General features: G+C 47.9%; 3 protein-coding genes across 3 annotated transcripts in view; 2 read left to right on the plus strand and 1 right to left on the minus strand.

Moving 5' to 3' along the window:
• The window catches only part of ABHD1 (abhydrolase domain containing 1), a 48,432-nt gene extending 44,873 nt beyond the window's left edge, over positions 1–3,559 (plus strand). Inside the window, exon 9 of the mRNA XM_082252495.1 lies at positions 3,223–3,559. Coding sequence (XP_082108621.1) covers positions 3,223–3,422 — 200 coding nt within the window. The 3' untranslated portion in view covers positions 3,423–3,559. The remainder of the gene's footprint in view (positions 1–3,222) is intronic.
• A 4,427-nt stretch (positions 3,560–7,986) lies between these two features.
• Positions 7,987–25,802, minus strand: PREB (prolactin regulatory element binding). Its single transcript, XM_082252432.1, has 10 exons — positions 25,710–25,802; positions 21,177–21,357; positions 17,920–18,121; positions 16,778–16,998; positions 14,946–15,026; positions 12,629–12,753; positions 12,385–12,558; positions 12,217–12,289; positions 9,374–9,533; positions 7,987–8,184 (listed from the first exon to the last, which is right to left on the minus strand). The coding sequence occupies exons 2-10, from the start codon at positions 21,309–21,311 to the stop codon at positions 8,090–8,092; spliced, it is 1,266 nt and encodes a 421-aa protein (XP_082108558.1). The 5' UTR covers positions 21,312–21,357; positions 25,710–25,802; the 3' UTR covers positions 7,987–8,089.
• An 8,280-nt stretch (positions 25,803–34,082) lies between these two features.
• SNX17 (sorting nexin 17) lies at positions 34,083–56,186 on the plus strand. Its single transcript, XM_082251741.1, has 15 exons — positions 34,083–34,156; positions 38,092–38,166; positions 38,277–38,394; positions 38,602–38,666; positions 40,026–40,136; positions 46,951–47,041; positions 47,411–47,498; positions 50,312–50,381; positions 51,097–51,189; positions 51,600–51,803; positions 52,665–52,781; positions 52,921–52,998; positions 53,240–53,314; positions 53,461–53,502; positions 55,674–56,186. Exons 1-15 carry the CDS (start codon positions 34,097–34,099, stop codon positions 55,791–55,793), a joined length of 1,407 nt encoding a protein of 468 aa, XP_082107867.1. The 5' UTR covers positions 34,083–34,096; the 3' UTR covers positions 55,794–56,186.
• The last annotated feature ends 8,218 nt before the right edge of the window (positions 56,187–64,404 follow it).

The following is a 64,404-nucleotide window of genomic DNA, read 5'->3' on the forward strand; positions in this document are numbered from 1 at the left end:
AAACTTCTGCTAGGATGTCCCAGGAAGAGCCAGTGGGAGCTTTCCTCTGATGCCTTTGTGGGAAACTCCACCAATGTCCTTTCTTTCTGTATAGATAAACTTCTGCTAGGACATCCCAGGAAGAGCCAGTGGGAGCTTTCCTCTGATGCCCTTGTGGGAAACTCCACCAATGTCCTTTCTATAAGTATAGATAAACTTCTGCTAGGATGTCCCAGAAGGAGCCATTGTGAGTGTCCCTCAGATGTAATTGAGGGAAGCTCCAACAATGTCCTTTCTATCTGTATAGATAAACTTCTGCTAGGACATCCCAGGAAGAGCCAGTGGGAGCTTTCCTCTGATGCCCTTGTGGGAAACTCCACCAATGTCCTTTCTATCTGTATAGATAAACTTCTGCTAGGACATCCCAGGAAGAGCCAGTCGGAGCTTTCCTCTGATGCCCTTGTGGGAAACTCCACCAATGTCCTTTCTATCTGTATAGATAAACTTCTGCTAGGACATCCCAGGAAGAGCCAGTGGGAGCTTTCCTCTGATGCCCTTGTGGGAAACTCCACCAATGTCCTTTCTATCTGTATAGATAAACTTCTGCTAGGACATCCCAGGAAGAGCCAGTGGGAGCTTTCCTCAGATGCCCTTGTGGGAAACTCCACCAATGTCCTTTCTATCTGTATAGATAAACTTCTGCTAGGATGTCCCAGAAGGAGCCATTGTGAGTGTCCCTCAGATGTAATTGAGGGAAGCTCCAACAATGTCCTTTCTATCTGTATAGATAAACTTCTTCTAGGACATCCCAGGAAGAGCCAGTGGGAGCTTTCCTCTGATGCCCTTGTGGGAAACTCCACCAATGTCCTTTCTATCTGTATAAATTTCTGCTGGGACATCCCAGGAAGAGCCATTGTGAGCAATCCTCATAAGACTTTGGTGGAGGGTCCACAACTGTCCTGTCTAGCCATATGAATGAACTTCTGCTAGGACATCCTAGGAAGAGCCAATTTGAGCATTCCTTACATGTCCTTGATGGAAGCTCCAGCAGTGTCCTACCTGCAAGGATAAACTTCTGCTAGGACATGCCAGGAAGAGCAAATTCCTTAGATGTGATTAGGGCAAAGCTCCACAAATGTCATGTATGTCTGTATAAACTTCTGCTAGGACATCCCAAAGGTAGTGGGATCGTTCCTCAGATGTTCAGGAAGGAAATTCCACAAATGTCCTGTCTATCCATATGGATAAACTTCTGTTTGGACGTTCCAGGAAGACCAGTGTGAGCGTTCCTTGGATGTCCTTCAGGGAAGCTCCACAAATGCTCCTTCTAACCGTATGGATAAATGTCTTCTAGGATGTGCCAGGAAAAGCTAGTGTGAGCATCCCTCGGATGTCCTTGAAGGAAGTGCCTCAAATGTCTTATCTGTATGGCTAAACTTCTGCAAGGACATCCCAGGAAGAGCCAGTAGCATTCCAGATTCCAAGTAGAATATTTCTGTTGGGCTGAATTCCCAGTTGAGATGGTCTGGGTAGGTGACATGATCCCATAGTTCATGGATTTCCATAGATTTTCTGGTCTTAGCTGTCACCCACGACCTCTGTTTTGTATCACTCTCCTATGTTTCTGGTCTCATCTTGTCTCTCCTGCTCACTCACGTCTCTCTTCCCCATATTCCTTGTCTCATCTCTTTCTCACCCATGTTCTTTTTATCCATCTCATCTCTCACTTTCATAAATGGCCTCTGTCTTATCTCTCCCTCACCCATGTTCTCCGTCTCATCTCGCTCACCTAATTTTTTTTCTGCCTCATTCTTTTTCTCACCCATGCCCTCTGTCTTGTTTCTCTCTCTCTCTACCCCATGTTCTCTGTCTTGTCTCTCTTTCTCACCCATGTTCTCTGTCTCGTCTCTCTTTCACCAATGTTTTTTGTCTTCTCTCTTTCTCACCCATGTTCCCTGTCTCATCTCTCTCACCCATGATCTCCATCTTATTTCTTGCTCACCCATGTTCTCTGTCTTGTCTTCCACTTACCCATGTTCTCCATTTTAGCTCTCGTACCCTCTGTCTGGTCACCTTTTCTCGTCTCTCTACCCCAAGTCCCTTGTCCATTTCGCACTCATGTTCTCTGTCTTATCTCTCTCACCCATGATCTCCATCTTATTTCTTGCTCACCCATGTTCTCTGTCTTCCACTTACCCATGTTTTCCATTTTAGCTCTCTTACCCTCTGTCTTGTCACCTTTTCTCGTCTCTCTACCCCAAGTCCCTTGTCCGTTTCTCACCCATGTTCCCTGTCTCGTCTCTCTTTCTCACCCACGTTCTCTGTCTAGTCTCTCTCCCTACCCCCACGTTCCCCATCTCTGCTCTCTCTCACCCATGATCTCCATCTTGTTTATTGCTCACCCATGATATCAGTCTCATCTCTCTCTCTACCCAATGTTCTCTGTTTCATCTCTCTTACTCTCTTGTCACTTTTTCTCTTCTCTCTCTACCCCATGTTCATTGTCTCTTCTTGCACTCACCCATGTTCTCTGTCTCATCTCTCTCACCCACGTTCCCTGTCGTCTCTCTCACCCATGATCTCCATCTTATTTCTTGCTCACCCATGTTCTCTGTCTTGTCTTCCACTTACCCATGTTCTCCATTTTAGCTCTCGTACCCTCGGTCTTGTCACCTTTTCTTGTCTCTCTACCCCAAGTCCCTTGTCCGTTTCTCACCCATGTTCCCTGTCTCGTCTCTCTTTCTCACCCACGTTCTCTGTCTAGTCTCTCTCCCTACCCCCACGTTCCCCATCTCTGCTCTCTCTCACCCATGATCTCCATCTTGTTTATTGCTCACCCATGATATCAGTCTCATCTCTCTCTCTACCCAATGTTCTCTGTTTCATCTCTCTTACTCTCTTGTCACTTTTTCTCTTCTCTCTCTACCCCATGTTCATTGTCTCTTCTTGCACTCACCCATGTTCTCTGTCTCATCTCTCTCACCCATGTTCTCCGTTTCATTGCTCTTATTCTCTGTCTTGTCACTTTTTCTTGTCTCTCTCTCCCCTATGTTCCTTGCCTTTTCTCTCTATTACTCATGTTCTCTATATCCATCTCATCTCTTGATTTCACACATGACTTCTCTCATCCATGTTCTGTCTCATCTCTCTCAACATATTTTTTTCTGCCTCATCCCTCTATCACCCATGTTCTCCATCTTGTCTATCTCTCACCCATGGTCTCTGTCTTGTCTCTCATTGCAGCCATTCCAGTCAACGAGGCCTTGGCTAACCCTAATGTGGCTCTCCTGATCACCGCTCATGGTGGACATATCGGTTTCCTGGAGGGTCCCTTCCCCAATCACCAGAGATACATGGACCGCATCTTCAGTCAATTTATGGGGGCTGTGCTTGGTCACAGTGAAGAGCTGAAGGAAGCTACTGCCTATGAACCTGTCTCTTGATGCTGGCTCTCTGCCTGGAGCTAGCTGGGCATGATTTAAATGGAGGTATACCAGTCTTTCTACCATCCAGTCCTCCTGCACTGTAATGACGTTTTTTTTCTATCCTGATACCTCAATAAATTAGATTTACTATACAACGCTAATGCATGTGATTCTATGGTTTGTTTTACAACTGCAGTACATGAGCAGAATAATATTATTTTGGGAAGCCCACCCTTTGTTTCAGGGCCCCAGAAAGATACTCACTAGTCCCCACCATCCATTGATCATCAAGCTTCAGTTTTGAGGCCACAAAACACATCAGCTCTGGGATGGTGCAATCCTTTCCTTAAACTAGCAGCGTATTCCTGGGTGTCCTGACCCTAATTAGGTTCAACCCTTCACTTAGCTAGCAGGGGATTCCTGGGTGTCCCAACCCTGTCTAGGTGCAACAACCCTTCCCCTAACCAGAGGGGGGATTCCTGGGTATCGAAGCCCTGACTATGTGCAACCCTTCCCATTACCAGAGGGGGGATTCCTGGGTGTCCCAACCCTGTCTAGGTGCAGCCTTACACCAAACCAGAGGAAGGATTCCTGGATGTCCCAACCCTGACTGGGTGCAACCCTTCCCATTACCAGAGGGGGGATTCCTGGGTGCCTCAACCCTGACTATGTGCAACCCTTCCCATTACCAGAGGGGGGGGATTCCTGGGTGTCCCAACCCTGTCTAGGTGCAACCTTACACCAAACCAGAGGAAGGATTCCTGGGTGTCCCAACCCTGACTGGGTGCAACCCTTCCCATTACCAGAGGGGGGGGGTTCCTGGGTGCCTCAACCCTGACTAGGTGCAACCCTTCCCATTACCAGAGGGGGGGGGGGATTCCGGGTGCCCCAACCCTGTCTAGGTGCAACCTTACCCCTAACCAGAGGAGGAATTCCTGGGTGCCCCAACCCTGACTAGGTGCAACCCTTCCTATTACCAGACGGGGGGGGGGATTCCTGAGTGCCCCAACCCTGTCTAGGTGCAACCTTACCCCTAACCAGAGGGATTCCCGGGTGTCCCAACCCTGACTAGGTGCAACCCTTCCTATTACCAAAGTGGGGGGGGAGGGGGATTCCTGGGTGCCCCAACCCTGACTAGGTGCAACCCTTCCAATTACCAGAGGGGGGGATTCCTGGGTGCCCCAACCCTGTCTAGGTGCAAACTTACCCCTAACCAGAGAAGGAATTCCTGGGTGTCCCAACCCTGACTAGGTGCAACCCTTCCAATTACCGGTGGGGGGGGGGTCGTTCCTGGGTGCCCCAACCCTGACTAGGTGCAACCCTTCCTATTACCAGACGGGGGGATTCCTGAGTGCCCCAACCCTGTCTAGGTGCAACCTTACCACTAACCAGAGGAGGGATTCCTGGATGTCCTGACCCTGAATAGGTGCAACCTTTCCTATTACCAGAAGGGGGGGGGGGGGTATTCCTGGGTGTTCCAACCCTGACTAGATGCAACCTTACCACTAACCAGAGGAGGGATCCCTGGGTGTCCCAACCCTGACTAGGTGCAGCCCTTCCCATTACTAGAGGGGGGATTTCTGGGTCTCCCAACTCTGACTAAAGCCTGTTTTGGGGGTTACAGAGAGATATGCTATCGGGAATTGTGTCTTTGGGGGTCCCAGAATACTAGCCAGTTAACTCACCAGCTGTAGTCATTCCAGCCTTAGGTTAAAGTGGACCTGCCATAACATATATTCTTTACACAATATGGAGCATGCAGATAGGTTAGCGTAACATTATTATGTATTATTACCTTAAACAGAAATCCAAATAAGCACCCTGAGAAACGCTTCATCTGCTTTTCTCTACAGAATGACTGCACCATATTTGTTCAGGCATCATCCAGGGTCACCATTTGCTTCCTGGACTGAGTTGCCAGCTCAGAGATGACAGTCATGTAAATCCTGGTGCTTGTGCAGTTCTTCGCTATGTTCCCAAATGACTGGCACAAATCAGCCCCTGCTTCAGCCTCTCACTTTGTGCCTTGCTACAAAGTTACAATGTTGTCGTCTGATCATTGGGAGATTGAGGAAATGCCTCTTCCTGCCTGCAGCAGACTAATGACATCATCTCAACCTAAGCAAAGAGTAATTGACTACTGCCCCCTTTTCAGGCTATAGGGTATGCAATGAGCAGAGGTCTGCAGCAGCACGCAGTGTACATGACCTGATATTAAGTCTACTTAGTCTGTATTGGAAACAGCCCTCTGCCCTTCACCTTACTGACTGAGGCCAACGGTGCACAACTACCCACAGGTCAGTGCCAGTTTTGGGCAGACCCTCTGCTCTCACGTGTGTATGGGAGAACCTCAACATATGTAACCCCTCCCACTTCTGGTCACATGACTGTCCGTATACACGTCCTGATACATGAACGGTCATCAGGGCAGCAATGAACTACCACTCAGCAACTACATCTTACCTTACTGTACTGGGTTGGTTCCTTTGGATAGTTGCTATGTTGCAGCATATAAAATGTACTATGAATACAGAGGAGGCACTGGTAACGTTTATAAAAACTCCCTTTATTAGTCTCCAGACCAGGCCCATCACCCAGACATATCACTATACGCCCTGGGGGCAAAAGGAGACTGCAGACCCAATATTTGGTCACAGTGTTATACATTGGGGGTAGGCAGAGGTGACAGCAGGCCCATTACCTCCACACATCACTACATGCCCTGGGGCTAAATGAAACAGTGGGCCTATCATTCATAACGTTATACGCCCAGGGTGGGTAAAGGAGACAGCCGGCCTGTCGCTTGGACACATCACTATATGCCATGGAGCAAAAAGGTGACAGAGGGCCTATCCTCTGCCTATAATGTTCTAAGCCCTGGGTGGGCAGAGGTGACAGCGAGCCCAATGCCCAAACACGTTACTATTGGCTCTGGGGGCAAAAGGTGACAGCTGACCCATCACCCGGACACATTACTTTATGCCCTGGGGCAAAAGGTGACTTCCCACCCCAAATGAATAAACCCTGTGTCTGGGTGATGGGTTAGCGGTCACCTTTTGCCCCAGGGCATATAGCCATATGTCTAGGTGGCAGGCCGTTGTATGCTTTGCCCACCTTGAATGTATTACCCTGTGTTTAAATGATGGGTCAGCTTTGGAGACAATGGACCCACACACATCACAATACGACCTGGGGCAAAAGGTGAAAGCTGGGCCCATCATCTGCACTTAATGTTATATGTCGGGGAACAGTAATGCAATGGAGACAGCAGGCCCATCACCCCGACATATTACTATGAGCCCCAGGGGCAAAGGTGATTACCCAGACACATTACTATATGCCCTGGGGCAAAAGGTGGAAGTGGGCCATCATCCAGACACAGGGTTATACATTTGGGGTGGGCAGAGGGGACAGCAGGTGCATCACCTGGACATATTCCTATACATCCTGGGGTAAAAAGGTGACAACGGGCCCATCAGCCATACATACTGCTTTATGTCCTAGGTGGGAAAAAGAGACAACAGGCCCAACACCATGCATGCCAGGGGCAAAAGGTGACAGCTGGCCCATTACTATATGCCCTGGGGCAAAAGGTGAAAGTGGGCCAATTATCTGGACACAGGGTTATACATTTGGGGTGGCCAGAGGTCACATCATGCTCATCACCTGGGCATAATCCTGTACACTCTGGGGTAAAAGGTGATAGAGGACCCATCGTTCATACATAATGCTATACTATACTAGGTGGGCAAAGGAGATAACAAGCCCATCACCCAGACACATCTCTATATGCCCTGGGGGCAAAAGGTGACAGCTGGTCCATCGCCTGGACACAGGGCTACACATTCTGGGTGAGCAGAGGTGACAGTGGGCCCACCACTAAAATATATTACTATACGCCCTTGGGGCAAAAAAGTTAAAGCGGGCCCATCATCTGGACACAGGATTAAACATTTAGGGTCGGCAGAGTTGACAGCAGGCTCATTACTCAGACACAGCCTTTTACATTCTGGGTGGACAGAGCTGACCATGGGCCCACCACCTGAAGATGATCCTATAGACCCTGGGGGCAGAGGGGGCCCATTACTCAAACATGCCGCTGTACAACCTGAGGGGGTCAGTCTGGGGGACCAGAGGGAGTCTGGTAACAAAAACTGGCAGTGGCTCATACCAGGCAAAACATGGCGGTCATTTTACTTCTGGGTAGTCAGAGGCCTTCTCCTGTCCACAGGAAAGGTGGAGCACAAATCGCAGTCATGTGACATAAGGAGATGAGCTGCCTTCCACCCTGGTGCAATCATCAAGCTTCCAGTCATGTGCCCGGGGTCAGAGGTCAGGGGCCATAAATAACAGGATGAGGTCCGCTATGTTAACCATGAAATGTAAATTAGGGTGGCAGTTAAGAATTGGGAGAAAGCCAGAACATTAATATCGTCCTCAATTTAAAAGCCAGATCTCTGGGGGGGGGGGCGGAGGGGGCGAGGAATGAAGATGGAGGGTGATTGGTGGAAGTCTCAGATTGGAACCTCTCCCCCATGCGCTCTATGGAGAAACGGCCCCACTTATCGCTCCACCACAAAGTACAGAACGTATAAAAAGATTCATCAAGCCCTCCGCATGGGATTTCACCAGATCCATCCTAGACTACGCCCACTGCGCAGAGACCACTTGTCAGATGTGAGCCGCTAGAAGAAGTCTGGAAATGTGTATTGGAGGAGGAGGATGACTGCGACCAACAGAGCCGCACACAGGAGGAGCAGCAGCCAAACCGGGAACGTCCCTGGGGAAGGGGAGATCATAGAGAGTGTTAGTCCAACCAGAATAGGTGTCAAAATACAACCGCACTACCCTACTTATACTGATCTGTACTGCCCCACTCACCGCCACTTTACAGACCCATACTGCCCCACTCGCCGCCACTTCATAGATCCGCACTGCCTCACTTGCCACCAATTCATTAACCCGCACTGGCCCACTCGCCACCACTCCATAGACCCGCATTGCCTCACTCGCAGCCACTTCATAGACCCGCACTGCCCCACTCGCCACCAATTCATAGACCCGCACTGCCCTACTCGCCATCAATTCATAGACCCGCACTGCCCCACTTCATAGACCCGCACTGCCCCACTCGCCGAAACTTCATAGCCTCGCACTGCCCCACTCGCCGCCACTTCATCGACCTGCACTGCCCCACTCGCCACCAATTCATAGACCCGCACTGCCCCACTCGCCGCCACTTCATAGACCCGCACTGCCCCACTCGCCACCACTTCATAGCCTCGCACTGCCCCACTCGCCACCACTTCATAGACCCGCACTGCCCCACTCGCCACCACTTCATAGACCCGCACTGCCCCACTCGCCACCACTTCATAGACCCCCGCACTGCCCCACTCGCCACCACTTCATAGACCCGCACTGCCCCACTCGCCACCATTATATTTACTCACACCGCCCCACTCACCACCATTATACAGACCTACACTAACCCATTCACTACCACTTCAGAGATCCGCACTACCCCCCTCACCATCATTATATTTACCCACACTGCCCCCACTTACCACTATTATACAGACCCCACTCACCACCACTTCACAGACCCGCACTACCCTGCTCATTACCACTTTACAGACCCGCACTACCTCACTCAACACCGCTTCATCACCAGACCCAGCACTACTCCACTCATCACCATTATACAGACCAGCACAACCCCACTAACCACGATTATACAGACCCGAACTGCCCAACTCACCACCATTATAAAAGACCCGAACTGCCCAACTCACCACCATTATAAAGACCCGCACTGCCCAACTTGCCACCATTATACTAACCCGCACGACCCCACTCACCATCACTTCATAGACCTGCACTACCCCCACTCTCCACCTCTTTATTCATCCAACTTTGTCACTTGCTACCTGTGCAGAACACGCACTACCCCACACTAGGTCACTCACGTCTATTGTGCACCACATGCAGTTTGCAGCGGCTGTCCACAGCAACGCTCAGCATTGCGGTCTCATTTTCTCCGCGCAGAGCTCGTCCTTGTTTGGTTTCAGGGAAGAAGGCAAGATCCGTCACCACAATCCCGTGAGCTTCCTGCACATAGTAGAGCCTCTGTGTGTAGGAAGAGAGAGGACAAAGTTAACTTGGAAAAGGCAATGGGGGTAGAAGCATATCTGAGGGGATCACAGGAGGGCCACAGCAAGGGTTCCCCCTACTTCAACATGAACCAATCATACGTCTGAAAGAATGAACACTCTCTTCCATAGCGTTTCAACACAGATATCCCGCTATACCAACAAGATTCTTATTATATACACAGTGATTGTGCTTTACTGTTCCTCTCCTTATCATATGCCAGAAAATACATTCTGACTGGCTTTGTGTATATGGACATACAGTGGGTACGGAAAGTATTCAGACCCCCTTAAATTTTTCACTCTTTGTTATATTGCAGCCATTTGCTAAAATCATTTAGGTTCATTCTTCTTCCTCATGAATGTACACATAGCACCCCATACTGACAGAAAAACACAGAATTGTTGACATTGTTGCAGATTTATTAAAAAAGAAAAACTGAAATATCACATGGTCCTAAGTATTCAGACCCTTTGCTGTGACACTCATATATTTAACTCAGGTGCTTTCCATTTCTTCTGATCATCCTTGAGATGGTTCTACACCTTCATTTGAGTCCAGCTGTGTTTGATTATACTGATTGGACTTGATTAGGAAAGCCACACACCTGTCTATATAAGACCTTCCAGATCACAATGCATGTCAGAGCAAATGAGAATCATGAGGTCAAAGGAACTGCCTGAAGAGCTCAGAGACAGAATTGTGGCAAGGCACAGATCTGGCCAAGGTTACAAAAAGATTTCTGCTGCACTTAAGGTTCCTAAGAGCACAGTGGCCTCCATAATCCTCAAATGGAAGACGTTTGGGACGACCAGAACCCTTCCTAGAGCTGGCCGTCCGGCCAAACTGAGCTATCGGGGGAGAAGAGCCTTGGTGAGAGAGGTAAAGAAGAACCCAAAGATCACTGTGGCTGAGCTCCAGAGATGCAGTCAGGAGATGGGAGAAAGTTGTAGAAAGTCAACCATCACTGCAGCCCTCCACCAGTCGGGGCTTTATGGCAGAGTGGCCCGACGGAAGCCTCTCCTCAGTGTAAGACACATGAAAGCCCGCATGGAGTTTGCTAAAAAAACACCTGAAGGACTCCAAGATGGTGAGAAATAAGATTCTCTGGTCTGATGAGACCAAAATAGAACTTTTTGGCCTTAATTCTAAGCGGTATGTGTGGAGAAATCCAGGCACTGCTCATCACCTGTCCAATACAGTCCCAACAGTGAAGCATGGTGGTGGCAGCATCATGCTGTGGGGGTGTTTTTCAGCTGCAGGGACAGGACGGCCAAGTACAGGGATATCCTGGACAAAAACCTTCTCCAGAGTGCTCTGGACCTCAGACTGGGCCGAAGGTTTACCTTCCAACAAGACAATGACCCTAAGCACACAGCTAAAATAACGAAGGAGTGGCTTCACAACAACTCCGTGACTGTTCTTGAATGGCCCAGCCAGAGCCCTGACTTAAACCCAATTGAGCATCTCTGGAGAGACCTAAAAATGGCTGTCCACCAACGTTTACCATCCAACCTGACAGAACTGGAGAGGATCTGCAAGGAGGAATGGCAGAGGATCCCCAAATCCAGGTGTGAAAGACTTGTTGCATCTTTCCCAAAAAGACTCCTGGCTGTATTAGATCAAAAGGGGGCTTCTACTAAATACTGAGCAAAGGGTCTGAATACTTAGGACCATGTGATATTTCAGTTTTTCTTTTTTAATAAATCTGCAACAATGTCAACAATTCTGTGTTTTTCTGTCAGTATGGGGTGCTATGTGTACATTCATGAGGAAGAAGAATGAACTTAAATGATTTTAGCAAATGGCTGCAATATAACAAAGAGTGAAAAATTTAAGGGGGTCTGAATACTTTCCGTACCCACTGTATATCTTGTCTGTATGTATGGATTTACATATATACATAAATGTATGTGTCATCTAGTCCCGGGGGGGGGGGGGGGGGGGTACATGACGGGTTCATAGGAAAATTGGATTCCTAATCTGTGAGCAACAAAGCACTGTAAACAAAAGGATCAGCAAGAAATTGGCATTATCAGTTGGAGATCTGTTGTGACACACTACATGTTCACCCATCAGGAAAGAAATAAAAGGGCATGGCATGTTCCTCCCGGGGACCCCCCAAACTGGCTATATTCCAATCTGTGAAAAGGCTGCACCACCCCCTTTGGCCTCCCAAACCTTCCTGTTAGCCAATCACCATGATAGGTGGTCTCATTGCCCTGTAGGCAGTGTTGCAGGCAAAAACGATCAGGTCGGCCTTGACTAGCAAAAGTGTTGAATCTTGCACGTTAGAGCTCCTTGATAGGTATACAGCAGGGATCCTCAAACTACGGCCCTCCAGCTGTTGCAGAACTACACATCCCATAAAGCATTGTAAAACTCTGACATTCACAGACATGACTAGGCATGATGGGAATTGTAGTTCCTGAACAACTGGAGGGCCATAGTTTGAAGACCCCTGGTATACAGGGACAGAGCACTGACTGCCATGCTCAAATGTGCCACCCCCAACAACCAATCAGCTTCTCTATACTATATGAAGATGATTTTTGATGCAGAGGCCCATTGTCAGTTCATCCTCTACCACAGACATATAAAGGACACTAAACAGACAGGAGAGACCCAGGGCCCTGTGACACCATATTGAGTAACCTACCTGCAGAGAAAAGGAGATGTAGATGGCTACAGAGCCAGTGACAGAGCCCAGACCCAGGAAGGTTCCACAATCACTGCAATACAGAGACAAAGCAAAATTTAGCACAGTGGCCAGGGTAACAAGGACACAATGGAGGCCAGTATGACATGTAGAGGTTGGTGAACTCACCTGACAGCGAGGCAGGAAATGACCTCATTCCCGCAGGGCTCAGTGAGTAGGGGCAGGAAGTTCAGTCCATCCCACTTCGTGATATAACATGGCGGTGGTTTTCGTTCCCTTTTATAAGGGATCTGTACAGTGTAGAAGCGGAACTCCTTCTCCTGATCTGCCACCTTCCCGAACCTGCCAAGACGCCGGTCAACATTACCATTGGAATAACACCCCTTCCCCGAGACCACGGTATGGCACTCACCTGCACGCCCGGTACCTGTACATCTTATCGGGAATGTTGGGAAAATTTTCATTCCAGTGAAGTTCAGAGAGGAGCTGATCCTTCTCCCACACACAGCAGCGGAAATCCTGACCCACCGTCACCACCTGTGCGACACAACACCGACGTCACCTCCTACGGGGCACTGCTCTCCATATAACAAACTACTTCTAACTAACAACATCCTAAATTGCTCCCACTCTAATATGTTCCCTATAGACTTCCCAAATGAGGCACCACCCATCATCAAATTCTGCCCATCCTGGCATCATCCCAAACAACCCCCCACAACGCCCTTCCCCCATATATCCTCCAGACACCTTCCGCCTCTACCCCAGATATACCCTACCCATTTTCCCACAGACCTACCCGGATAGCTCTCCCATGGATTCCACCAAACCGAGGCCCTGCGCCATTTTTCCTACCCGTTCCCAAGACCAAGCTCCTCGTATTTCCACATCCTGAAGGACCTCGTAGAATTCATAAACTCACCATTAACTTTTCCAATATCTTCCCCACCCATTCTTCAGACCAGTCTCCTCCCACGTACCTACCATACTCCTCCAATCGTTACCACCTTGACATCAAACCAAACCCAACACATAGCTGTTGCCGTTTTCTCCTTCCAGCCCTGCCCCATATCTCCTCTACCTATTTCCTAGACCAAGCTCCTCTGAAAGCCATCTCCCCAGACAAAGCTCCTACCATCCCCATTTCCTCGTACTTATTCTCCAGATGACGCTTATCCACCCCACTCCTTCCCCATCCTTCCTTCAGACCAGACTCCTCCCACCCACCTACCATGCGCCTCTAATCTTTACTACCTTGACATCAAACCAAACCGAATGCATAGCTCCTGCCGTTCTCTCCTTCAACCCCTGCCCCATATCTCTTCTACCCATTCTAAAGACCAAGCTCCTCTGAAAGCTACCTTCTCAGACCAAGCTTCTACCATCCCCATTTCCTCATACTTATTCTCCAGATGAAGCTTATCCACCCCACCTTTCCTTCAGACCAGTCTCCTCCCACCCACCTACCACTCCTCTATTCTTTACTACCTTGACATCAAACCAAACCGAATGCATAGCTCCTGCCGTTCTCTTCTTCCACCCCTGCCGCATATCTCTTCTACACATTCTAAAGACCAAGCTCCTCTGAAAGCCGCCTTCTCAGACCAAGCTTCTACAATCCCCAAATCTTTGTACTCATTCTCCAGATGAAGCTTATCCACCCCATCCCTTCTACAGACCAAGCTCCTCCCACCACAATAATATCAACCTAAACCCAACATATAGCTCTTGCCGTTCTCTTCCTCCATCCCTCCCCCTAATTTCTTCTACCACCAGATGAAGCTTAGCCAACCCATCCCTTCTTCAGACCAAGCTCCTCCCACCACAATGATATCAACCTAAACCCAACATATAGCTCCTGCTGTTCTCTTCCTCCGCCATATTTCTTCTACCACTTCCTTAGACCAAGCTTCTCTGAAAGCCACCTCCTCAGACCAAGCTCCTATTCTCCCCATGTCTCCGTACTCAACTCCAGATTGTTGTGGAAATTGCATATTACATATTTCTCTCATTTAATACAGCGGCTCACCAATGCATTGTAATCTCTGGTCAAGAAGCCATATAAGGTCATACCTTTCTTTTTCCTTAAGGCTTGGCTTGGCTTGGAATGCAGTTTGGCCAAGCCTAACCTTCCCCCCCTTCAAAGTCACTGTCCAAACAATGGATAAGCAGCCCTTTTCTCCTCAGTACAAAGGGTGTTGGTTTGGGGGGGATGGTATATTCTAAATACTTCTGGCCAACGCTGCAAGAAAGTTTTCAGTCTCACAAGAAACATCCATGAAGCAAGAACTGGACGCTGATTTTCCCTGAGCCATGTTGCGTGATAGCAAATGGGACTCCATGGCTGCAAACTTCTTTTAGTTAAGTATTCTTGATATAGATCTATCTTTATCTGCATCTGCCAGTCTTGTATTATTGTAATAGTTTTGTATGTACAGATTGCTTTTGCATAGTAAAAGCACATTTATATACACCACAAAGGTCTAAGTTTCCTTGTTTGTACCACAAAGTAACCTTGCTAGACGCAAGCAAAACACAGATAAAGCTTATCCACCCACCCACAATATCATCTTACTTTCTTCTAACAGGATCTTTCCCTTTACCATCTGCTCTGCCCATCCTATAGACCCTCTGCTCCCCCAGCGGCCGGGACAGGTCAACAGCTTGGGTGGTTCCCCATTTCTCATCTTCAAACTCTGTTTACCCCGTACCCCAGCACCCAACTTTACCTTATTGGCAGGACTAACTGCAATATCTTCGATCTCGCCTCCATGAGCTTTGAAGTCATAGAGCTTCTTCATTGCTGGGAACTGGAGAGGGTGGGGGAGAAGAGAGTGAGAGAACAAAATGGCGGCATTATCACAAAGCAAAAGGTTTCCCCTAATGTACCTCCTTCCCCAACAGCACATACTTATCACCTAACCTTGGTTTTCCCATTGTTTTGTTCAACCACCAGGAGCAAGAAACACCACCCAATACTTTCAAGTATGGAGGAACATGTGACGGTGCCGGTCCTTGGCCCACTACCAGGAGTGAAGCAAAATACCAAAGTATAGAGAAACATGACCTCACTGGGCTTGGTCCATCACTGGTACAATGCGAGGAGAAAGTCCTCAACCCTATGAGGGCCCACACTGTCCACCGCATTAACCAGTTAAGCCCCGGAAGATTTTACCCCCTTCCTGACCAGGGTTTTTTTTTTTTGCGATTTTTTACTGCGTGACTTTAACGGACAATTGCGCGGTCGAGCGACGCTGTACCTAAACGAAACTTACGTCCTTTTTTTCCCACAAACAGAGCTTTCTTTTGGTGGTATTTGATCACCTGTGCGATTTTTACTTTTTGCGTTATAAATAAAAAAAAAGAGCCTAAATTTTGCAAAAACAATATTTTTCACATTTTTTTATATGAAATTCCCCCCAAAAAAGAATGTAAAAATCAAAATTTGTTTAACATTTTTGGCCAATTTGTTTTCTGCTACATATGTTTGGTAAAAAAAAAAAAAAATCACAATAAGCGTATTTTGGTTTGCGCAAAAGTTATTGCGTTTACTAAAGGGAAAGATTTGTCGTTTTTGTTGGTTTTTTTTTTTTTAACGCGTAATGGCGGCGATCTGCGATTTTTTTTTGCGGTACTGCGACATTGCGGCGGACAGATCGGACCCTGGACTGACATTTTTGGGGTTACCAGTGACATTACTGCAGTAATCAGTGCTATACATATGCACTGTTACTGCAAAACAACACTGGTAGTGAAGGGATTAACTTTATTTGAGAGGGAGGGGCTGTGTGTGTCCCTAGGGGCGTGCTTCTAATTGTGATTGGCTGTGGCTTGAAGTGTAGGAACAGTGATCAGCGGTCCTACATAGTAGAACCGTATGATCAGTGTTTCTACACAGGGGAGAATGACAGGCGGCTTGTTTACATCAGCCGCCTGCCTTTCTCCCTCTGCACCGACGATCGGCGAGTGACCGGCGGACATCGGGTCCGCCGGTCACACGCAAGGACTTGCTGGGGAACGACCTGGGGCGGGAGCGCGCCTCCGCGGGCGCGCGCTCGCCCGCTATTGGCTCCCAAGCAAGTGACGGTTAAATTATCTCTAGAATCCCATCCCAGGGGGGCAGAGTCACCACATACACTTTCCAGAACTTACCTGGATCTTCCAATACAAACTTATCAAATGGATGGCCAAAATCTTTGGACTACTTGTCATCGCCGATATGGGTTTGATGGCCACCCCATTGCCAAACCATGGGCACTGATAAGGAGATGACCCCCCCACTTTGCATCACAGGGATCTTCAAACTACGGCCCTCCAGCTGTTGCGGAACTACACATCCCATGAGGCATTGTAAAACACCGACATTCACAGACATGACTAGGCATGATGGGAATTGTAGTTCCTGAACAGCTGGAGGGCCGTACTCTTCTGGGAAGGCTTTCCACAAAACTTTGGAGTATGTCTGTTGGAATTTGCCCAATGTGAGGTCAGGTACTGATGTTGGTTGAGACGACCTGGCTTACACTCCGAACCTCTATGTGACAACACCCAGTAGGCTCACCTCCCAGATCCGGACATGTCCATCCACTCCCCCCGTCAACAGTTTGGTAGAGTCAGCGTTAAAGCACACACACTTCTGCAGATTATCAGTACTGAAGTCGGTCTGCACTACAGAGATGGTCTGCACGGAGATCTCTGAGCTGTCATTCTTGGTGCCACCTCCGCTTGCCTCTGAGCTGCTCTTTGACGGCTTCCTCTTCCTAGACCCCCGATCATTACTTCCTGCAGAAAGGAGACACCTCATTGTAGGACAACCAACCTCGATGTGGGACAGTTATTGAGATACATGGGGAAATATGATCCTTGTGGGAGGGGCAGAGACACAAACTACTGCAGGGAAATCTCACCATTGTGGGAGGGGCAGAGACACAAACCACTACAGGGAAATCTCACCATTGTGGGAGGGGTAGAGACACAAACTACTGCAGGAAATCTCACCATTGTGGGAGGGGCAGAGATACAAACTACTGCGAGAAATATCACCATTGTGGGAAGGGCAGAGACACAAACTACTGCGGGGAAATCTCACCATTGTGGGAGGGGCAGAGACACAAACTACTGCAGGGAAATCTCACCATTGTGGGAAGGGCAGAGACACAAACTACTGAAGGAAATCTCACCATTGTGGGAGGAGCAGAGACAAACTAATGCAGGGAAATCTCACCATTGTGGGAGGAGCAGAGACACAAACTACTGCAGGGAAATCTCACTATTGTGGGAGGGGCAGAGACAAACTAATGCAGGGAAATCTCACCATTGTGGGAAGGGCAGAGACACAAACTACTGCAGGGAAACCTCACCATTGTGGGAGGGGCAGAGACACAAACTAATGCAGGGAAATCTCACCATTGTGGGAGGGGCAGAGACACAAACTACTGAAGGAAATCTTACCATTGTGGGAGGGGCAGAGACAAACTACTGCAGGGAAATCTCACCATTGTGGGAGGGGCAGAGACACAAACTACTGCAGGAGATCTCACCATTGTGGGAGGGGCAGACACAAACTAATGCAGGGAAATCTCACCATTGTGGGAGTAGCAGAGACACAAACTACTGCAGGGAAATCCCACTATTATGGGAGGGGCAGAGACACAAATCACAAACATATTTGTCAGTCACACCCGTTTACCCCAGTAATGTTACCTGTCTTGTCATTACTGTCACCATTACTCTTCTCTTTTTTTGGATGGGGTTGGTAGCGCAGAATGTGACAGTTGGCATCCTGACCAGCGGCTAGCACCTCCCCTGCCACGGCTAGGTTCATGGTGGCCCTGGTGTCCGTGTCATGTGCGTGCAGTAAGGAGGCGCTGATCTGGCCTGATATTCGCTCCAGCCGCAGGAAGTGCTGGGGAAGGGAGAGAAGAGTTACTGTACAGGAAGTGCTGGGGAAGGGAGAGAAGAGTTACTGTACAGGAAGTACCAGGAAGGGAGGGAAGAGTTACTGTACAGGAAGTGCTGGGGAAGGGAGAGAAGAGTTAATGTACAGGAAGTGCTGGGGAAGGGAGAGAAGCGTTACTGTACAGGAAGTGCTGGGGAAGGGAGAGAAGCGTTACTGTACAGGAAGAAGAGAAGAGTTACTGTACAGGAAGTGCTGGGGAAGGGAGAGAAGAGTTACTGTACAGGAAGTGCTGGGGAAGGGAGGGAAGAGTTACTGTACAGGAAGTGCTGGGGAAGGGAGAGTAGAGTTACTGTACAGGAAGTGCTGGGGAAGGGAGGGAAGAGTTACTGTACAGGAAGTGCTGGGGAAGGGAGAGAAGAGTTACTGTACAGGAAGTGCTGGGGAAGGGAGGGAAGAGTTACTGTACAGGAAGTGCTGGGGAAGGGAGAGTAGAGTTACTGTACAGGAAGTGCCGGGGAAGGGAGAGAAGAGTTACTGTACAGGAAGTGCTGGGGAAGGGAGAGAAGAGTTACTGTACAGGAAGTGCTGGGGAAGGGAGAGTAGAGTTACTGTACAGGAAGTGCTGGGGAAGGGAGAGAAGAGTTACTGTACAGGAAGTGCTGGGGAAGGGAGAGAAGCGTTACTGTACAGGAAGTGCTGGGGAAGGGAGAGAAGAGTTACTGTACAGGAAGTGCTGGGGAAGGGAGAGTAGAGTTACTGTACAGGAAGTGCTGGGGAAGGGAGAGAAGAGTTACTGTACAGGAAGTGCTGGGGAAGGGAGAGAAGAGTTACTGTACAGGAAGTGCTGGGGAAGGGAGAGAAGAGTTACTGTACAGGAAGTACCAGGAAGGGAGGGAAGAGTTACTGTACAGGAAGTGCTGGGGAAGGGAGAGAAGAGTTACTGTACAGGAAGTACCAGGAAGGGAGAGAAGCGTTACTGTACAGGAAGTGCTGGGGAAGGGAGAGAAGAGTTACTGTACAGGAAGTGCTGGGGAAGGGAGAGAAGAGTTACTGTACAGGAAGTGCTGGGGAAGGGAGAGAAGCGTTACTGTACAGGAAGTGCTGGGGAAGGGAGAGAAGCGTTACTGTACAGGAAGTGCTGGGGAAGGGAGAGAAGAGTTACTGTACAGGAAGTGCTGGGGAAGGGAGAGAAGAGTTACTGTACAGGAAGTGCTGGGGAAGGGAGAGAAGAGTTACTGTACAGGAAGTGCTGGGGAAGGGAGAGAAGAGTTACTGTACAGGAAGTGCTGGGGAAGGGAGAGAAGCGTTACTGTACAGGAAGTGCTGGGGAAGTGAGAGAAGAGTTACTGTACAGGAAGTGCTGGGGAAGTGAGAGAAGAGTTACTGTACAGGAAGTGCTGGGGAAGTGAGAGAAGAGTTACTGTACAGGAAGAAGAGAAGAGTTACTGTACAGGAAGTGCTGGGGAAGGGAGAGAAGAGTTACTGTACAGGAAGTGCTGGGGAAGGGAGAGAAGAGTTACTGTACAGGAAGTACCAGGAAGGGAGAGAAGCGTTACTGTACAGGAAGTGCTGGGGAAGGGAGAGAAGAGTTACTGTACAGGAAGTGCTGGGGAAGGGAGAGAAGAGTTACTGTACAGGAAGTGCTGGGGAAGGGAGAGAAGAGTTACTGTACAGGAAGTGCTGGGGAAGGGAGAGAAGCGTTACTGTACAGGAAGTGCTGGGGAAGGGAGAGAAGAGTTACTGTACAGGAAGTGCTGGGGAAGGGAGAGAAGAGTTACTGTACAGGAAGTGCTGGGGAAGGGAGAGAAGCGTTACTGTACAGGAAGTGCTGGGGAAGGGAGAGAAGAGTTACTGTACAGGAAGTGCTGGGGAAGGGAGAGAAGCGTTACTGTACAGGAAGTGCTGGGGAAGTGAGAGAAGAGTTACTGTACAGGAAGTGCTGGGGAAGTGAGAGAAGAGTTACTGTACAGGAAGTGCTGGGGAAGTGAGAGAAGAGTTACTGTACAGGAAGAAGAGAAGAGTTACTGTACAGGAAGTGCTGGGGAAGGGAGAGAAGCGTTACTGTACAGGAAGTGCTGGGGAAGGGAGAGAAGAGTTACTGTACAGGAAGTACCAGGAAGGGAGGGAAGAGTTACTGTACAGGAAGTGCTGGGGAAGGGAGAGAAGCGTTACTGTACAGGAAGTGCTGGGGAAGGGAGAGAAGAGTTACTGTACAGGAAGTGCTGGGGAAGGGAGAGAAGCGTTACTGTACAGGAAGTGCTGGGGAAGTGAGAGAAGAGTTACTGTACAGGAAGTGCTGGGGAAGTGAGAGAAGAGTTACTGTACAGGAAGTGCTGGGGAAGTGAGAGAAGAGTTACTGTACAGGAAGAAGAGAAGAGTTACTGTACAGGAAGTGCTGGGGAAGGGAGAGAAGAGTTACTGTACAGGAAGTGCTGGGGAAGTGAGAGAAGAGTTACTGTACAGGAAGGGAGAGAAGCGTTACTGTACAGGAAGTGCTGGGGAAGGGAGAGAAGCGTTACTGTACAGGAAGTGCTGGGGAAGGGAGAGAAGCGTTACTGTACAGGAAGTACTGGGGAAGGGAGAGTAGAGTTACTGTACAGGAAGTACTGGGGAAGGGAGAGAAGAGTTACTGTACAGGAAGTGCTGGGGAAGGGAGAGAAGAGTTACTGTACAGGAAGTACCAGGAAGGGAGAGAAGAGTTACTGTACAGGAAGTGCTGGGGAAGGGAGAGAAGAGTTACTGTACAGGAAGTGCTGGGGAAGGGAGAGAAGAGTTACTGTACAGGAAGTACTGGGGAAGGGAGAGAAGCGTTACTGTACAGGAAGTGCTGGGGAAGGGAGAGAAGAGTTACTGTACAGGAAGTGCTGGGGAAGGGAGAGAAGAGTTACTGTACAGGAAGTGCTGGGGAAGGGAGAGAAGAGTTACTGTACAGGAAGTGCTGGGGAAGGGAGAGAAGAGTTACTGTACAGGAAGTGCTGGGGAAGGGAGAGAAGAGTTACTGTACAGGAAGTACCAGGAAGGAGGAAGAGAACGGATACTGTAAGGAAGTAGTAACACTCACCATGGCATTCTTGATGCCGGTCTTTGAGGCGCCGCCCCCTCCGGCGGTGATGACTGTCCCATCCTCCCGGTGAAAACGGATAGCGTAGAGGGGGAACGGAGCGTAGTACAGATCGGGGTGCCGGCGTCTACCCATCCTGGGGGGGGGGGGGTATAACAGCTCAGGCAGACGAGAAGACGGCCTAAAAAGAGGATTACCAAGATGTCAAAATTGGTCAGTATGGGAGTACTGGGGGTATTATTACCAGGAAGAGGTATAAAGCGGGGTTCTGTATAGGTGTATAAGGAGAATACCTTTAAGGGATTACCATGAGTGTATTAGGGGTAATAATACCTGGTAGAGGTACAGAGAGGGGTCTGTATAGGGATAATAATACCCAAAGAGGGTACACTGGTACAATATGGTGGAAATGAGTAATATTTGGAGTAGTTGTACCCAGTAGGGGGGTATATGAGGATATTTGGGGTAGTTGTACCCCGTAGGGGGGGATATATGAGGATATTTGGGGTAGTTGTACCCAGTAGGGGGGATATATGAGGATATTTGGGGTAGTTGTACACAGTAGGGGGGTATATGAGGATATTTGGGGTAGTTGTACCCAGTAGGGGGGTATATGAGGATATTCAGGGTAGTTGTACCCAGTAGGGGGGTATATGAGGATATTTGGAGTAGTTGTACCCAGTGGGGGGTATATGAGGATATTTGGAGTAGTTGTACCCAGTAGGGGGGTATATGAGGATATTTGGAGTAGTTGTACCCAGTGGGGGGTATATGAGGATATTTGGAGTAGTTGTACCCAGAAGGGGGGTGGTATATGAGGATATTAAGGGTAGTTGTACCCAGTGGGGGGGGGGGTATATGAGGATATTCGGGGTAGTTGTACCCAGTGGGGGGGTATATGAGGATATTCGGGGTAGTTGTACCCAGTGAGGGGGGGGGATCTGAGGATATTCAGGGTAGTTGTACCCAGTGGGGGGGTATATGAGGATATTTGGAGTAGTTGTACCCAGTAGGGGGGGTATATGAGGATATTTGGAGTAGTTGTACCCAGTAGGGGGGGCGGTATATGAGGATATTTGGAGTAGTTGTACCCAGTAGGGGGGTATATGAGGATATTCGGGGTAGTTGTACCCAGTAGGGTTGGGGGTATATGAGGATATTCGGGGTAGTTGTACCCAGTAGGGGGGTATATGAGGATATTTGGAGTAGTTGTACCCAGTAGGGGGGGTATATGAGGATATTTGGGGTAGTTGTACCCAGTAGGGGGGTATATGAGGATATTTGGGGTAGTTGTACCCAGTAGGGGGGGTATATGAGGATATTTGGAGTAGTTGTACCCAGTAGGGTTGGGGGTATATGAGGATATTTGGAGTAGTTGTACCCAGTAGGGGGGTATATGAGGATATTTGGAGTAGTTGAACCCAGTAGGGGGGGTATATGAGGATATTTGGGGTAGTTGTACCCAGTAGGGGGGTATATGAGGATATTTGGGGTAGTTGTACCCAGTAGGGGGGTATATGAGGATATTTGGGGTAGTTGTACCCAGTAGGGGGGGTATATGAGGATATTCGGGGTAGTTGTACCCAGTAGGGTTGGGGGTATATGAGGATATTTGGAGTAGTTGTACCCAGTAGGGGGGTATATGAGGATATTTGGAGTAGTTGTACCCAGTAGGGGGGTATATGAGGATATTCGGGGTAGTTGTACCCAGTAGGGGGGTATATGAGGATATTTGGAGTAGTTGTACCCAGTAGGGGGGGTATATGAGGATATTTGGAGTAGTTGTACCCAGTAGGGGGGTATATGAGGATATTTGGAGTAGTTGTACCCAGTAGGGGGGTATATGAGGATATTTGGGGTAGTTGTACCCAGTAGGGGGGTATATGAGGATATTAGGGGTAGTTGTACCCAATAGGGTTGGGGGTATATGAGGATATTTGGAGTAGTTGTACCCAGTAGGGGGGTATATGAGGATATTTGGAGTAGTTGTACCCAGTGGGGGGTATATGAGGATATTTGGAGTAGTTGTACCCAGAAGGGGGGTGGTATATGAGGATATTAAGGGTAGTTGTACCCAGTGGGGGGGGGGGGGGTATATGAGGATATTCGGGGTAGTTGTACCCAGTGGGGGGGTATATGAGGATATTCGGGGTAGTTGTACCCAGTGAGGGGGGGGGATCTGAGGATATTCAGGGTAGTTGTACCCAGTGGGGGGGTATATGAGGATATTTGGAGTAGTTGTACCCAGTAGGGGGGGTATATGAGGATATTTGGAGTAGTTGTACCCAGTAGGGGGGGCGGTATATGAGGATATTTGGAGTAGTTGTACCCAGTAGGGGGGTATATGAGGATATTCGGGGTAGTTGTACCCAGTAGGGTTGGGGGTATATGAGGATATTCGGGGTAGTTGTACCCAGTAGGGGGGTATATGAGGATATTTGGAGTAGTTGTACCCAGTAGGGGGGGTATATGAGGATATTTGGGGTAGTTGTACCCAGTAGGGGGGTATATGAGGATATTTGGGGTAGTTGTACCCAGTAGGGGGGGTATATGAGGATATTTGGAGTAGTTGTACCCAGTAGGGTTGGGGGTATATGAGGATATTTGGAGTAGTTGTACCCAGTAGGGGGGTATATGAGGATATTTGGAGTAGTTGAACCCAGTAGGGGGGGTATATGAGGATATTTGGGGTAGTTGTACCCAGTAGGGGGGTATATGAGGATATTTGGGGTAGTTGTACCCAGTAGGGGGGTATATGAGGATATTTGGGGTAGTTGTACCCAGTAGGGGGGGTATATGAGGATATTCGGGGTAGTTGTACCCAGTAGGGTTGGGGGTATATGAGGATATTTGGAGTAGTTGTACCCAGTAGGGGGGTATATGAGGATATTTGGAGTAGTTGTACCCAGTAGGGGGGTATATGAGGATATTCGGGGTAGTTGTACCCAGTAGGGGGGTATATGAGGATATTTGGAGTAGTTGTACCCAGTAGGGGGGGTATATGAGGATATTTGGAGTAGTTGTACCCAGTAGGGGGGTATATGAGGATATTTGGAGTAGTTGTACCCAGTAGGGGGGTATATGAGGATATTTGGGGTAGTTGTACCCAGTAGGGGGGTATATGAGGATATTAGGGGTAGTTGTACCCAATAGGGGGGTATACGAGGATATTTGGAGTAGTTGTACCCAGTAGGGGGGGGTATATGAGGATATTAGGGGTAGTTGTACCCAGTAGGGGGGGTATATGAGGATATTTGGGGTAGTTGTACCCAGTAGGGGGGTATATGAGGATATTCGGGGTAGTTGTACCCAGTAGGGGGGTATATGAGGATATTTGGGGTAGTTGTACCCAGTAGGGTTGGGGGTATATGAGGATATTTGGAGTAGTTGTACCCAGTAGGGGGGTATATGAGGATATTTGGAGTAGTTGAACCCAGTAGGGGGGGTATATGAGGATATTTGGGGTAGTTGTACCCAGTAGGGGGGTATATGAGGATATTTGGGGTAGTTGTACCCAGTAGGGGGGTATATGAGGATATTTGGGGTAGTTGTACCCAGTAGGGGGGGTATATGAGGATATTCGGGGTAGTTGTACCCAGTAGGGTTGGGGGTATATGAGGATATTTGGAGTAGTTGTACCCAGTAGGGGGGTATATGAGGATATTTGGAGTAGTTGTACCCAGTAGGGGGGTATATGAGGATATTCGGGGTAGTTGTACCCAGTAGGGGGGTATATGAGGATATTTGGAGTAGTTGTACCCAGTAGGGGGGGTATATGAGGATATTTGGAGTAGTTGTACCCAGTAGGGGGGTATATGAGGATATTTGGAGTAGTTGTACCCAGTAGGGGGGTATATGAGGATATTTGGGGTAGTTGTACCCAGTAGGGGGGTATATGAGGATATTAGGGGTAGTTGTACCCAATAGGGGGGTATACGAGGATATTTGGAGTAGTTGTACCCAGTAGGGGGGGGGTATATGAGGATATTAGGGGTAGTTGTACCCAGTAGGGGGGGTATATGAGGATATTTGGGGTAGTTGTACCCAGTAGGGGGGGGTATATGAGGATATTAGGGGTAGTTGTACCCAGTAGGGGGGTATATGAGGATATTTGGGGTAGTTGTACCCAGTAGGGGGGGTATATGAGGATATTTGGGGTAGTTGTACCCAGTAGGGGGGGTATATGAGGATATTTGGGGTAGTTGTACCCAGTAGGGGGGGTATATGAGGATATTTGGGGTAGTTGTACCCAGTAGGGGGGGTATATGAGGATATTTGGGGTAGTTGTACCCAGTAGGGGGGGTATATGAGGATATTTGGGGTAGTTGTACCCAGTAGGGGGGGTATATGAGGATATTTGGGGTAGTTGTACCCAGTAGGGGGGGTATATGAGGATATTTGGGGTAGTTGTACCCAGTAGGGGGGGTATATGAGGATATTTGGGGTAGTTGTACCCAGTAGGGGGGTATATGAGGATATTAGGGGTAGTTGTACCCAGTAGGGGGGGTATATGAGGATATTTGGGGCTCTCACCGCTGTCAGCTGTGCGCAGACATTCCCGTCACGTGATCCCCAGGATCTGAGGCCGGACATGGGTGACGCATGCGCAGAGTGAGCTGTACAAGACGAGGCGCATGCGCAATGAGGCGACTCGCGGCTACTGCATTTAGCTGTCAGAAGATGACTTGCACGCATGCGTCTCCTCATCATACCGACACGTCACCCGATACATACCGTGTAAACGTGTCTGCGGCTGCGCCGCCATATTGTTGTAGCCTGAGACTTGTGTATGACCACTGCCTGGACTCAGGAAAAATGGAAGCCCACCAGCATCTTCTATCTAACTAACTGGTCCCTAGACAGGTCCTCTTCCAGCCTGACTGCAGGGAATCATCCCCTCTGTGTTCTCTTCAGTTCTTTATCCTCAGCTGTACAGGAGACATACTTGTATGAAATAATAAAGGATTTACAGAGACTCTCTAATGTCTGAGGACAGAGAACCTGTCACTATGATCACACTGTCACATAGGGGTGTGTTGGTCACCTTCTGTATGTGATAACAATGACAGTAAAGTCTGATAGAAATTATTTCTATTCCTATCTCAGAGAAGTCCCTTCTATTCCTCCCGCCTCCTCCAAATCGACACCGTCCAATCCCTTCTCACCATGATCTGACTTCCTGTTACAGGGTGACTACAGTCCTTCTCTATGGTCCCATTGTCTGTAGGAACGTAGACACCGCTTCTTCTACACTCCTGAGATGGATAATGGACTATGGGACTACGGACAACTAGAATATGTACTGGGGGCTATATACTATGGGACTAATGGGACTACAGACAACTAGAATATGTACTAGGGGCTGTGACGGTGGCGGGTATCAGATCCCTGCCCTTCTCACTAACTCGTGACCAAGGACCAGGCAATCTCACACCCTGCCGTCACTTGCGTAACAATGCCACTCTCAGCTGCACCCGGCACATAGATTTTCCAGCTTGCGGGACCACAATCTAGATGCCAGCAGCCTGAGAGCGATTGTCACCGGGCTAATTTAAGCAATTAACCCTTTCACTGCCACCACCGTTACGTTATTATGAGAATTTTAGAAATACCAATTATGACTTTAGAATCATCATCTGTAACACGCGCTGTCACCACAGACAGGAATGTTCAGAGGATTTATTCTATACGGTAGCGCTCTTCGAGAGACAGGTTCGTTGTTAGTTTGCATTAAGAGCTTAGGGACAAGTATAACACTTTTCAAAATAAAGTTTAATAATGAAAAGGTTAAAATTGGTGCAAATAAAATATTTACAGAAAAGGGTGTTTCGAAGAAATAGCGACATAATTCAGCAATTTAGAGAAATAAGATATAGGATTTGCAGATGATACTAAATTAGGCATGCCAATATCTTCTATGCAGGATGTGGAAATCTTGCAAGCAGACCTGAACAAAATAACAGGGTGGGCAACCACATGGCAGATGAGATTTAATGTAGAAAAATGTAAAGTAATGCACTTGGGGGCCAGACACCAGAAAGCAAGCTACTCACTACGGGGGGAACCTCTGGGTGAGTCTAGGATGGAAAAGGACCTGGGGGTACTGGTAGACAACAGGCTTGGCAGTGGCATGCAATGCCAGGCCGCCGCAAGCAAAGCCAACAGAATACTGGCATGTATAAAAAAGGGGATTCACTCCAGAAATAAAGAGATTATTCTCCCACTCTACAAGACTCTGGTCCGGCCACATCTGGAGTATGCTGTCCAGTTCTGGGCACCGGTCCTCAGGAAGGATGTGCTGGAACTGGAGAAAGTCCAGAGAAGGGCAACAAAAATAATTAGGGGAATGGAGGACATCAGCTATGAGGAAAGACTACAAGCACTGAATTTATTCTCTCTGGAGAAGGACGATTGAGGGGGGATATGATATCAATGTACAAATACTGTACTGGCGACCCTAGCATAAGGAACAAACTATTCAGAGAAAGGAGATACAATAAGACACGTGGCCACTCACTAAAACTAGAGGAAAGGCGGTTTAACCTTAAAGTGCGTAAGGGGTTCTTCACTGTAAGAGCGGTAAGGATGTGGAATTCTCTTCCACAAGCAGTCGTATCAGCGGGGAGCATTGATAGTTTAAAAAAACTATTAGATGTACACCTTAAAGACCACAACATACAGGGGTATACAAGGTACGGTTAAAAGCAAACACACACATCATAGGTTGAACTGGATGGACTGATGTCTTTTTTCAACCTCGCTAACTATGTAACTATGTAACTATGATTAAGAAGTAAGAATACTTGCATTCAATGTCCGGAGTATTATCAGAGTTTCAGAAGCTGAGCCAGTGTGATGGGTTCTCCCATTTGATAGATGTTACTTCTTGATGTTACCCACAGGCGTGCACAGGGGGTGTGCCAGGTGTGCCTGGGCACACCCTAATCACTATGTGCGGTGCTGATTCCCCCTCTTGGTCAGAATACCCCCCCCCGTGTTGTGCCTCCTCCCACAGCTCTGCTGGCTTCCCTTCTCTTCTCTCCTCCCAGCTGCTGCGGGTGATGTTTCAGAATGGAGAACAGAGGAAGGGGCTAGTAAATATGTAATTTACTGGCCCCTTCATTTTTTAAATGAACACAGTGAACACACTCACTCATTATGTCCATTCATAACTGAAGCATAGTAAGCTGTGCTTACTATGCTTCAGTTTGTGAATGAACAGGAAGCCACTCAGCACAGAGCACTTCCCATTTATTCGCTGCCCCGTGCAGCTAAGGCTGCAGAGATAGACATTGCAGAGATAGACATGGGTTTGAGCTTTTGAGTGCACACCCTAATGCAATGGACTGCGCACACCTATGATGTTACCATAAGAACTCTCTAACCCCATCTGCCTCTCTCTTTTTCTCTGAGACCGCAGGGGTGTTAACAGAGGTCCCTGACCAATAAACACGGTGGCCATGGGCGGCCCTAAAGTTTTCGACAATACCAAGGAACCTCCCGTATAGACAGATTTTTAACATAATTCATATCTCGAAATATGTAAGGGTTACATTCTTTAAACTGCTAGTTTATCATTCAGCATGTGATTTGGCTTCAAAAGATACTAAACATGAATATATTATCACACAGGGGATTTCTTATTGCTATCTTCTATTCTATATGTGATAGGGTGGCCATGCATGGTCTCTATCAGTATTTTATTTTACATTTAACTATACACTTTCTAGAGACATATCTTGTTTGTGTTTAAAGTTATGAATTTGTGTGTAAATGTGTTTAATTAACAGAGCTCTTGAATGGCTCTGCTTTACGACCCATTAGCCATTATCCTCCTTTGCTCGGTTATGGCTTTACGACCTGGCCTGAGTATCAGAACAGATATCCGTCCAGACATCTGTTCAGATAATGTCTTGTTTGAAGTCGAAACTCCATGCATTCCAGGAATTAATTGAGGTAGGGGAGGGGGGCTGTGTGAGTGAGGATCTTTTGTAAGCTGTCATGGCAGAGCTCTAAACAAAATGGTTGCCGTGACAAAATGGTTGCTTGCGACAGCTTTTAGGATATCCAGTGCAGGATATCATTACAGGGGCTATATACTATGGGACTACGGACAACTAGAATATGTACTGGGGGCTATATACTATGGGACTACGGACAACTAGAATATGTATTAGGGGCTATATACTATAGGACTACGGACAACTAGAATATGTATTAGGGGCTATATACTATAGGACTACGGACAAATAGAATATGTATTAGGGGCTATATACTATAGGACTACGGACAACTAGAATATGTATTAGGGGCTATATACTATAGGACAACGGACAACTAGAATATGTACTAGGGGCTATATACTAGCGCTGCGTAAATTGACAGCGCTATATAAGTACCTGAAATAAATAAATATACTATGGGACTACGGACAGCTAGACTATGTACTGGGGGCTATATACTATGGGACTACGGACAACTAGAATATATACTAGGGGCTATATACTATAGGACTACGGACAACTAGAATATGTACTAGGGGCTATATACTATGGGACTACGGACAACTAGAATATGTACTAGGGGTATATACTATGGGACTACGGACAACTAGAATATGTACTAGGGGCTATATACTATGACACTATGTACTTTGGACTATGAACTATGGACTGTGTACTTTGGACTAGGGACTATGTACTCTGAACTATTGGCTATGGATTAGGTACTTTGTTTGGACTATTGACAATGTACTTTGGACTATGTACTATAGACTATGAGCTAGGGACTATGTACTATAGACTATGAGCTAGGGACTATGTACTTTGGACTATGTACTATGAGCTAGAGACTATGTACTTTGGACTATGAGCTAGGGACTATGTATTTGGGCTAGGGACTATGTTCTTTGGGCTAGGGACTATGTTCTTTGGGCCAGGGACTATGTGCTTTGGACTATGAACTATGAGCTAGAGACTATGTACTTTGGACTATGGACTATGAGCTAGGGACTATGTACTATGAACTATGAGCTAGGGACTATGTACTTTGGACTATAAGCTAGGGACTATGTACTTTGGACTATGGACTATGAGCTAGGGACTATGTACTTTGGACTATGGACTATGAGCTAGGGAACTATGTACTATGGACTATGTACTTTGGAGTATGAGCTAGGGACTATGTACTATGGACTATGAGCTAGGGACTATGTACTTTGGACTATGAGCTAGGGACAATGTACTTTGGATTATGTACTATGGACTATAAGCTAGGAAGTACAGTATGTGCTTTGGACTGTGTATTATGAACCATAGACTATGTACTCTGGACTATGTACTATGGACTATGAGCTAGGGACTATTGTATGTACTTTGGACTATGAGCTATGAACTATAGACTTTGGACTATGAACTATTGACTATGAACTTTGGACTATAAACTATGAACCATGAACTTTGGACCATGAGGTAGGGACTATGTATTATAAACTATGGACTATGAACTATTGATTTTGTACTAGGAACTCTGGACTATGGACTGTGGACTGGGGACTATGTACTATGGACTAGGGACTGTGGGCTATGGACTGTAGGCAATTTACTAAGGAGCATGTACTTTGGACTATGGGCTGTGAACTATGGGCTAGGGACTGTGGACTATGCACTAGGCAGGGACTACCAGAGTATGGATTATGAACTGTGGACTATGGGCTAGGGACTATGGGCTAGGGACTACTGGATTGTGCATTATGTACCACAAACTATTGGAGTATGTACTATGTACAGAGGACTATGGGCTAGGGTCTGTGGACCATGTACTAGGGACTATGTACTGTGGACTATGGGCTAGGGAGTATGCACTAGGACTATTGGACTATGTACTGTGGACTATTGGCTAGAGACTGTGGACCATGTACTAGGGACTATGTACTGTGGACTATTGGCTAGGGACTATGTACTAGGACTATTGGACTATGTACTGTGGACTATTGGCTAGAGACTGTGGACCATGTACTAGGGACTATATATTGTGGACTATTGGCTAGGGACTATGTACTAGGACTATTGGACTATGTACTGTGGACTATTGGCTAGGCACTATGTACTGGGGACTATGTACTGAGAAGGATGTACTATTGCACTATGAACAGTGGACTATGGATTGTGAACTAGGGACTATTTATTAGGGACTTTGGACTACCGGACTATGAGCTAGGGCCTGTGTACAGTGGATGATGGGATTTGTAATGTACATAGAGTAATGGACCGCCGGCCGGTGCGGCACTCCTTATGCTGTATGCCGCCTGATTGCGCTTCCATATATGGGCGTACCGGTCGCAGTAAGCTCCGCCCCTCTCGGCCCGTTATTCCCCGGTCTCTCCCATCTGATGACATGGAGGGGTCTCTATATCATCGCCTATGGAACATTTTAGGCCGCAAACTTTGTCGCACTTCCACGGGCACACACGATGTGAGGCTCCGTTCACCTATTGGCGTCTCATCGCCATTTTGCCGCCATTTTGCCCGATAAATTGTGGTGAACTCGCACAAAGAGAATTTGCGCAACGCCTGTAGCCCAAAAGAAGAACTTCTTTTGGGGCGACAGGCGTCCCGCGATTCTGTTTGCGTGATTTTACTGCAATTCGTTTGGCGACTATTGCGGAAAAATGGCGCCGCATTTGGGTTGCCATTGGAAGTGACGGGAATCGCACGGGCGTCCCGCGATTCGGGATCTCCTGCCCGCGATCCGGGAGCGCCAATAGGTGAACGGAGCCTGAAGGTGACACGTTGGGTATCTATCTGCTCATATTTTATATTTTATGAAAAGATTGGGTCACTTATTGCATTTCTGTGCCCTAAAATGCCCCTTTATTGTATTTTTTTTTTTTTTTACTGATAACGTGCGATTGATAAGTATGTGCGATAACATCGTTTGACATAAATAAAATAAAAAAAATTGGGACTACCACCGTTTTATTCTCTGGGGTCTCTGCTTCCAGAAAATACATTACATTCGGGGAGGGGGTAGCTAATCTTCAGGCCTATAATGTGCATTGAAAAGCAGGAACACAGCTGTGTCAGGGAAAGGGTTAATCCATGGAAGGTGGAGGATATTCGTATAATGAAGGAGTAGTGGACACTGGGAATGGACTCCCAGCAGAGGACAGACATGAAAAGAAATGGGCGGGGCCAGGGAATCTCATGTATCCGCCTCTTCTTCCTTTCTAGATGACCGCTGAGCTCCGCACATGCGCAGTCCCATTCAAGGAACGAGGAGGAAGGACGCAGGCGCAGTGTGTTACGCATCCGGCGAGGAATGCGACGGTCGGCGCATGCGCAGCAGCGAGAGGTGGCTCTGATGTCTTTTTCCCCCCCGGAACGGAGAGGCGGGGATGTGTTTTGAGCCCGGACGGTGCGAAGTGCTGCACACTGCATCCGACTGGACGGGGGAACGGATCGGGGGGCGCTGGAGGGCCCAGGGCTGATATTTTGGGGTGTCATGGCTTTAGGGTGTTAGGTTCCCTCAGTCTCTGGTACTGGGAATTGGGGAGTTAGGATCCCCCCCCCCCCCTGTGTCTGGTATTGGGAGGTTAGGTGACCCTGGCATCTAATACTGGGCAGTTAGGTCCCCCAGATCTCTAATACTGATGAGGTTAGGTGACCCTAGTGTAATTCTAGGGAGCTAGGTTCCCCCATGTCTCTAGTATTGGGGGGTTAGGTTCCCCAGAAGTCTAAGACTGGGGAGTTAGGTTCCCCCGAAGTCTAAGACTGGGGAGTTAGGTTCCCCAGAAGTCTAAGACTGGGGAGTTAGGTTCCCCAGAAGTCTAATAGTGGGGAATTAGGTTCCCCAGAAGTCTAATAGTGGGGAGTTAGGTTCCCCAGAAGCCTAATAGTGGGGAGTTAGGTTCCTCAGAAGCCTAATAGTGGGGAATTAGGTTCCTCAGAAGCCTAATAGTGGGGAGTTAGGCTCCTCAGAAGCCTAATAGTGGGGAATTAGGTTCCTCAGAAGCCTAATAGTGGGGAGTTAGGTTCCCCAGAAGCCTAATAGTGGGGAGTTAGGTTCCCCAGAAGCCTAATAGTGGGGAGTTAGGTTCCTCAGAAGCCTAATAGTGGGGAGTTAGGTTCCTCAGAAGCCTAATAGTGGGGAGCTAGGTTCCTCAGAAGCCTAATAGTGGGGTGTTAGGTTCCTCAGAAGCCTAATAGTGGGGAGCTAGGTTCCTCAGAAGCCTAATAGTGGGGTGTTAGGTTCCCCAGAAGCCTAATAGTGGGGAGTTAGGTTCCCCAGAAGCCTAATAGTGGGGAGTTAGGTTCCTCAGAAGCCTAATAGTGGGGAGTTAGGTTCCTCAGAAGCCTAATAGTGGGGAGTTAGGTTCCTCAGAAGCCTAATAGTGAGGAGTTAGGTTCCTCAGAAGTCTAAGACTGGGGAGTTAGGTTCCTCAGAAGTCTAAGACTGGGGAGTTAGGTTCCCCAGAAGTCTAAGACTGGGGAGTTAGGTTCCCCAGAAGTCTAAGACTGGGGAGTTAGGTTCCCCAGAAGTCTAAGACTGGGGAGTTAGGTTCCCCGGAAGCCTAAGACTGGGGAGTTAGGTTCCCCGGAAGCCTAAGACTGGGGAGTTAGGTTTCCCAGAAGTCTAAGACTGGGGAGTTAGGTTTCCCAGAAGTCTAAGACTGGGGAGTTAGGTTTCCCAGAAGTCTAAGACTGGGGAGTTAGGTTTCCTCGCATCTCTAATTCTGTGGTACTGAGGAGTTAGGTGCTCCTGCTCTCTAGTATTAGGGAGTTGGGTTCCCCCAGTGCTTGGTATTGAGAAGTCAGGTCCCCTCCCCCTGTCTCCAGTTTTGTAGGTGCCCCTAGTCTCTGGTAGTAGGGAGTTAGGTGTTCCCTAGTATTAGGTGGTTAGGTGTGTGTGGAGCTCTCACCATGCATTTCTCTATTCCTGAGACGGAGACGTGTAACACGGACAATGGAGGACAGTATGTGGTGAGTGACTCCTCCCCCCCCATCTGTGTACAGGGTATGGGGGGAGATCTTCACTGCCTGTATAATGTGTGAGATGGTCTGCAGATCTCGGAGCACTGTGTATAGAGTGTGTGAGATGGTCTGCAGATCTCGGAGCACTGTGTATAGAGTGTGTGAGATGGTCTGCAGATCTCGGAGCACTGTGTATAGAGTGTGTGAGATGGTCTGCAGATCACGGAGCACTGTGTATAGAGTGTGTGAGATGGTCTGCAGATAAGAGCACTGTGTATAGTGTGTGTGAGATGGTCTGCAGATCACGGAGCACTGTGTATAGAGTGTGTGAGATGGTCTGCAGATAAGAGCACTGTGTATAGTGTGTGTGAGATGGTCTGCAGATCACGGAGCACTGTGTATAGAGTGTGTGAGATGGTCTGCAGATCACGGAGCACTGTGTATAGAGTGTGTGAGATGGTCTGCAGATAAGAGCACTGTGTATAGTGTGTGTGAGATGGTCTGCAGATCACGGAGCACTGTGTATAGAGTGTGTGAGATGGTCTGCAGATCACGGAGCACTGTGTATAGAGTGTGTGAGATGGTCTGCGGATCTTGGAGCACTGTGTATAGAGTGTGTGAGATGGTATGCGGATCTCGGAGCACTGTGTATAGTGTGTGTGAGATGGTCTGCAGATCTTGGAGCACTGTGTATAGAGTGTGTGAGATGGTCTGCAGAGCACTGTGTATAGAGTGTGTGAGATGGTCTGCAGATCTCGGAGCACTGTGAATAGAGTGTGTGAGATGGTCTGCAGATAAGAGCACTGTGTATAGTGTGTGTGAGATGGTCTGCAGATCACGGAGCACTGTGTATAGAGTGTGTGAGATGGTCTGCAGATCTTGGAGCACTGTGTATAGAGTGTGTGAGATGGTCTGCAGATCTCGGAGCACTGTGTATAGAGTGTGTGAGATGGTCTGCAGATCTCGGAGCACTGTGTATAGAGTGTGTGAGATGGTCTGCAGATCTCGGAGCACTGTGTATAGAGTGTGTGAGATGGTCTGCAGATCTCGGAGCACTGTGTATAGAGTGTGTGAGATGGTCTGCAGATCTCGGAGCACTGTGTATAGAGTGTGTGAGATGGTCTGCAGAAGTATAGAGAGGATCTGCCAGCCACAGGAAGTTGTCAGGAAATGCAGTGTGGTGAGCGGGGTCAGCACTCAGGATTTCCCTGCTCTCTACTTTGTATCCTTATCCTGTTTATGTGGGATGTGCGGGGGGTGAGGGGTACCATGTCAGAGTGCACACGCTGTATAGTGGGGAAAAATCTCATGCTGGATATCTATACTGGTATGGACTGGGTAATGTGTTAGGATCTATACTGGTATGGACTGGGTAATGTGTTAAGATCTATACTGGTATGGACTGGGTAATGTGTTAGGATCTATACTGGTATGGACTGGGTGATGTGTAAGGATCTATACTGGTATGGACTGGGTAATGTGTTAGGATCTATACTGGTATGGACTGGGTGATGTGTAAGGATCTATACTGGTATGGAATGGGTAATGTGTTGGGATCTATACTGGTATGGACTGGGTAATGTGTAAGGATCTATACTGGTATGGACTGGGTAATGTGTAAGGATCTATACTGGTATGGACTGGGTAATGTGTAAGGATCTATACTGGTATGGACTGGGTAATGTGTAAGGATCTATACTGGTATGGACTGGGTAATGTGTTAGGATCTATACTGGTATGGATTGGGTAAGGTGTTAGGATCTATACTGGTGTGGACTGGGTAACGTGTTAGGATCTATACTGGTATGGACTGGGTAACGTGTTAGGATCTATACTGGTATGGACTGGGTAATGTGTTAGGATCTATACTGGTATGGACTGGGTAATGTTAGGATCTATACTGGTATGGACTGGGTAATGTTAGGATCTATACTGGTATGGACTGGGTAATGTGTTAGGATCTATACTGGTATGGATTGGGTAATGTGTAAGGATCTATACTGGTATGGATTGGGTAATGTGTTGGGATCTATACTGGTATGGACTGGGTAATGTGTTAGGATCTATACTGGTATGGACTGGGTAATGTGTTAGGATCTATACTGGTATGGGCTGGGGAATGTGTTAGGATCTATACTGGTATGGACTGGGGAATGTGTTAGGATCTATACTGGTATGGACTGGGTAATGCGTTAGGATCTATACTGGTATGGACTGGGCAATGTGTTAGGAACTATACTGGTATGGACTGGGTAATGTGTTAGGATCTATACTGGTATGGACTGGGTAATGTGTTAGGATCTATACTGGTATGGACTGGGTGATGTGTAAGGATCTATACTGGTATGGAATGGGTAATGTGTTGGGATCTATACTGGTATGGACTGGGTAATGTGTAAGGATCTATACTGGTATGGACTGGGTAATGTTAGGATCTATACTGGTATGGACTGGGTAATGTTAGGATCTATACTGGTATGGACTGGGTAATGTGTTAGGATCTATACTGGTATGGATTGGGTAAGGTGTTAGGATCTATACTGGTGTGGACTGGGTAACGTGTTAGGATCTATACTGGTATGGACTGGGTAACGTGTTAGGATCTATACTGGTATGGACTGGGTAACGTGTTAGGATCTATACTGGTATGGACTGGGTAATGTGTTAGGATCTATACTGGTATGGACTGGGTAATGTGTTAGGATCTATACTGGTATGGACTGGGTAATGTGTTAGGATCTATACTGGTATGGACTGGGTAATGTGTTAGGATCTATACTGGTATGGACTGGGTAATGTGTTAGGATCTATACTGGTATGGACTGGGTAATGTGTTAGGAAGGAAAGGATGCCACATTGTTTGATGGAAATGAAAATTCTCACCCTACAGAGGGCTGAATTCAAAGACACCCCGAAAATCAAAGTGGAAAAATGATGCAGCAGGCGAGTCTATTATGCTGAAATTTCATTGCAGGAACTCAGAATGGTCCTCAGTAGTGTGTATGGTCCCCACGTGCTTGTATGCATACCTTACAATGTCAGGCCATGCTCCTAATGAGAGGACAGATGGTGTACTGGGGTATTTCCTCTCTGATCTGGACCAGGGCATCACTGAGCTCCTGAACCGACTGAGGTGCAACATACAGACCACTTTGATGCAGTGTGCGGCGTATGGTCTGAGCACTGACAGGATGACCCCCCCACCCCCTCAACCTCTGCAGCAATGCTGGCAGCACTCATACGTCTATTTCCCAAAGACAACCTCTGGATATGACGCTGAGCATGTGCACTCAACTTCTTTGGCCGACCATGACGAGGTCTGTTCTGAGTGGAACCTGTCCTGTTAAACCTCTGTATGGTCTTGGCCACTGTGCTGCAGCTCAGTTTCAGGGTCTTGGCAATCTTCTTATAGCCTAGGCCATCTTTATGTAGAGCAACAATTCTTTTTTTTCAGACCCTCAGAGAGTTCTTTACCATGAGGTGCCATGTTGAACTTCCAGTGACCAGTATGAGAGAGTGAGAGCGATAACACCAAATTTACCACACCTGCTCCCCATTCACACCTGAGACCTTGTAACACTAACCAGTCACATGACACCGGGGAGGGAAAATGGCTAATTGGGCCCAATTTGGACATTGTCACTTAGGGGTGTACTCACTTTTGTTGCCAGCGGTTTAGACATTAATGGCTGTGTGTTGAGTTATTTTGAGGGGACAGCAAATTTACACTGTTATACAAGCTGTGCACTCACTACTTTACATTGTAGCAAAGGTTCATTTCTTCAGTGTTGTCACATGAAAGAATATGATAAAATATTTATAAAAATGTGAGGGGTGTACTGACTTTTGTGAGATACTATATGGGGGAATGTATAGGAGGTGCGGGGTGTAATGTCGGAGTGCACAGGATGTATTATAGAACACACCCCCTCTTTCTCTTCCAGGCATATAACATTCATGTGAATGGCGTCCTGCACTGCAGAGTGCGTTACAGCCAGCTGTTCGGCCTCCATGAACAGGTGAGGTGTGGCCAGGTGACAGCAGACGGTGGGAGGTTCTACTGAAGCTCTCCTCCCAATTTCTGTACCAGACCCCGCCCCTTCTGACCCTCTCCTATGTTTTCTTGCAGTTGCGGAGGGAGTATGGAAACAACGTGGTGCCCATGTTCCCCCCAAAGAAGCTCTTCACCCTGACCCCGGCCGAGGTGGAGCAGAGACGGGAGCAGCTAGAGAAGTACATGCAGGCTGGTAAGTGGAGGAGGGGCTGATAACAGGAGTGTGTCATCCATTGTGGGAGGTCCCTAGGTCTGCCCGTCACCCATTGTAGTGTGATGGATGAGAGTGAATTCTGGACTGTTGGATAATTGATGGTGTTGGGGGGCGGGGCCTGTATTGTTGGGTGGGGCCTGTTTTGCTCAGGAAGGTTCCTGCAGTAACTATTTTTTTCTTCTGCAGTGCGCCAGGATCCAGTATTGGGATCCAGCGAGATATTCAACAGCTTCTTACGGCGCTCCCAGCAGGTGGGTGATAGATCTGCAGTCTTCAGGTCATGGAATGGGTCCACTGGTTGTGGGATTGTACTGCTCAGGTTTGATGTGGCGGTGGGGCAGGGTGGAGGAGGGGTAGAGGATGAGAATCAGGTGGAGGAGGGGTAGAGGGTGAGGATCAGGTGGAGGAGGGGTAGAGGGTGAGGATCAGGTGGAGGAGGGGTAGAGGGTGAGGATCAGGTGGAGGAGGGGTAGAGGGTGAGGATCAGGTGGAGGAGGGGTAGAGGGTGAGGATCAGGTGGAGGAGGGGTAGAGGGTGAGGATCAGGTGGAGGAGGGGTAGAGGGTGAGGATCAGGTGGAGGAGGGGTAGAGGGTGAGGATCAGGTGGAGGAGGGGTAGAGGGTGAGGATCAGGTGGAGGAGGGGTAGAGGGTGAGGATCAGGTGGAGGAGGGGTAGAGGGTGAGGATCAGGTGGAGGAGGGGTAGAGGGTGAGGATCAGGTGGAGGAGGGGTAGAGGGTGAGGATCAGGTGGAGGAGGGGTAGAGGGTGAGGATCAGGAGGAGGATGAGGATCAAGAGGAAGTGGAAGGGTAGATGAGGATCAAGAGGAAGTGGGAGGGGTAGAGGAGGAGAAGGAGGAAGAGGAGGGGTAGAGAAGGATCAAGAGGAAGAGGAGGGGTAGAGGGTGAGGATCAGGTGGAGGAGGGGTAGAGGGTGAGGATCAGGTGGAGGAGGGGTAGAGGGTGAGGATCAGGAGGAGGATGAGGATCAAGAGGAAGTGGAAGGGTAGATGAGGATCAAGAGGAAGTGGAGGGGTAGAGGAGGAGAAGGAGGAAGAGGAGGGGTAGAGAAGGATCAAGAGGAAGAGGAGGATGAGGATCAAGAGGAAGAGGAGGGGTAGAGGAGGAGAAGGAGGAAGATGAGGGGTAGAGAAGGATCAAGAGGAAGAGGAGGGGTAGAGGAGGAGGAGGAGGAGGATCAAGAGGAAGAGGAGGGGTAGAGGAAGAAGAGGATCAGGAGGAGGGGGAGGGCTAGAGGAATAGGATCAGGATGAGGATCGGGGAGGGGTGGAGGACGTAGGATCAGGTGGAGGACGTAGGATCAGGTGGAGGACGTAGGATCAGGTGGAGGCAGAGGAAGGAATGATGCAGGACACCTGGTTTCAGGTGTGGGAGTGGAGGCTGAAGATCATGTAGAGGATGGAATGAGGTTGGAAGCAGTTGGTCCCTTGTGTGGAGAAGGAGGCTGAGGACAGAGATGGTTTTTCACAGGACAGTTGGTCTCCGGTGAGGAGGCGGAGGATTCGGCAGCGGAGGTGTAGAGGATGGTATACCCCCTGGGTGGTTGGGACGGGTTTAGTAGCTGACTGCAGTCTTGTTTTCCCCACTCAGGAGACTCAGCAGATCCCCACGGAGGAGGTGCAGCTGGAAGTCTTCCTTTCTAACGGGCAGAAGGTGAAAGTGACCATCCTGACCTCGGACCAAACAGAGGATGTCCTGGAGGTGAGGCACCACCTCGCCTGTATGGGGGGTGCTCTTTTTTTTTTTTTTCTCTTTAGTAGGGACACAAGAAGTCATATACTCGTCTTTCTTAGAGTCCAAAAACATCCTGACAAGATGCTTGTGCCCCCCTCAGGCACCTGTTAGTCCTGTCGCTTTGAGGAGGACCTTATTAACCTCCCCCCGTCCGCGCTACAGCCTATATACGGCTGCAGCGCGGACTCGAATTTTCGGGAGGCCGTTTTTAAACGGCCTCCCAGTGACACGCCCCCAGCGCGCTCCCGCGAGCGCGCTGCGGGGAAAATCTGTGTCGGCCGTGTCCCTTGGACACAGCCGATCACAGATCGTGGTGAATGGCCAATCACAGCGGCCATTCACCACGTGATCTGGCCGTCCAATGAGCGATGATCTCATATGTAAACATATGAGATCATCTCTCATCGCCGGCGCTCCTTCCTCACACGGAGCCTGCAGTGTGAGGAAGGAGGGGGAGCCTCACAGCGCCGGGGACACACAGCAATGTAATCAGGGCACCGATCACCAGTGCCCTGATTACTAAAAGGTAAAAACACACACACAGTGCCCCCACATCAGTGCCCACAGTGCCCGCCATCAGTGCCCCCCATCAATGCCCACAATCAGTGCCCATAGTGCTGCTAGTCAGTGCCCATCAGTGCCTGCTCATCTAGGCACTGATGAGCACTGACTGGCAGCACTATGGGCACTGAGTGTGGGCACTGATGGTGCTGCCCATCAGTGCCGCTCATCAGTGCCACCCGTCAGTGTCCAGTGCCATCCGCCAGTGCCCATCAGTGCCGCCTATCAGTGCCCATCAGTGCCGCCTGTCAGTGCCCAGCAGTGCCACCTGTCAGTGCCCAGCAGTGCCACCTCTCAGTGCCCAGCAGTGCCACCTCTCAGTGCCCAGCAGTGCCGCCTCTCAGTGCCCAGCAGTGCCGCCTCTCAGTGCCCAGCAGTGCCGCCTCTCAGTGCCCAGCAGTGCCGCCTATCAGTGCCCAGCAGTGCCGCCTATCAGTGCTCATCAGTGCCGCCTCTCAGTGCTGCCTCTCAGTGCCGCCTCTCAGTGCTCATCAGTGCGGCATATTAGTACCTCCTCATCAGTGCCCATAAGTGCCACCTCATCAGTGCCCATCAGTGCCGCCTCATCAGCGCACATCAGTGAAGGAGAAAAATTTATTTTCAAAATTTACTCGCAGAAAATAAGAAAAACTTTTTTTTTTTTCAAAATTTTTTGTCTTTATTCTTTTTTTTTTGTAAAAAATAAAAAACCCAGAGATGATTAAATACCACCAAAAGAAAGCTCTATTTGTTTGAAAAAAATGATAAAAATTTCATATGGGTACAGTGTAGCATGACCGCGCAATTGTCATTCAAAGTGTGACAGCGCTGAAAGCTGAAAATTGGCCTGGATGGGAAGGGTGTTTAAGTGCACAGAAGGCAAGTGGTTAAACAATGATCTGCCTCCCCTGTGGATCTGGCAGTGTCCCATCTTAACAAAGCATCTACCATCCCACTGGAGGATGTGTCTTTCTACGAGGATTAAACCCAGAAAGGTACTGGAGGCTCTCTGGCAGGCCTTGCTTTACAACCTGTTACATTTCTGACCTGAGGGGTCTAAGGCATCTGTTCACTATGACAGTTGACCCCTTGGTCATAGAGCCTTTGGAACCCCCGTGCCTTCAGCTTTGAGCTACAGCTTGTTGGGTTCCAGCCTCATTTCCCATATGACTCTCCTGTCGGTGAACATGTCGTTAGCTCTGCTATTTGGCTTTTCTTCCGCACCTCTGGTGTTTACCATGGATTTAGACCCAGTACTACATTAGGGCTTGTTTACACTTCAAAATTGGATAGGAATTTTAAAGCGCTCAGAATGCCAATTAAAGCTCGTGTCACTAAATAAAATGGTTACCTTACAGTCCTGTTTACACATTTCGTTTGCTTTGCTTCAAAATTATCCCCCATATCACCCTCTTGGTGCTTCAAAGCATCTCCAAAGCCTCCATAGAAGTGTATGACAACGCTCGCCAATAGCACCTGCAGCTATTGAGGGGCTTTTATCCGGCTTTAGCTTTGCTTTGTTTTTGAGCTATTGCAGGTTTGAGATATCCCAGAATGCACTGGGAAACTAACAAGCGATCCTGAAAAATTTAGTCGGCAGTCACTTTCGGTTCATGTGTATATATTTTCTATGTGTTTGGTGGAACGAGGATTAGTAGGAAGGTGAGCGGGGTCTGGAGCGGAGCAACTATCAGACTGCACACGTGGTGTGCAACATAGGAAACGCTATAGCAGAAGGTGAGTGAGGACCAGAGTGATAGGACTGAGCGGCAGAGCTGGGAGACTGGAGTAGGAGATACTAGCAATGTCACACATGGAGCGCAGGGTTGGAGCAATAAAACGGGAGGTGAACGGGACCAGAGAGAGAAGATGATCAGCAAACCAGAGGATCAGCAGAGCTGGGGGCTACTACTGAGCTGGGGATCAGCAGAGCTGTGGGTTACTCTGAGCCGGGGATCACCAGAGCTGTGGGTTACTACTGAGCGGGGGGGATCAGCAGAGCTGTGGGTTACTACTGAGCGAGGGATCAGCAGAGCTGGGGGCTACTACTGAGCGAGGGATCGGCAGAGCTGGGGGTTACTGCTGAGCCAGGGATCAGCAGAGCTGTGGATTACTACTGAGCGAGGGATCGGCAGAGCTCGGAGTTACTACTGAGCCGGGGATTGGCAGAGCTGTGGATTACTACTGAGCGGGGGATTGGCAGAGCTGTGGATTACTACTGAGCGGGGGATTGGCAGAGCTGTGGATTACTACTGAACGGGGGATTGGCAGAGCTGTGGATTACTACTGAACGGGTGATTGGCAGAGCTGTGGATTACTACTGAACGGGGGATTGGCAGAGCTGTGGATTACTACTGAACGGGTGATTGGCAGAGCTGTGGATTACTACTGAACGGGGGATTGGCAGATCTGTGGATTACTACTGAACGGGGGATTGGCAGAGCTGTGGATTACTACTGAGCAGGGGATCGGCAGAGCTGGGGATTACTACTAAACGGGGGATCGGCAGAGCTGGGGGTTACTATTGAGCGGGGGATCGGCAGAGCTGGGGGTTACTATTGAGCGGGGGATCGGCAGAGCTGGGGGTTACTACTGAGCGGGGGATCGGCAGAGCTGCGGATTACTACTGAGCGGGGAATTGGCAGAGCTGTAGGTACTATGGAAACTGTGAGAGCAATTATCTATCAAAAAAAGTACCAGCACAATCCCCTATAAATTAAATGCAAACTGACCTAGTCTCACAGGGAAGACCCTGTGGGCGAGGACAGTGGGGATTTTAATGTTCTCAAAAACATCATTTTAGTGAGAAACCAAGTATAAAAAATATATATAGATTTTATTAAAGACAATATGATAAAACCAAACCCATAAAGATACAATATCTAAAAGGTGATTTGCAGCACATCCTACAATGCGATGGATCGACGCGTTTCACCCATAGTTTGGGCTTCCTCAGGATCCAGATATGTAGCAAACTTTCTCAAAGAGTATAGATACACCCTGAATAAAAACACCAAAGTATAATTCATCGGCCAAGTCACAAAACCTATAATGGTATACTCAAAGATATAGAATGCGTATACACAGGAAAACGGAGCTCACAGTGGCTCAAAATGGCCATTTTGCTGCTAGCAGGAACACTGGACAGTGCTGCTCTCTTGTGTAGTGACATTAATCTCTTCCTTTGATTGGACATGTAGTTTAAGCCATAGGTGATATTTGGTATTTATATGCTTTTTGAACCCTGTGGCATTTGCATTTATTCCTGTTTGGGTACTTTTTTTCTGCAGGGGCCTATGAGCTCCCTTTTCCTGTGTATACGCATTCTATATCTTTGAGTATACCATTCTAGGTTTTGTGACTTGGCCGATGAATTATATTTTGTGTTTGTTTTTTTATTCAGGGTGTATTTATACTCTTTGAGAAAGGTTGCTACACATCTGGATCCTGAGGAAGCCCAAACTATGGGTGAAACGTGTCGATCCATCGCATTGTATAATGTGCTGCAATACACCTTTTAGATATTGTATCTTTATGTGTTGGTTTTATCATATTGTCTTTAAAATTTATAGATGTTTTTTATAATTGGTTTCTCACTCAATTGATGTTTTTGATCACATTAAAATCCCCACTGTCCTCCCCCCACAGGGTCTTCCTGTGAGACTAGGTCTACTGTTTGCAGCTGTGGGTACTACTGAGCAGGGTATCTCCTGGCCACGGGTACCAATGAGCTGGAGATCTGCTGAAGGAGAGTACCAGTGAGCTGTGGATCTGCTGAAGGAGAGTACCAGTGAGCTGTGGATCTGCTGAAGGAGAGTACCAGTGAGCTGTGGATCTGCTGAAGGAGAGTACCAGTGAGCTGGAGATCTGCTGAAGGAGAGTACCAGTGAGCTGGAGATCTGCTGAAGGAGAGTACCAGTGAGCTGGAGATCTGCTGAAGGAGAGTACCAGTGAGCTGGAGATCTGCTGAAGGAGAGTACCAGTGAGCTGGAGATCTGCTGAAGGAGAGTACCAGTGAGCTGGAGATCTGCTGAAGGAGAGTACCAGTGAGCTGGAGATCTGCTGAAGGAGAGTACCAGTGAGCTGGAGATCTGCTGAAGGAGAGTACCAGTGAGCTGGAGATCTGCTGAAGGAGAGTACCAGTGAGCTGGAGATCTGCTGAAGGAGAGTACCAGTGAGCTGGAGATCTGCTGAAGGAGAGTACCAGTGAGCTGGAGATCTGCTGAAGGAGAGTACCAGTGAGCTGGAGATCTGCTGAAGGAGAGTGCCAGTGAGCTGGAGATCTGCTGAAGGAGAGTGCCAGTGAGCTGGAGATCTGCTGAAGGAGAGTACCAGTGAGCTGGAGATCTGCTGAAGGAGAGTGCCAGTGAGCTGGAGATCTGCTGAAGGAGAGTGCCAGTGAGCTGGAGATCTGCTGAAGGAGAGTGCCAGTGAGCTGGAGATCTGCTGAAGGAGAGTACCAGTGAGCTAGAGATCTGCTGAAGGAGAGTACCAGTGAGCTGGAGATCTGCTGAAGGAGAGTGCCAGTGAGCTGGAGATCTGCTGAAGGAGAGTACCAGTGAGCTGGAGATCTGCTGAAGGAGAGTACCAGTGAGCTGGAGATCTGCTGAAGGAGAGTACCAGTGAGCTGGAGATCTGCTGAAGGAGAGTACCAGTGAGCTGGAGATCTGCTGAAGGAGAGTACCATTGAGCTGGAGATCTGCTGAAGGAGAGTACCAGTGAGCTGGAGATCTGCTGAAGGAGAGTACCAGTGAGCTGGAGATCTGCTGAAGGAGAGTACCAGTGAGCTGGAGATCTGCTGAAGGAGAGTACCAGCGAGCTGGGGATCTGCTGAAGGAGAGTACCAGCGAGCTGGGGATCTGCTGAAGGAGAGTACCAGCGAGCTGGGGATCTGCTGAAGGAGAGTACCAGCGAGCTGGGGATCTGCTGAACGGGGGTACCAATGAGCTGGGGATCTGCTGAACGGGGGTACCAATGAGCTGGGGATCTGCTGAACAGGGGTACCAATGAGCTGGGGATCTGCTGAACGGGGGTAACAATGAGCTGGAGATCTGCTGAACAGGAGTTCAACTGGCCTGCTTTAAAACCTATAGAAAATCAACACACACGGCGTTTACCAGCATCATCAAAGCATCAAAACACATGAAAATAGTATGTTAAAGCGGTAGGCGCTTTTAATTCGAAGCAAGTGTAAACAAGCCCTTGCTGTACTCTTGGCACTCCTATTGTGAAATCTCTATAGATAACCTTCTGCTGAAAGAACAGTTGGCACAGGCTCTGATGGACAATGTAGCCTTGACCGCCCAGACCTTGCAGTGGTTTGGCCAGGTCCTGAACCTTTTAGAAGTCGGCACTGGAACTGATTCATCAGTTGTAATATCTGGATATAATCCAAGGCACAGCTCAAGCCAAATTTTTCTTTTTTTTTGTTCACAGGAGAAAGTTCAGTCTCTCTGTTCCCAAACTCTTCAATCCAGGAGTCGCCCGACTCTTCGCTTCTGTTTGAGAGCCCTGGGGATGAGGGAATCCTCCTTTGAGGAAATACCAATCGCCCAATCTCTCTCCAGAGCTCTACAACACAGCATTCCAGTCCTTGACCAGAAGGATTCTTCTAGCATCGAAGACCAGGTTGCTGCGGTTCACTAGAAGATTTTCTTTCCTTTCCTAGGTCACTACTTCATGCAGAATGACTGACTCTTTGTCATTCCTGATGGTCCGCATGAGCGTGAACCAGCTTCTTTGTTCCACCATTTCTTGAGAGAGACCAATAATCAAACTTAGGGTCTCAAGGATCCGGTGGCCATATGGGGGTTCCGGCCTCCTCGTATCCCGGATTTGGGTATAAGGCCCTTCAGGTGATCTGTTTGTTTTTTTGGGGGGTTTTTTTGTGGGCCTGTTTCCCACCCGTCAGTCCTGGGCTTGCCTAGGTTTTTTTTGTTTGCCAGTGTCCAGTTCTTCTGTAGGCGGCAGTATACCCAGACAGTACATGACTTTCTGTGTCCCTTAGTGAACTCCAAAAAAATGGTTTTCATGGTAAAAAAATATATAATATATATATGTGTGTGTGTGTATGTATGTATGTGTGTGTGTGTGTGTGTGTGTGTGTGTGTGTGTGTGTGTGTATGTATATATATATATATATATATATATATATATATATATATATATATATATATATATATATATATATATATATATATATTATTTATTTTCTTGCATCCAATTCACTCTCCAATCACAGGCAGTGACCACCAAGTTGGACCTTCCGGAGGAGCTGATTGGATACTTTAGCCTATACCTCATTAAGGATGGAGCAGACGGCTCGTTCGCCTGTAAGTCTGCCTATATGTGTATACCGTATGGGAACAATTCATATAATTATCTTCATCACAAGAGTGGGGAGGAGCTGGTATCTTGGAGGCTTGTGGGTGGGTGGTCTGGGAGGTCTGTGGGTGGGTGGGTGGTCGGGGAGGTCTGTGGGTGGGTGATCGGGGAGGTCTGCGGCAGGGTGGTCGGGGCGGCCTGCGGGTGGGTGGTATAATGCCTGTGCCCCACGGGCGGGTGGCTGGCTTGGGAGGCCTGTGCTGTGCCGTTTTAAAATGCCTGTGCCCTCAATAAAATATGGGGAAGCCTGCTGGTGGGTGGCAGGGAGGCCTTCTCTTTCTCACTCTGATCCTCACAGAATTGTCCTCCCTCTGCAGTTGTCCGGAAGCTGCAAGAGTTTGAACTGCCATATGTGTCGGTGACCAGTCTCCACAGCAGAGAATACAAGATTATTCTTCGGAAAAGGTAATTCCTCTGATTTACATCTTAAAACTCATGTCATCTGCCAACACTTATCAACTATAGATGGAGAGATACCTTGACAGTACCAGTATTGAATCACAAATGTCACAATATAATATATGTGCTAAACCACGCTTGCAAAATTAATCATTGCTATAATGTGTATAAAATCAAATCTTGAAATTATCGTGAGTAATCCTAAATATTTGTAAAGTGCTCAGTCCCAAATGTTAATCATCAAATCCATGGTGAAAGTCCATCCTTTAATAGTAAAAGAATGTCACTGTTGGCACTTTTCCACTGCAAGTACCGGCTCGGCTCCACTCGGCACTGCTTGGCCCAGCTCAGCTCAGTTTGCTTTTCCACTGCGTGGTACGAGTCGGCACCTTTCAGCACTGTATAGGCTCTACTTGGCTTGGTTTGCTTTTCCACTAAGTAGTAAGTGGGTGGGATTACGATTCTCTGACCAATCAGTGGCTAGTAGTGACAAACAATCAATGCTGCATGCAAAGGATTGTGCGATATGGTATCGGTAGGGCCTGCTTGGAACCACAACCGAGGTGGTACTGTTTAAGCGAGCCGTACTATGTAGTGGAAAAGCGCCGCCGTACTGTACCGAACTGTTATAACACGTACCATGCAGTGGAAAAGCGCAAAAGCGAGCCAAACCGTTCGGTTCCATGCAGTAGAAAAGCGCCATGTGTGCTCGAATAAAGGACCGCACTCACCAGATGGTGTTGCCCCCTTTTGTTGTATAACATCATATCATTATACATTGCTTCTTTCTGTCTATACAGCCAGTTAAATGCTGGCATTGTGCTGACCTCAAGTGTCCATAAACCGACCCACTTCTATACTTCAATGGATGACTGATCTACACATTTACTGTGTCCTCCTCCCACCACAGTGTCAAATCGCATCTATTTTCCCAGCTCAGCATTCATGTAAACAGTGACCGCTCAACATGACGTTGGGTCTCGGATGAGTGATGGTGTGAGTCTTCATGAAATTTGATCCACTGTGACCGTGACGTTCATTTCAGTCTCCAAATCTACTCTCGATTATGTTAGGGATGGCTCTCGAACCTTTTCATCAGATGATTTAGCTTTCAGTTCCCTTTGTAGTTGATTGTGATGTTAGTCTTGGTTTCTGGATCTTCTTGTCTGATGGGAATGTTATGGATGGATCTCTAAACCTTATCATGAGATGATACAGCTCTAAGGTTTCTTGAAGTTGATGGCTATGTAGGTTACTGGATCTTCTTCTATGGTGGTGATGTTGGAAAAGATCTCCAAACCTTCCTCCTGAAATGATACAGCCTTCAGGTTCATTGTAGTGATCATAGTGATGTAGGTCTTTGGATCTTCTGGTCTGGTGGTGATGATAGGGATGGATCTCTCAAACTTCTTTTGAGATGATACAGCTATTTGTTGTAGCTGGTAGTGATGTAGGTCTCTGGATCTTCTGGTCTGGCAGTAAAATTAGGGATGGCTCTCAGAACCTTTGTAGGTTTCAGTTCCCTTGTAGTTGGTTAATGTGTTAGTATTGGTCTCTTAATCTTCTCTGGTGGTGATGTTGGGATGGATCTCCAAACCTTTTCCTGAAATGATACAGCCTTCAGGTTCGTTGTAATTGATAGTGATGTAGGTCTCTAGATCTTCTGTTCTAGTGGTGGTGTTGGGATGAATGTCCAAACCTTCTCCTGAGATGATACAGCTCTCTTCGGTCTCTGGATCTTCTGGTCTAGTTATGGTTCTTGGTGGATCTACAAACCTTCTCATCAGAATAAAGCTCCCAGGTTTCTTGGCTGTAACGAGACCCTTGCTCGATCGCTTTCGCTCTCCCGACACTCCTCTGTTTCTAGTGAGTCAGCTTGCAGATCGCAACGTCGGATGGTTCGGTCAGCCAAGGCTCCGGGATCCGAACTACAGCTATGTGCCGTTCGGAATCCATTAGAACAAACACCAAGCAGGCTGTATGTAAGTTCAAACAGACGATTTATTGGAAGAACACAGCACACTTTTATACAGAATTTGGAACATCCTGCCCCCAACAACCGCTTTCCCATTGGTCAATTGCAAAGTACATGTCGTTCTCCTTCAGGTCCTCCTTAGCCATGCAAATGAGGACTTGAAAATGAGTCAGCAGGGATTGGTCAGATAGCTTGACCAGAAGGACTATTATGTGTAATGAGACAGAAACCCCCAGGGGACAATCAATGTACACAATAGCCAGACACAGTACAATGGTTCCATAACGAGCCCCCAATACACATTACTCGTGAGTGTCAATACATCCCTTAGCAGACAACAGGTGAGTTCATTAGCACACCTTACAATAGGTGAATGGAAAAGCCACCTCAGACAAAAGCAACATTGTTAGACAGTCAGTCTCCTCATTGAACTTCCTGGAATGACCATATTAGGAGTTGTACTTCCTGGTCAGAGACCTCATGGCAAATGGGAACAAATCTCAATATTTCTACATGGAGACCATGCTGACAAATATGAAGCAATCCAAACCATCACCCATCTGTCCTTAAATTCCAGTGACGGTGAACACCGTCACATTGGCTAATAGGGATTTTAGTTTAGGTCTCTGGACCTCCTGGTCTTTGATGTTAGGAATGGATCTCCAAACCTTCTCCAAACCACCTCACTAACTATGTAACTATGACATTGCTTACACATGAGTCTGTTGCTTTAATCCTAATGTTGGTACAGCTCTAATCTCCTCATATAACGATTGACTGAGCTTTTTGGATCCGTTGATCTGTCATTTACTGGTCATTTCTCATATTGAGTTTTCTCCCATAGTTACTGGGATTCCTCATATGATGAGGACGTCATGGAAAGCAGAGTCGGCCTGAATCTCTTGTATGCTCAGGTAGGTCGCCCCCTATAGATTTCTGGAATAAGACTGGAGTCCTACAGCATATGAAGGACACTCATTGCCTAGGGAGTTAAGATTAGTGGCCGTACTGGGGTGACCATTGTCTAGGGAGTTAGAATTTGAGGCAGCTCTGGGTACACGTCTAGGAGTTTAGGATTAGTGGCAGCACTTGGGTACACAGTGCCTAGGAAGTTAAGATCAGTCGCCATACTGGGTACACGTTGTTTAGGTAATTAGCATAAGTGGCAGTACTGGATACTGTCACTGTCTAGGGAGTTAGGATGAGGCAGTGATGGGTACACATTGTCTAGGGAGTTGGGATTAGTGAACATTCTGGGAACACATTGTCTAGGGAGTTAGGATTAGAGGCAGTTTTGGGTACGCATTGTCTAAGTTAGAATTAGAGACTGCTTCGGGTACAGATTGTCTAGGGAAATAAGAATGGTAGCAGTACACCCTGTTTGCAGAGTTAGTGTCATTACTGGGGTATTCATTCTCTAGGGAGTTAGGTACCAGTGGCCAGTTAAACAGGTGTCCACTTGGCCACAGTTGTCGCAGGTTTATTTTCATTTCCGAATCAAAGAATGGAAAACAAGATTATCATGGCGTAGAAGAGAGAGGTTGTAGACAAGCAGTGGTCTCTAGTTCTGGGGTGGGGTTCTATCCTTGTTCCAGTTATATGGTTGATGCATTTCTCTTATTTTGACAGACGGTCAGCGATATTGAGCGTGGCTGGATACAGGTGAACAAAGAGCAACATCGACAGCTGAAATCTCTGCAGGAGAAAGTCTCCAAGAAAGAGGTATGTTCCAGAGGGTCATGGAACACCCATATGAGGAGGGGGGTACACCTATCCAAGGTGAGATGGGGCTGTTATGTCCATGGTTGTAGGTGGTGAACTGTTGAAAGTGGCCAATGGGTCACCATGTAGCCTCCCAGCTGTATGGGCCAAACCATTCATCATGTTGATATAGGCCAGTGGGTTACAGTATATTATTGTGTGACCTCCAATTTTTTTGGTCATTCACAATTTCCAGGTGCGTGGTCCAAACCATTCAATATACTGTGATTGGCCAGTGGGCTATATCACCATGAGGTGGCCACCCAGCTGTTTAATCTAAACCTTTCATCACACTGGGATTGCCTGGTGATTTATACCTCCTGTGTGTGTTCTCTTGCCGTGACTGTCCTTCTCCTCCCTCCTTGGCACAGTTCATCCAGTTGGCACAGACATTGAAGTACTACGGTTATCTGAAGTTTGAGCCCTGTATCACCGACTTCCCGGAAAAGGGTTGTCACGTGATCGTGAGTGCTGGAAACAATGAACTCAACTTCCAAGTGAAACTCCCCAGCGAGCAGATGAAGGAAGGCAGCTTCAAAGTCACCCGCATGCGTTGTTGGCGTGTCACCTCCTCGGTACGTCACCTCTCTGCTGTGCCTGTCGGCTGACCTGCTTTTAATTCACATTTACATCAGTGATGGAAGAGATTGCGGTCCTCCACTCACATGCAGGGGTTGCATGAGTCTTGTATACTTCCTTATAACATAGAAAATGATTAAACAGAACAGATTAAACTGAAACGCGTAGGGTAATAACGGGACTTCCTGTTCTACGACAACCATATAGGGTAATAACAGGACTTCCTGTTCTACGATGACCAAGTAGTGTGCTAACGGGACTTCTTGTTCTACGACGACCAAATAGGGTAATACCTGGGCTTCCTGCGCTACGACGGCCATATATGATAACGAAACTTCCTGTTCTACAACAGCCATATAGGATAATAATAGGACTTGTTCTAAGATGGCCAAGTAGGGTAATAACCGGGCTTCCTGTTCTACGACAACCAAGTAGGGTAATCACAAAACTTCCAGTTCTACAAAGACCAAGTAGTGTAATAACGGGACTTCTTGTTTTCCGACGACCAAATAGGGTAATACCAGGACTTCCCGTCGCTACGATGGCCATATATAATAATGAGACTTCCTGTTCTACCACGGCCATATAGGGTAATAATGGGACTTCCTGTTCTAAGACGGCCAAGTAGGGTAATAACCGGGCGTCCTGTTCTATGACAACCAAGTAGGGTAATCACGGGGCTTCCTGTTCTATGGCAACCATATATTCTAGTATGACCATATATGGTAATAACAAGACTTCCTGTTCCAGGATGAGCATGTTTGGTCATAACAGAACTTCCTTACAATACGGGAATAATGAGCAGCTTGGGGCGTGTGAGATCATCTCCAATAATATGATGTTCCATTGGTAACCAGGTCCCCTTCAGCAACGGCACCGGCAGCCCGAACAAGACAGAGGCCCGTCTGGAATTGGCCTTCGAGTACTTGATGAGCAAAGACCGGCTTCAGTGGATCACCATCTCCAGCCCGCAGGTGAGATCCCATCCTGTGTAATGGGAAGGGGCGCTGTGGGACCGGTGATGGAGTCACCCTGTATAGGGGATCACCTATATATGATGATGGTACAGCCTGTATAAGGGTCCAGTAAATGAGATCATGTCTTTCCTTCCAGGCTATAATGATGAGTATCTGCCTACAGTCAATGGTGGATGAGCTGATGGTAAAGAAATCTGGAGGCACCATTAAAAAGGTAAAGTGAGGGAACAAGATTAGAGGGGGGGGGGGGTGGTGTACTGTGTGTTGCTGGGGGTGGAAGGCAGTGTACTGTGTATAGGGGTGGGGGATTGGGGTGTTCTATGTTAGTAGAGGGAGCAGTGTACTGGGGATATTGACTGTAAGTGTACGGTGTATACAGGGTGGAGGAGGGTGTGTGTGGGAGTTGATGTTCCCTGCACGGTATATTACATCAGACTTGTTCTCCCCATTGGTAGATGGCTCGGAAGAGGCAGTCGTGTTTGGTGCGGCGGGTAGACAGTCAGCAGGCAGTGAAATCTCCTCCTCTCCTGGTAAGTGTGTGTGTATATATATATATATATATATATATATATATATATATATATATATATATATATATATATATACCATCTTCCTGTATATCTGTCTGCTGTCCATTTCTTCACCCCTCTCCTGAACGTCTCCTTTTCTTCCCCAGGACTCTCCGGATTCAAGCCGGGAGCCCATCGCCAAGTTATCGGTGAGTTTTTGTTTTCATTGTTACAGAACTTTCATATAGGTGAAGCTCAGCATCTGATAACAGAGAGCAATGGGTGTTCCTTTGCCCGGCACCATTCTCCATCTTGGGGGCTCTCCATTTTCTGGTTTAGCTGTGGTTCTATCTTTATCAGTTTTGTAATAACAGGCCATGGGACTGATTACTAAGAACTTTTTTAGTCTGCAACAATTAGATTTTTAAGTTTGATTTGGCAAGAAATCAAATGGCTACTTGAGGTAACGTCACTAGTTTTTTATAAATGAGTCCCGGCCTCTGCTCAACTCCCCTTCTTCCCATAAAGCAACACCCCAGTGTGGCAGTATTCAGTTTAGTAAGCCAGCCAGCCAGGTCCTAGTCTGTTTGACTTTCATATCTCCTTGGTGGACCACTCTGTGGTCCCTCTGAGCTCCAGGTCTCAAATGGAGAGCCCATCTACGGACCCTCAGAACTCAAGGACCCCTATGGAAATTCTGTCCCTTTTTTAAAGTCCAGGTCTCCATAGAGGACCCATCTGGGGTCCCTTTTGAACTCTAGGCCTTCATGGAGGACCTTTCTTTGGTACTTTTGAGCTTTAGTTTTCCATGACGGACCAGTCTATGGTCTCCCTGAAATCCAGGTTTCCACGGCAGATCAAGGACCCCTATGGAAATTCTTAATGTCCAAGTCTCCATAGAGGACCCATCTGGGGTCCCACTGAATCCAAATCTGTAAAGAGGACCCATATGAGGTCCCTCTGAACTCTGGGTCTTCATGAAGACCCAATCTGTGGTCCCTTTGAGCTTTAGGTGTCGATAGTGAACCAATCCATGGTCTCCCTAAACTCCAGGTCTCTGTAGAGGACCCATATGAGGTCCCACTGAACTCCAGATCTATATAGCAGACCCATATGTGGTCCTTCTGAGCTTTAGGCTTCCATGGTGGACGAGTCTATGCACTCCAGGTTTCCAGGGCAGATTCTTCTGTGGTCCTGCTGAGCTCCAGGTTTTTACAGCGACCAGTCTGTAGTCTCCCTGAGCTTTAGCCTCCATGGTGAATCTGTCGAATGTCCATCCAAGCTGTAATGTTTGCCTTCCTTCCCCAAAATGGCCTTTGTTATGTCAGTAAAGTATTACAGGGCCTTTTGGCTAAAATCAAGTGTAGTATCTGTTCTGATCAGTGATCCAGTGGGGGCGCTGTGCTATCATCTGACCCGACCAAGGTTAGGTGGTAGCTGTTCAAACCTGCTGGAGTGATGGGGGCTTGGGAGGTTAGTACCGGCTGGAACAGAAACCGGGGCTCCCACAGGCAGTTGGGGCATGGGAGTATTTCCTCCGAGAAGGCTGGAAGAGCCCATTACCTCCTTGATTTGAACGCTCTAGCTTGTCTGGCCATGGACCGGGAAGGCAGAGAGTCTGCGGTGTCTGTGCCCCCTGGGAGTGGTCACCCTGGGGGTGCTCTTAGTAACACTTAGGTGTGGGACCGGATCACATGGTCACAGCCACCAAATTTCCTTTCCTTTTGCACTGCGCCTCATGGGCTAGGCCTTTTTGGCTAAAGTCTCCCACGTTTGTCACCTTTCACTTTTGTGTGTCCTTTCTCACTGGATGAAGGGTGTGAGTCCTCAGGCTTACCCTGATGTCTAGGGGGAGGATGTGTGGCCCTCTGCTTCCTTCCGCCTCTGCCTCTGGGGGGGGGTCTCTCTTCGGGAGAGCTCCCCTGACCTAGTTTTTGGGGTTGGCTTCAGCTGGCCTAGAGGAACGGGGTCTGCCAGGCCTTCTGGCTAGGCAGACCATGTAAACTCATGTCCCCGTTATGAGCCTTGCGCCCCAGGGTTTAGGGTAGAGGTCCTACTCCTTCAGGGAGTGGACTAAAACACACCCTTAAGTGCACTTTTTAGTGTGTGCTTCAAATGCACATTTTTTGTTCACTTACGGGTTTTTTTGTTCTAGGACTTAAAAAAAAAAAAAATTAGGTATTACAGGGCCACCTTACCTTACAGAGCCACATTACTCTGCAAGGGCCCCTCTAATGATTTGTCTTTTAGGTTTGTCTTTCCTCCCCAGAATAAGCTCAGCTCTTTCAGTAGAGGTATGACAGGGGCGCTTTACTCTGCTCTCCCTCCCCAGATTTAGCTCCTCCCCTGCAGATCTGTAATTTGTGTCTTCTCTCCGCAGAGTAAGCTCAGCTCGGTCAGCCTCCGAGGAATCAGTAATTCAAGCTCCACCAATGACATGAGTGCCGAGGACTTCCATGGGAACTACGCCTTCGAGGGCATCGGAGATGACGACTTGTGAGGTGCCCGGGGCCCCTTCCTGTCTCCCCACCTGGGATTTGTGTCATCTTCATCTCACTCTTCAGCCAATGCCTTGCTCGGGAGCCACGTAGATGGCATTGTGCTCAGCACCAGCAGAAGGGAAGATAGCTTCTCCCAGTGCCCGGCTCCCACTGCCAACACTATTACTCATACAGCGCTCTGCTTGCACTTATAATTCCAAGATTTGCACAGATTGAGGGGCCGCTAGGCATCTTGCCCCCCATCCCGCCCCTGAGCATCTGCTGCTCGTCAATGATTGGTGGATTGTAATGTTCTCTTTTGAAGGCTTTCAAGGGTTTCCCGTGTCCCTTGTCACTCAGCACTTTTCGGGGCCACCCAAGGACCAAATTAACCCATTCTTTGAATAGACTGCAGCCCCCCCCCCCCCTCCCAAGGAAAGGACGCTGCTGGTTTCCTTCATCGAGTGTGAGATGTTTCGGAGTTCCAAAATAAAGTGACATTAACAGACCCCGTACGATTGGTGGAAAAGAATTGGTCTTATGAGGACTGCTATCTTGGCCTGTGTAGCAGTGTTGGGACTACTTGTACCGAAATGACGTAGAGTGACACGGCTCCCAATGGACTCACCACGCCTCTTTCCAATGAACAGAAACCAATGGTCATACAAGAGGAGGAAGTACTTATGCAGTTTGTGTTTATATGTCCAGCCATATGCCAGAGATGTTTCAGACAGAATTTACCCACCGTACCCTAGAACACGACTCTAGCTAAAACTTTTCTTTTTATTCTGTATGGAGTGGGGGAGGGTTGTAAATGTTGGTGTCTTCCTCCCATTATTCTGACACTCATCACCTGGACAGGAAGTGAGGGGAAATCTCCATTCTTCATGATAGTAAATCTTGATTCTTCCTCCCTCTATTAGATGGATTTATCTAGGACTTCCAGTGTCTCCATTGGAGGACTTCTTTTCACTTCCTGTTGCGATACCTGGACAAGAACAGGCGAGATTTTCCTAATTGTGTCTTACACTCTTTTCCTGTTTTTGTATTGTATGTGGACAGGAAGCTGTGGAATTTTATGATCTTGTTTGACTCCTGGAACAGGAAGCAGTGGGATTTTTCTCATTTCCTGGTCTGTCTGACACCTGGCCAGGAAGAGGTCGGCACTTCCTCATTTCCTGTCTGATACATTGAGTGCTGGACAGGAATTGGTAGAATTTTCATAATTTCCTGGTTTGACATCTGGATAGGAAGCCGTGGGAATTTTAATAATTTCCTATTCTGTCTGACACCTGGACAGGAAGCGGTGAAATTTTCCTAATTTCCTGGCCTGCTGACACCTGGGCAGAAAGCTTTGGGATTTTCATAGTTTCCTGTTCTGTCTGACACTTGAACAGGACGTGGTGGGATTTGACTTATTTATGACCTTTTTTGACTCCTGGAACAGAAAGCAGTGGGATTTTTCTCATTTCCTGGTCTGTCTGACGCCTGAACAGGAAGCGGTGGGATTTTTCTCATTTCCTGGTCTGTCTGACGCCTGAACAGGAAGCGGTGGGATTTTCCTCATTTCCTGTTCTGTCTGACACCTGAACAGGAAGTGGTGGGATTTTCCTCATTTCCTGTTCTGACACCTGGACAGGAAGCGGTGGGATTTTCCTCATTTCCTGGTCTGTCTGACACCTGGACAGGAAGCGGTGGGATTTTTTCTCATTTCCTGTTCTGTCTGACACCTGAACAGGAAGCGGTGGGATTTTCCTCATTTCCTGTTCTGTCTGACACCTGAACAGGAAGCGGTGGGATTTTTCTAATTTCCTGGTCTGTCTGACACCTGGACAGGAAGCGGTGGGATTTTTCTCATTTCCTGTCCTGCTGACACCTGGACAGGAAGCGGTGGGATTTTCATAGTTTCCTGTTCTGTCTGACACCTGAACAGGAAGTGGTGGGATTTTTTACTTATTTACGACCTTTTTCTGACTCTTGGACAGGAAACCTATTTTGAATTTCCTCATGTCCTGTTCTGTCTGACACCTGGACAGGAAGTAGTGGGATTTTCATTATTTCCTGTCCTGTCAGACACCTGGACAGGAAGAGGTGGAAACTTCCTCATTTCCTGTTCTGTCTGATACACGGACAGTAAGGGGAATTATTGGAATCTTCCTCATTTCCTTTTTTGACAGACACCTGGACAGAAAATAGTGGGATTTTCCTAGTTCCCTGTTCTGTCTGACACCTAAACAGGAAGAGGTGGGAATTTTCTAATTTTGGGTCCTGTCTAACACCTGGAAAGTTAAGGCTGGGATTTTTACTTATTTATGACATTGTTTGGCTCCTGGATAGGAAGCATTGGAATTTTCCTCATTTCCTGTTCTGACACCTGGACAGGAAGGGGTGGGAATTTCCTTATTTCCTGTCTTGGCTCCTGGATAAGAAGTGGTGGCATTTTCCTTGTTTCCTGTTCTGCCTTGACACGTGGACAGGAAAGACTGGCATTTTTATTATGTGCTGTCTGACACCAAGCAAAGAGACAGGAAGTGAGAAGTAATGCCTGAAATGGGGACACAGCAGTTTAGGTTGAGAGTCTTTAACCCTTCCCTGCTCCCCCCCCCCCCCCCAAAAGGATAATTTAGAGTGGAATTGGATCCTGAGTAGGTTCCCTCCATTGTCATCCTGCCTTTTTGAGAAGCAGTCACTTCCAGTGCTAGGAAATGCTCGCTAGGGTGGACACGGGAAGTTTTCCTCTCCGACTCCAAAAAAATGTCAATGCAATGCATTGGTGGCCATGGGAGAACAAATAGCTTGTCTCTACACCTCCATATAGCAAGCCAGTGCCACCTGCTTGGCAAAATCCATGTCTGAATATGAATTGTCGCCTGCATTTAAACTGGAACTTCAGACAAATGTAGTTTTAGGTGGAGTGGGGAAGGGTTAAAACCATGGACTGTGTCCCAAGTTGGGTGATTTCCTCTTTCTTCCTGTCCACAACAAACAGGAAGTGAACAAAAATCTCCTCCATGTGAGGGGAAATCCCGGAAATTGAGAGTTCCCACCAGAGCAATGGCTGCCAGTGTGAGAGTGTGAGGTTTCCCCTCCCTTCCTGTGCAAAAGACACAGCAGGAAATGAGCAGAACCCCACCACTGGCAGCTGGAGCCAAGGTCTTAAGTAGGAGATTGCTGCCCCCCCCCCCCCGACTTCCTGTCCAGAACACAACAGGAAGTTAAAAAAAAAATCCTCTCAGTGAGGGGGAACCCCCCACCATTAAAAGTTGGCACAGGAGCAGAGGTCTTCGTTGAGAGATTTCCCCTTACTTCCTGTCCAGACCCAATAAAAAATGAGGGGGGATGCTGTGAGTATAGGGTGGTTGGCCTTTACAGCTCTTGTCTCTTTGACCTGAATGTATCAATTTCTCCTGCTTTGTAAGCTCTATAATCGATTGTAATATGTTTCACCAGCAGATATACCCCAACCTCATCCACTCCCTGCCTTCCAGGAACGAACACTGGAGGCCAAAGGAAAGACCCACCTCCCCTTGTGTCTCCAGTTACCCCCTATATGGGGAACTAACACTGCAGAGGGGGGTCAGAGGACAGGCCCCACACCTTATGCCTCCACTTATCGGCCAGACATGGAATTGACTAACACTGGAGCTTGGTGGAGAGACCCACCTCCTCCCTGTGTCTCCAGTTATCTCCCAGAGGAGGCACTAACAATGCAGAGGGTCCGAGGCGAGACCTACCTCCCTTGTGTCTCAAGTTGTCTGCCAGATAGGGAACTAACACTGGAACTCGGAGGAGAGACCCACCTCCTGTGTCTCCAGTTATGTCCCAGAGGGGAAGAACTAACAATGCCGAGGGTCGGAGGAGAGATCTACCTCTCTTGTGTCTCAAGTTATCTGCCAGATAGGGAACTAACTCTGGAACTCGGAGGAGAGACCCACCTCCTGTGTCTCCAGGTATGTCCGAGAGGGGAAGAACTAACAATGCCGAGGGTCGGAGGAGAGACCTACCTCCCCTTGTGTCTCAAGTTATCTGCCAGATAGGGAACTAACACTGGAACTTGGAAGAGAGACCCACCTCTCCTTGTCTCCAGTTATCTCACAGAGGGGGCACTAACACTGCAGAGGGTCTGAAACAAGAACGACCCCCCCTTCTGTCTCCAATTATCTGCAAGATAGGCAGACAACCCTGGAATTCTAAGGATAGACTCACCTCCCCTTGTGTTTTCAGTTATCTCCCAGCTGGGGTAATACCACCACAGAGGGCCAGAGGACAGACCCCCCCTCCCACCCAGCCCTGTGTTTCCAGTTATCTACCGAGTAGGGTATTAACATCATGGAACTCAAGAGAGACCCACCTCACCTTGTCTCCAGTTATCTCACAGAGGGGGCACTAACACTGCAGAGGGTCCGAGGCGAGACCTACCTCCCTTGTGTCTCCAATTATCTGCGAGATAGGCAACTAACCCTGGAATTCTAAGGAGAGACCCACCTCCCCTTGTGTTACCAGTTATCTCCCAGATGTAGAACAAACACCGCACAGAGGGTCAGAGGAGAGACCTATCCCCCACCCTCCATTTAGGTGCCAGATGGGGAACTAACATTAAAGGAGAGACCTGCCTCCGTTTTTCAGGTTATCTCCTAGATGGGGAGATCTGACCCCCCTCATGTTATTAGTTATCTGCCAGATAGGGAACTAACACTGTGGTGGTTGTAGGGGAGTGTCGCTTCTTTTGTCTCTCTAGTTCCCTGCCAGAGGGGGAACTAACTGAGAGAGGTGAAGGACAGATCCACCTTCCCTTGTGTTTCCAGTTATCTTTCAGATGGGGAACTACCCAGCAGTGGTCAGAAGAGAGACTCACCTTCACTTGTGTCTCCAGTTATCTCCTAATTGGAGAACGAACACTGCTAAGTCAGTGGAGAGACCCACCATCCCTCAGGTCTCCAGTTATCTCCCAGATGGGGAACGGACTGATGCCACTGGGGTCAGACCCACTTCTCTCATGTCTGATCAGAGGAGAGACCCACCTCGCCTCATGTCTTCAATCTCACAGATAGGGAATTAACACTGCAGAGGGTCAGTGGGCAGACCTGTCTCCATCGATCTCCAAATGGGGAACACTGAGGAGGTCAGAGGATAGACCTACCGCCCCTCGTGTTTCATCAGAGGATAGACCTAGACCCAACCCCAACTGTCTCAAATGGGCCAACATCCCCCAATATGTCCATTTTCCTCCTGATTGCCAAATAAGTATTAGCAGAAGATATGTGTATGTGTGTATATATATATATATATATAAGATACTCTAAATGATTTTCTATCAATAGACGGAGCATGCCGTCTGTGCACCGATCTGTCCTACCGTTTCACTCGCTTCTACTTAGAAATCGCCGTGTTTACAGATTAAGCTGATTTGACTCTCTTCCAGTAATATGAAATCTGTTTACATTAAATGGAATCACAGCCGATTTCCAGTCTCTTTATTATCAGAATGATGCATTAAAGTGGACCTCTCACTACCGTAATGAATGCATGACGTTACAATACACAGCAACAGGATCCCTTTTTCAGAGAAGCATTTTATCATTTAAAAAGCCATACTTAAGCTCCAGTCAGTGAGATGGACTAAGCTGGGATGATGTCATCAGTCTGCTGCAGACAGGAGCAAACAATTCCTCAGTCTCCCTCCCCAGTAAGCAGTTTGTAACTTTGTAGCAAGTTCCCCAGGTGAGAGGCTGTAACAGGAGTTGATCTGTGTCAGACATTTTGTCAACACGGCCAAAAACTGCATGGGCATGGGGATTTTTATGATTGTGTCATCTCTGAGCCGGCATCTCAGTCTAGAACGTAGATGGACACTCTAGGTGATATCTGAACAAAGATGGTGCTGTTCTTACAGAGAAAAAGCAGATGAAGGCAGTATCAGGGGGAGTATTGTGATCTCTGTTAAGCCCCGTACACGCGCGTCGAAAATTGGCAGGGAATTTTCGTCCGACGACCGATCTGCCGATTTTCGGCTTGTTAGTATGATGCTTCCGACAACCAACTCCGACTTTTCAGCAGAAAAAAATCTGGTGTGCAGACTATAAAATTTTTGTTGGCCGTCAACACAACGTCCGATTTTCGTGCAGGCAGTACAGATTTCGACAGGGAAAAATCTGATCAGCAAGTCTGGGCATGCTCTGTGAAGAAAGAACACAAAGCAACCCAACACATGACATCACTTCTGAAGTAGAATTTTGTTGGGCGAGAATATTCATGTGCAGTCTAGGCACATTCCAACCAACAAAACACCACTCTGGACAAAAGATGGACGATCAGTCGGCCGATAATCGTTGCGTGTGTACGGGGCTTTAGAGGTATTACCTGGAAGGGTTACACTGACACATTACTCCGCAAGCTACACTTATGAATATATCTGATGATAGGCCCATTCATCACTGTGATGGGTGACCAGATTAGCTAGCGGTGAGTCATGGGGGAATAGGCTGGGCTCTTGGGCTCCAAAGCTAGGAGCTCTCTTTAGAAAAGGTTACATACCCATTAACCCATAGCACCGGCATCTTTTATGGGAGCTCAAGTGTGCCCTAAAGTGAATTTGTCAGCAACTCGGTCTAATTTCCAGGAACACTACTTACACTGCTATGGTGATCCAACTGCTTAATTCAGGCCTAAACCCTGAATTCTTCTCAATGGATACTAGAGGGTCTCTCTGGCCAAAAAAAGCCATTCTTGCTGGGTAGGGGTATGGCAGTGGCCTCGTCCTAGCCTAAACCCTGCCTGTGAGCCCCCTATCCAGAGGGCCTCTCTGGACAAAAAAATGCCTTCCTTACTGGATAGTGGTAGGGTAGTGGCCTTATCCTAGCCTAACAGTTGCCTGGAAGGGCCCAGCATGTATGCCATTGGTGGATCTTCAGATGGGCCAAGTATTGGAGGACAGGGAGCTGACACACATTGAAGGGCTGGGGCCATTATGTGTGCCATTGGTGGAGCTTCTGTTTTGGCACTTTTCCACTGCAAGTACCGGCTCGGCTCTACTCGACCCGGTTTGGTTTTCCACTGCATGGCACCACATGGTACGGTGTTGGAACGGTTCGGTACGGTTTGATTTTCCACTAAAGTAGTACTAAAGTAAGTGGGTGGGGTAACAACGATTCTCTGACCAATCAGTGGCTAGTAGTGACTGCATGCAAAGGATTGTGGGATATGGTACCGGTATGGTACCTCTTGGAACACACAATCGAGGTGGTACTGTTTTAGAGAGCCGTACCGTTCGGTTCCATGTAGTGGAAAGGCGCCGCCGTACCGAACCGTTCCTACACCGTACCACGCGGTACCAGCAGTGGAAAAGCACAAAAGCGAGCCGAACCGTTCGTTTCCATGCAGTGGAAAAGCCCCATTTGTGTATAGGAGGACGGGGAGCCAACACACAAGAAAATAATCGGTGTCGGGCTGTCTTGTGTGGCATTGGTGGATCTTCAGTCAGACAACTTTTGGAGGATAGGAAGTCCACACACATGAGAGGGGAGTATTCTTTGCAAGGCTGTCTTGAGTGCCATTGATGATAGCCTAGAACAGAATATTCCCTGACACTGTGTGTTGACTTCCTGCCTTTCGATAAAAAGGAAACTGAAAATCTAATGTCACTCATAATGCCCCAGCACTGAATATTCACCTGCAATGTGTGTCAGCTCCCTGTCCTCTAATAATCAGCCATCTGAAGATCCACCTAGTGGGCTCATCGCAGTATATTTCCCCCTGATGTGTGTTGACTTTCTGTCCTCCAATATTTAACTGAAGATCCACCAATGGCACACATGTTGAACCTAGTACAGAATATTCCCTTGCAACGTGTGTCGGCTCCCCATTCTCTGATGCATGATCAACTGAAGATCCACCAATGGCACACATAATGGAAATGGGTTGCAGCTCTCATCTGATCATAGTGAGCTCTCATGAAAATATAATGAAGTCCAACCTCAGTTTAGAGCACATGGCCCTCCTGTTCCATAGAACTATAGTTTCAGTGCTCTTAGTGCAAAAAATCCTTTCCTACACTGATTCTAATATTGCCTGCCCTCTGAGCTCCAGAGCTATTGTACGTCACACACTGCTTGGTATTAAGGGTTTATTCATATACCAAATCTATATACTGAACTCCAACTAGTTTGTACATCTAAAAACTGAACTCTGGGATAAGCAAATATTGTCTAAATACAGTAGTCCTCTGTATTCTTCCTGGTCTATGCTGTAATCCAGTGCTCCTGTAATAAAGACCCCTCACCCCTCTCTTTCCTTGTGCAGGGTGACTATTCTTTTTTCCATCCATCCTCAAGTCCACCATGGAGACCTGCAGATCAGAAGGACAATAGATAGGTCAGCCATGGAGGGACCTGGAGCTCAGAGGGGCCATAGATGGGTCCACCATGGAAAACTGTAGATGGACAATACTACACAAAATTATCTCATGTATCAGATCATGGTGGAGCTAGGAGTGGTTGGTCACATTTCGCTAGATTTGACAATTATTCGATTTAACCCATCTGTTGTCTCTTTAAACTCACGGTGTTCGTGGGTGGACTGGTCTCCCTGATCTCTAGGCCTTGATGGCAGATCTGTTTAATGTCCCTGTGACAT

This window comes from Pelophylax lessonae, assembly GCF_965119305.1.
Source record: "Pelophylax lessonae genome assembly, chromosome: 3".
Lineage (NCBI taxonomy): Eukaryota > Metazoa > Chordata > Amphibia > Anura > Ranidae > Pelophylax > Pelophylax lessonae.

Excerpts from the sequence above, each read along its gene's own strand:
- PREB (XM_082252432.1), bottom strand. The coding sequence starts at position 21,311 with ATGGGTAGACGCCGGCACCCCGATCTGTACTACGCTCCGTTCCCCCTC. Across the intron at positions 16,999-17,919 it reads TGACAGTAATGACAAGACAG|GAAGTAATGATCGGGGGTCT; the intron begins GTAACATTACTG and ends TCCTTTCTGCAG. Across the intron at positions 12,559-12,628 it reads TACAGGTACCGGGCGTGCAG|GTTCGGGAAGGTGGCAGATC; the intron begins GTGAGTGCCATA and ends GCGTCTTGGCAG.
- SNX17 (XM_082251741.1), top strand. The coding sequence starts at position 34,097 with ATGCATTTCTCTATTCCTGAGACGGAGACGTGTAACACGGACAATGGA. Across the intron at positions 47,042-47,410 it reads AGCAGACGGCTCGTTCGCCT|TTGTCCGGAAGCTGCAAGAG; the intron begins GTAAGTCTGCCT and ends CTCCCTCTGCAG. Across the intron at positions 47,499-50,311 it reads AAGATTATTCTTCGGAAAAG|TTACTGGGATTCCTCATATG; the intron begins GTAATTCCTCTG and ends TTTCTCCCATAG.